Below are 72,089 nucleotides of genomic sequence, written 5' to 3'. Positions count from 1 at the left end.
CTTTTGCATGTGTAAGGGCACTTTCATGGAACTTTGTGACTTGCTTTCCCCTGCCCTGAGGTGCAAGAATACCAAGATGAGAGCAGCCCTCACAGTTGAGAAGCGAGTGGCAATAGCCCTGTGGAAGCTTGCAACGCCAGACAGCTGCTGGTCAGTCGGGAATCAATTTGGAGTGGGCAAATCTACTGTGGGGGCTGCTGTGATGCAAGTAGCCAACATAATCAAAGATCTGCTGATATCAAGGGTAGTGACCCTGGGAAATGTGCAGGTCATAGTGGATGGCTTTGCTGCAATGGGATTCCCTAACTGTGGTGGGGCGATAGACCCATATCCATATCTTGGCATCAGAGCACCAAGCCGGTGAGTACATAAACTGCAAGGGATACTTTTCAATAGTGCTGCAAGCACTGGTGGATCACAAGGGACATTTCACCAACATCAACATGGGATGGCCGGGAAAGGTACATGACGCTCGCATCTTCAGGAACTCTGGTCTGTTTCAAAAGCTACAGGAAGGGACATTATTCCCAGACCAAAAAATAACCATTGGGGATGTTGAAATGCCTATAGTTATCCTTGGGGACCCAGCCTACCCCTTAATGCCATAGCTCATGAAGCCATACACAGGCAGCCTGGACAGTAGTCAGGAGCTGTTCAGCTACAGGCTGAGCAAGTGCAGAATGGTGGTAGAATGTGCATTTGGATGTTTAAAAGCACGCTGGTGCAGTTTACTGACTCGGTTAGACCTCAGCGAAACCAATATTCCCACTGTTATTACTGCTTGCTGTGCGCTCCATAATATCTGTGAGAGTAAGGGGGAGACATTTATGGTGGGGTGGGAGGTTGAGGCAAATCACCTGGCCACTGGTTACATGCAGCCAGACACCGGGGCGGTTAGAAGATCACAGGAGGGTGCGGTGCGCATCAGAGAAGCTTTGAAAACCAGTTTCATGACTGGCCAGGCTATGGTGTGAAAGTTCTGTTTATTTCTCCTTGATGAAACCCCCCGCCCCTTGGTTCACTCTACTTCCCTGTAAGCTAACCACCCCCCCCTCCCTTCAATCACCGCTTGCAGAGGTAATAAAGTCATTGTTGCTTCACATTCATGCATTCTTTATTAATTCATCACACAAATAGGGGGATAACTGCCAAGGTAGCCTGGGAGGGGTGGTGCAGGAGAGAAGCACCAGGAGGCGTGGTGGAGGAGGGAAGGACAAGGCCACACAGCACTTTAAAAGTTTAAAACTTTAAAACTTATTGAATGCCAGCCTTCTGTTTCTTGGGCAATCCTCTGGGGTGGAGTGGCTGGGTGGCTGGAGGCTTCCCCACCGCATTCTTGGGCGTCTGGGTGAGGAGGCTATGGAACTTGGGGAGGAGGGCAGTTGGTTACACAGGGGCTGTAGCGGCGGTCTTTGCTCCAGCTGCCTTTCCTGCAGCTCAACCATATGCTGGAGCATATTAGTTTGATCCTCCAGCATCCTCAGCACTGAATCCTGCCTCCTCTCATCATGCTGCCGCCACCTTTCAACTTCAGCCCTCTCTTCAGCCTGCCACCTGTCCTCCTGGTCATTTGGTGCTTTCCTGCACTCTGACATTGTCTGCCTCCACGCATTCGTCTGTGCTCTGTCAGTGTGGGAGGACAGCATGAGTTCAGAGAACATTTCATCGCGAGTGCGTTTTTTTCACCTTCTCATCTTCACTAGCCTCTGGGAAGGAGAAGATCCTGTGATCCTTGAAACACATGCAGCTGGTGGAGAAAAAAAAAAGGACAGTTGTATTTTAAAAGACACATTTTAGAGAACAATGGGTACACTCTTTCATGGTAAACCTTGCTGTTAATATTACATACATAGCACATGTGCTTTCGTTCCAAGGTGGCATTTTGCCTCCCCCCAGCACATGGCTAGCCCCTCCACCCTCCCCATGGCTAACGGCGGGGAACATTTCTGTTTAGCCACAGGCAAACAGCCCAGCAGGAAGAGGCACCTCCGAATGTCCCCTTAAGAAAAGCACCCTATTTCAACCAGGTGACCATGAATGATATCACTCTCCGGAGGATAACACCGAGAGATAAAGAATGGATGTTGTTTGAACGCTAGAAAACATACACTGCAATGCTTTGTTCTACAATGATTCCCGAGTACATGCTACTGGCCTGGAGTGGTAAAGTGTCCTACCATGGTGGATGGAATAAGGCTGTCCTCTCCAGAAACCTTTTGCAAAGGCTTTGGGAGTACATCCAGGGGAGCCGCGAATGCCAGGGCAAATTAATCATTAAACATGCTTGCTTTTAAACCTTGTATACTATTTTAAAAGGTACACTCACCAGATGTCCCTTCTCTGCCTGGTGGGTCCGGGAGGCAGCCTTGGGGTGGGTTCTGGGGGTACTGGCTCCAGGTCCAGGGTGAGAAACTGTTTCTGGCTGTCAGGAAAACCGGTTTCTCCGCTTGCTTGCTGTGAGCTATCTACAACCTCACCATGATCATCTTCCTCGTCCCCAAAACCTGCTTCTGTGTTGCCTCCATCTCCATTGAAGGAGTCAAATAATGCGGCTGGGGTAGTGGTGGATGAACCCCCTAAAATGACATGCAGCTCATCATAGAAGCGGCACGTTTGGGGCTCTGACCCGGAGTGGCCGTTCCCCTCTCTTGTTTTCTGGTAGGCTTGCCTCAGCTCCTTAAGTTTCATGCGGCACTGCTTCGGGTCCCTGTTATGGCCTCAGTCCTTCATGCCCTGGGAAATTTTGACAAATGTTTTGGCATTTCAAAAACTGGAACATAGTTCTGATAGCACAGATTCCTCTCCCCAAACAGCGATCAGACCCCGTACCCCCGGTTCGGTCCATGCTGCAGCTCTTTTGCGAATCTGGGACTCCATCATGGTCACCTCTGCTGATGAGCTCTGCATGATCACCTCTGCTGATGAGCTCTGCATGGTCACCTGCAGCTTTCCATGCTGGCCAAACAGGAAATTGAAATTCAAAAGTTCGCGGGCCTTTTCCTGTCTACCTGGCCAGTGCATCTGAATTGAGAGTGCTGTCCAGAGCGGTCACAATGGAGCACTCTGGGATAGCTCACTGAGGCCAATACCGTCTAATTGTGTCCACATTACCCCAAATTCGACCCGGCAAGGCCGATTTCAGCGCTAATCCCCTTGTCAGGGATGGAGTAAGGAAATCGATTTTAAGAGCCCTTTAAGTCGAAAAAAAGGGCTTTGTCATGTGGACAGATGTAGGGTTAAATCGATTTAACGCTGCTAAATTCGACCTCAACTCCTAGTGTAGACCAGGACTAAGACAATGGTTTTGGGAGGAGGGATTTAGGTTTATTAGGACCTCGGGACCCTTTTAGGAAAGGAGAAGGCTATGTAGGAAGGATGGGCTCCACCTAAACCAAAATGGAACCAGACTGCTGACATGTAAAATTAAACAGGTCATACAGAAGTTTTTAAACTAAGGGCTCGGGGAAAGCCGTTAGGTGTGGAGGAGCACATGGTTCAGACAGGGAAGGATTTATTAAAGGGATACTCTATATCCCTTGCGGGAGGGATAGCTCAGTAGTTTGAGTGTTGGCCTGCTAAACCCAGCATTGTGAGTTCCTTGAGGGGGCCATTTAGGGATTTTGGGCAAAAATTGGGGATTGATCCTGCTTTGAGCAGGGGGTTGGACTAGATGGCCTCCTGAGGTCCCTTCCAACCCTTATATTCTATAATTCTATATCCAACTACATAGAAGTTGATAAAGTACAGGTAGGAACTGAAGAAGAACAGTCAAATGAAAAAGAGTCCCATTCAGTTACATCACATGAACGCAGACAACTAAATATTGACACATTTTGTAAGTGCTTGGTATACAGATACTAGAAATCTACATACTAAGGTCTGGTCTACACTACAAACTTAGATCAACAGAAGCTGCCTTTACGTTGACCTAATAATGTATGCATCTACACTACCAGGTTTCTTCCTTTTACCTAATTTGCCTATTACATCGCCTTAATTACTCCACCTCCATGACAGGTGTAGTGCTTAATTTGGTGTTGATGGGTCGACAGAGAGGCCATGTACAAAGCATTGTGTAGGTTGACTGGATTGGCCAATAGGCAGTGTCCCACAATGCTCCACTGTAACCACTCTGGTGATCATTTTTAACTCCGCTGCACAGAGAGGGGACAAGGGCTACACCAGGGACACACAGCAGTGCCACGTGAAAACCAAAGAACTTTGGCAGGTGACCCAGAAGACAAGGGAGGCAAACAGTCATTCTCGTTCTGCACCACACACATGCCATGTCTACAAAACTACATGCGATTCTTGGCGGCGAACCCACCACTACCCCTAAACACAGTGGGATACCTCACAGGAGTCTGAGTCCCGGGCCATTTCAGGCAACAACGGGGAGGACATCGTGGAAGATGATGAGGAGAAGAATGGGAGACAGGCGAGTAGGGGATCAATTCTCCCTGAAATCCAGGAACTATTTAGTCAATGACTAAAAAAAAAATTAATTGCGATTAAAAAAATCAATCACAATTAATTGCATGATTCCATTTAGTTATATATTTTTGGATGTTTTCTACAATTTTGAATTTATTGATTTCAATTACAACACAGAATGCAAAGTGTACCATGCTCACTTTATATTTATTTTTGATTACAAGTATTTGCATTGTAAAAAAGAAAAGAAATAATATTTTTAAATTCACCTAATACAAGTACTATAGTGCAATCTCTTCATCATGAAAGTTGAACTTACAAATGTAGAATTATACACAAAAAACAACTGCATTCAAAAATAAAACAATGTAAAACTTTAGAGCCAACAAGTCCACTGAGTCCTACTTCAGCCAGTCGCTCAGACAGACACATTTGTTTACATTTGCAGGAGCTAATGCTGCTGGCTCCTTGTTTACAATGTCACCTGAAAGTGAGAACAGGTGTTCTCGTGGCATACGTATGTACTGTGCCTCTGCTGCCACTACCTGTGTGGCCGTGGCTACACTGCTGTACTGCTGGCTACACCAGCCCCGGAGCACCCATGGAGTCGGCGCCTATATGAGTAAGAGAATCACGCCCCTAGCTTGTAGTGCAGAGCTTTAATCCGAACTGGCTTCATCTGAAACATGGTGCAGGACCAGTGTGGACTAGGCCCAACTTTCTAGTTAGTGGTGTAAGCAGAAGATTGATCTCCTCTGAGCCATGTACCGTATACACAGAATGTCTCATTAGAAAGACATCCAATGACCTCAAACTTTGGATTAAAATGGATCAGGATTCGATCATCTTGGCTTGAGTATCTCTCTGACTATCACTATGCATTAGTCAGGAAGAAGCAAGAGGTAAGTTTAAATTAGCTGTCAGGAATGCATTTAGAGCCATTGAAAAGGTGCAGGAGGAAGAACCTGGAGCCCTGGGCTCACCAGACCCTATCTGTAGAGTTTTGTGACAAGAGGTGTTCATCTTTACACTGCTGCTCACACTCTTCTGTCTTCTCTTTGCCTTCGCACACAGTGAAGGACACATTTTGCACTCACAGAGGAAGGTGTCACCTGCAGGCACTAGTCCTGTGTCCTGTGTGACCAGTTGGAGCTGGTCAATATGCTAAAGCCAGAGAACTGTTAGGAGACAGCTCACATGTAACTGTGTTTGTTAGACACTCACCAGCAAAGTCACAAACACACGCTCTGCTAGCTCTCAACCCCCTACAGCCCATCCCTGAAGCAGTAAAGGCCGAGACACTTACCACTTGGGCGTAACCAGAGACAATGCATCATCTGCTCTAGAAAGGTCCAGCTCCTTTTAATTGTTTCAGTTTCATAATAAATACTGTCTAAAGACTGTATCCCTCAGAGGCCACATTTGCACTGTCCCTCTGTCTCACAGCTACAGAGAATGTTAATGGTGGCCTAAGAAATTGTTTTTACATGGAGAGTGGCACCTTTTACTTTTAATTATGTCATTTCTTTTTCGGCAGACAGTGCAGAAACATATAAAATTGGGATGAAATCCTGGCCCATTTGGAACTCCCATTGACTTCAGTTGGGACTAAGATTTTACCCTTCGTGCTTTGTGGGTCAAGGGGTCTCTTGTGAAGTCTCCAGTCTCTGTTCTCTCAGGCTGTTTGGTTAATAATGTCAGTGATTGAGGGATGGAGTTTCCTGTAAAGCCAGTGAACACTGCTCCTGGGTGGCCAGAGGGACTGATTCTACGAGGAACTTCCTCCCAACCTGGGGTGTTTGTGAGCATATTCTCATTCTCCTTCAAGGAATCACAGTGTTGGCCACTGGCATTATGTTTATGTGGTGTTCTTCAGAGATGTGGGGGGAATAGATGGGGGTAGAGAAGAATGTGCTTTTCAGCAAGGTGGCAACTAAAGAGCAAAGACTTCCAGACCAGGGGTGGTCAAAATCATCTGACCAAAACATTTTTTCTATTGGATAATGTGGTTTTTTGAAAACCAAGTTTTTTCCACAGGCAAATGTTGAAATCAACAACATTTTCCCATTTTCCAACCAGAAAATTCAAAACAAAAATTTATTTCAAATTGAAATTTCAATACAAAATGAACATTTTCATTTTAACTTAAAGGTTGTGCTTTTGGAGTATTTTAGGTCTGGAAAACAAAAAATGTGTTTCATTCCTCTCCCCCGCCCTTTTTTTTTTAATCTCTCTCCCTACACTGGAAAATGTTGGAAAATGGTAAGGACGTGTGTGAAAGTGGTTTTGGTTTCCAAACATTAAACCATTTAAAGTGGAAAGGAAATGAAAAAAATCATTGGTTTTTTAAATGTAATTTTGTTTTAAAAATCCCCGCAGAGAATCCAACATTTTTCAGTTGAAAAACTTCAAAAGGGAATATGGGTTTTCTCGTCAGCTCTGTTCCTGAGTTAGGTTGCAATGACTTGTTTACAAATAGAGGATGGAAAGTAATACTGGGAGATTTAGAAATGTAAAGGATTATTGTAGACTAGACAAACAGAAAAGAGAACAGAAAGATCCATAATTAGAGGCAGGCTGGACTAAAACAATCTGGGGCCCTTGGTTTCCTATGACATGGGCCCTTATGGCTCCACCCCAATGACCCTGATCCTGCACTGTGGGCCCACCCATTTGGAATGGCAGGAGTGTGGGGAGGGGTGGCTCAATGCCTTGTAGAGACAGAGGCAGCAGCATGAGGTCCCCTTCACCTCCCAGGCGCAGCTGCAGAGGCCCTATCCTGGATGACCAGCGGGGATCCCGTCTTCTGCCTAGGGATGCATGGGCAGCAGCAGGAGGCCCGCAGTGCGAGTCTATTGCACAGTTCTTCTCCTGAACAAGTTCTCTGCAGCGATGGTGTTGACAGAGTTTCCTGGAACAGTGAGTCTTGTAATTAACACCCCACATATCTGCATGATGTGGTTCACAACAGGCTGGCTGTAGATTCAAGCAGATGTCCCTGCATAAGCTACACTCAGGTCACATTTTCAACATTTTCTTCACAACAAAGAGGGCTAGAAACTTTTTTTAAAAAAAATGAAAGCTGAGATTTTGATGTTATCACATCACTCCAGGATCCAAGGCCCTGGGTACTGGCCTCTTGTGCCTGTATGCTGATCTGTCCCTGACTAAGCAGTGAGGAAACATCCAGTTGGGATGTGAGTTACAATGAGAGATGAGAAGAATAGTCATTCTGAACACTGTTCAGTGCTGCCATAGTTATATCCCCTTTCTAACTGTGAAAATTTTTTTCAAAGAGAATACAACCTTCTAAGTGACATTACAGAAATAAGGCCAGATACCAAGCCTGTACCTAATTTAGTAAAACATCTCATTAAGTATTAAATTAAACAAGAACTTGTTAGAGATAGGAAAGATCACAACAATATTTTTTGATCACACAACTATTAAGTGTGTCAGTAACAAACTGAGCATGCAGCTAAAACAACTACATACTTATACTCTTAAATATAAGGATCAGATTGAGTTTTGGTGGAGGGATGTTTATTTTTCGCAGTACTCTGTGGGGGCCTTTTAGGTACTCAGATGGATTTAAAAGTAGCTTAGTAACTCCAGCTGTAAAATGGAACTTTAATATTTATATAGGTTCATTTGACAACAAAAGACAGCAACTTCTCTCTCGTTTGTCATCAAAGTTGCACAAGTGAGTTGGGTGAGTCATCCTTAGTGCCTAACTCAGAACACTCTGGATGCATCTACTTCAACACTACCAGACTTTGAAACTATAATTAAACATTGGTGCAGTTCCCACTAGGTAGCAACAGTGGAAGCTGTTGTGTAACTGGGGCTCAGGTGTTTTCACCACCACGTCACCTCGCCTTTGTAAAAATACTGTCTACTACAGCCTCCACGTGCACTACCACTGGCGGATTTGTACTGCTAGCACAGCTATGAAGTTTATTAGTATGGGTATAGCCCTGGTTAAACACCAGGGAGTCTGCAAAATCCTTCAAACAAAGTCCTGATAAAAGGGCATTCTGACAATCTATAATGAGGTGTAATAGCACTGCAGCCTTGAAAACAGTAGGAATTAATTCTGTTATTAAAAGCAACAATGTCTTTCTCCTTTTTAGTTAGCCTGGAAAATACATCTGGAAAAGCATGTATTGGAGACAGTGATTGTCACAGTTGAACACCATTCATCTCAGGAGCACAGAGGTTATTCTACCTCTGTATTTGGTACTGGTGCAACCACTGCTAGAATACTATGTCTAGTTCTGGTGCTCACAGTTCAAGACAGATGTTGGTAAATTGGAGAGGGTTCAGAGAAGAGCCATGAGAATTAATAAAGGACTAGAAAACATGCCTGATATTGATAGACTCAAGGAGCTCAATGAAGTTAGCTTAACAAAGAGAAGGTTAAGGGGTGACTTGATTACAGTCTAAAAGTACCTACACGGGGAACAAATATTTAAAAATGGGCTCTTCAACCTATCAGAGCCAGGTATTACACAATCCAATGGCTGGAAGTTGAAGCTAGACAAATTCGGCCTGGAAATAAGGTGTAAATTTTTAACGGTGAGAGTATTTAACCATTGGAATAATTTACCAAGGGTTGTGGTGGATTCTCTATTGCTGACAATTTTAAAATCTAGAATAGATGTGTTTCTAAAATCTTTGCTCTAGGAATTCTTTTGGGGAAGTTCTATGTCCTGAGTTATACAGGAGGTCAGACTAGATGATCACAATGGTCCCTTCTGGCCTTGGAATCTATTAATCTTTTTCTACAAAAGTCAGAAACACAATAGTTCTGTGAAAAACAGACCTGGCAGAAACCATAACCCTTAATTGGGATTTGGCTTCTGTCATAAATATAAAGGGAAGGGTAACCACCTTTCTGTATACAGGGCTATAAAATCCCTCCTGGCCAAAGGCAAAACCCTTTCACCTGTAAAGGGTTAAGAAGCTAAGGTAACCTAGCTGGCACCTGACCCAAATGACCAATGGGAGGACAAGATACTTTCAAATCTGGAGTGCAGGGAGGGAGCAAAGGGTTTGTCTGTCTGTGTGATGCTTTTGCCGGGAACAGATCAGGAATGCAGCCTCAGAACTTCTGTTAAGTTAGTAAGTAATCTAGCTAGAAATGCGTTAGATTTCCTTTTGTTTAATGGCTGGTAAAATAAGCTGTGCTGGATGGAATGTATATTCCTCTCTTTGTGTCTTTTTGTAACTTAAGGTTTTGCCTAGAGGGATTCTCTCTGTTTTGAATCTGATTACCCTGTAAGGCATTTACCATCCTGATTTTACAGAGGTGATCCTTTTATCTTGTCTTGAATTAAAATTATTCTTTTAAGAACCTGATAGATTTTTCATTGTTCTTAAGATCCAAGGGTTTGGGTCTGTGTTCACCTGTACAAATTGGTGAGGATTCTTATCAAGCCTTCCCCAGGAAAGGGGTTGTAGGGCTTGGGGGAATATTTTGGGGGAAGACGTCTCCAAGTGGTCTCTTTCCCTGGTCTTTGCTTCAAAAGCTTAGTGGTGGCAGCATATGGTTCAAGGAAAAGGCAAAGTTTGTACCTTGGGAAAGTTTTAACCTAAGCTGGTACGAATAAGCTTAGGGGGTCTTTCATGCAGGTCCCCACATCTGTACCCTAGAGTTCAGAGTGGGGAAGGAACCTTGACAGCTTCAACAGTGGCAGCAGCTTTATTGGGGTTTTGGCATGGAAGTGCAGGTAAAGGGGTTTCTACTTTGAGGCGTGGATTTTCAAAGGGTCTGATGAAGTTAGGTGCCTAACTACTATTGTCTGTCAGTGGGGATTGGGAGAACTATAAATGGGCAAAATGCTGAGCCCCAATAGTGAAAAGGTGGGAAGGAGCCTTCAGCCACATGAATCTCAGTGCCTGGTTTCTATGACAGACGTGAGGTTCAGCCCAGTAGATACTAATCTAATAACACCTGGTACACACAGGTTGGAAGCTTGCAGATGGGGCTGAGCCAGGACATGGAATCCAAGTGACTTTCAATGAGCCTTATTCTCCTAAGTGCCCAAAGTCACTTTTAAAAAATGAGATTTAGTCTCCCAAATTGTCATCTCCACTTCCATATACTGCCACTCTGAGGAGCAAATGAAAGCTCCTCACAGAGATTGCCTCAGAATTTGGTATTAAATATAAAGACAGAGACAAAGCTTGGGATGAGTAAACTTTTTTAAAAAAATTTCTGGGTGCTTTGCCACGTGTTGGCTCATTGCAGTCTATTTCACTGAACAGATGGGATGTGCACAAGGAATCTGGGAGCCCAGGCACCAGAAGAAGGAATTCAGAGGTCTCCATACCCAAGATCATTATTAGTAGAAGAGAAAAATCTTGCACAAAGCAGAACTGCTAAGCTGCAATGGTGAGAAGGGAGCCTTTGGCCAGTGAATCCCAGTACATGGTTTGCACATGGAACTGCTCACCAATAACACTGTTGGAAGCATGCAGATGTGCTTCAGCCAGACATGGAGTCCAAGAGTGATCTTCTAACAGCAGGCAGCATCAGGATCATAGAATCATAGAATATCAGGGTTGGAAGGGACCTCAGGAGGTCATCTAGTCCAACCCCTGCTCAAAGCAGGACCAATCCCCCACTAAATCATCCCAGCCAGGGCTTTCTCAAGCCTGACCTTAAAAACCTCTTAGGAAGGAGATTCCACCACCTCCCTAGCTAACCCATTCCAGTGCTTCACCACCCTCCTAGTGAAAAAGGTTTTCCTAATATCCATCCTAAACCTCCCTCACTGCAACTTGAGACCATTTCTCAGTGGTAGCAGATGACAGGACAAGGAGAACTGTTTAGAGCCATCCTCTTTGGAACCCCCTTTCAGGTAGTTGAAAGCAGCTATCAAATCCCCCCTCATTCTTCTCTTCTGCAGACTAAATAATCCCAGTTCCCTCAGCCTCTCCTCATAAGTCATGTGCTCCAGCCCCCTAATCGTCTAAAATAATTATAGCCCTGGCTACAGAAACAAATAATGGCTGGTATGAATGTGGTGCCCTGACTATACCATTCATTGGCCAGATATTAACAGACCCCGCCCCCCCGTCCCACATACCTTGGCTGTGACCATGTTGTTAGTTATTGTCATAACCACATGTGGTTTAATAACTTTATACACTGCCTATTTTGGGGTACATTTTCAAACTATAAATCCATGGTGTACTCACATCTTGAATACTGCATGCAGATGTGGTTGCCCCATCTCAAAAAAGATATATTGGAATTGGAAAAAGTTCAGAAAAGGGCAGTGTAGCCACACGCAGACTCACCAGTGGCACCTCCTGCTGGTCGTCTCAGGGAATTAGCGTTCCAGCCTCCAGAGCACCCTCTTCAGGCCTGTGTCTCACCTTGCTACTGACTCCCGTGTCCCTCCCAGGATCCCGGTGCCCCTTTCACTGGGTGCTGCCCACTGTAGTACCCCACAGTCCTGGGTCTTCCCCTCCCAGGGGAATCCCCCACCCACTATCCCTACCTCACCTCTGTCGTAGGCACCTGCCAGTCACCAGCTAGCCCCCACTCCCTGGGGCAGACTGCAGTATGAGCCACTCATCACCGGCAAGGTTGGGTTTGGACCTGCTGCCTCTGCCTACCCTTGGCTGCCCCTGCAATCCCCTTACCTAATAGGCCTTCCCAGGCCTGCAGCCTGGGGCTTTCCTAGGCCAGAGCTCCCCGGCTCCCTTGGCCTTTCCCCAGCCCTGCTCCAAACTAGGTCCTCTATTCAGGTCTCTGCAGCCAGGTCCCTCCCTCTCAGAGCTAGAGAGAGAGTGCTCTTCTGCTCCTGGGGGGATATGATGGAGGTCTATAAAATCATGACTGGTGTGGAGAAAGTAAATAAGGAAGTGTTATTTACTCCTTCTCATAACACAAGAACTCGAGGTCACCAAATGAAATTAATAGGCAGCAGGTTTAAAACTAACAAAAGGAAGTATTTTTTCACACAACACACAATCAGTCTGTGGAACTCTTTGCCAGAAGACATTGTCTAGGCCAAGACTAATAGGGTTCAAAAAAGAACTAGGTAAGTTAATGGAGGACAGGTCCATCAGTGGCTATTAGCCAGGATGGGCAGGGATGGTGTCCCTAGCCTCTCTTTGCCAGAAGCTGGGAATGAGCGACAAGGGATGGATCACTTGATGATTACCTGTTCTCATCATTCCCTCTGGAACACCTGGCGTTGTCCACTGTCAGAAGACAGGATACTGGGCTAGATGGACCTTTGGTCGGAACCAGTATGGCCACTCTTATGTTCTAAACCATTTAAATATATATTTGCCTAGCTCTAGGCCCTACTGGGAGCAGAGGTCCCTGTCACAGAAACCATGGTACACCCACATATTGAATACTGTGTGCAGATGTGGTCGCCCCATCTCAAAGAAGATATATTGGATTTGGAAAAGGCACAGAGAAGGGCAACAGAAATGGTCAGGGGTATGGAACAGCTTCTGCATGAGGAGAGATTAAAAAGACTGGGACTTTTCAGCTTGGAAAAGAGATGACTAAGGGGAGATATGATAGAGGTCTATAAAATCATGAATGGTGCGGAAAAACTGAAGAAGAAAATGTTATTTACTCCTTCACATAACATAAGAACTAGGGGTCATTCAATGAAATTAATAGGCAGCAGATTTAAAACAAACAAAAGAAAGTATTTCTTCACAGTTAGCCTGTGGAGCTCTTTGCCAGGGGATGTTGGGGAAAGCCAAAACTATAACAGGATTCTAATAAGAATTAGATACGTTCATGGAGGATAGATCCATCATAGCCAGGGTGGGCAGGGTTCCAACACCATGTTCTATGTGTTCCTAGCCTTTGTTTGCCAGAAGCTGGGAGTGGGCGACAGGGGATGACTCACTGGATGATTGCCTGTTCTGTTCATTCCCTCTGAAGCACCTGGCATTGGTCACTGTTGGAAGACAGGATACTGAGCTAGATATACCATTGGTCTTACCCAGTATGGTCATTCTGTTCTTATTTAGAACTCAGATGTATCTGCTTCCCCCCTGCCCACGCTGTAACCCACTAGACCCCCACTCCCCTCCCAGAGCTGAGATAGATCCCAGGCGTCCTGATGGAGTCTCTCTTTCTACAGAGATAGTAACAAAGTGAGAATATACATTAAAATTTGAACTAACTAGTGTCTCTTAAGTGACTTGCCACAAGATGTCAGAATGTCTTGTGGGGGCCCTGGATGATTGAGATACAAAAGGAACACTTAAAGATGATAAAGTCATTGCGGAGAAACTAAATGAATTCTTTGCATTTGTCTTCACGGCTGAGGATGTTAGGGAGATTCCCAAACCTAAGCCGTCCTTTGTAGGTAACAAATCTGAGGAATTGTCACAGATTGAAGTGTCATTAGAGGAGGTTTTAGAATTAATTGATAAACTTAACAGTAACAAGTCACCGGGACCAGATGGCATTCACCCAAGAGTTCTGAAAGAACTCAAATGTGAAATTGCGGAACTATTAACTATGGTTTTTAACCTGTTCTTTAAATCAGCTTCTATACCCAATGACTGGAAGGTAGCTAAAGTAACGTCAATATTTAAAAGAGGCTCTAGATGTGATCCCAGCAATTACAGACTGGTAAGTCTAACGTCAGTACCAGGCAAATTAGTTAAAACAATAGTAAAGAATAAAATTGTCAGACACATAGAAGAATATAAATTGTTGGGCAAAAGTCAACAGGGTTTCTGTAAAGGGAAATCATGTCTTACTAATCTATTAGAGTTCTTTGAAGGAGTCAACAAACATATGGACAAGAGGGATCTAGTGTACTTAGATTTCCAGAAAGCCTTTGACAAGGTCCCTCACCAAAGGCTCTTGTGTAAATTAAGTTGTCATGAGATAAGAGGGAAGATCCTGTCATGGATTGAGAACTGGTTAAAAGACAGGGAACAAAGGGTAGGAATAAATGGTAAATTTTCAGAATGGAGAGGGGTAACTAGTAGTGTTCCCCAAGGGTCAGTCAACCAATCCTATTCAACTTATTCATAAACGATCTGGAGAAAGGGGTAAACAGTGAGGTGGCAAAGTTTGCAGACGATACTAAACTGCTCAAGATAGTTAAGACCAAAGCAGACTGTAAAGAACTTCAAAAAGATCTCACAAAACTAAGTGATTGGGCAACAAAATGGCAAATGAAATTTAATGTGGATAAACGTAAAGTAATGCACATTGGAAAAAATAACCCCAACTATACGTACAATATGATGGGGGCTAATTTAGCTACAACTAATCAGGAAAGAGATCTTGGAGTCATCATGGATAGTTCTCTAAAAAGATCCACTCAATATGCAGCGGCAGTCAAAAAAGTGAACAGAATGTTGGGAATCATGAAGAAAGGGATAGATAATAAGACAGAAAATATCATGTTGCCCTTATATAAATCCATAGTACGCCCACATCTTGAATAATGCCTAGAGATGTGGTCTCCTCATCTCAAAAAAGATATACTGGCATTAGAAAAAGTTCAGAGAAGGGCAACTAAAATGATTAGAGGTTTGGAACGGGTCCCATATGAGGAGAGATTAAAGAGGTGAGGACTTTTCAGCTTGGAAAAGAGGAGACTAAGGGGGGATATGACAGAGGTATATAAAATCATGAGTGGTGTGGAGAAAGTGAATAAGGAAAAGTTATTTACTTGTTCCCATCATATAAGAACTAGGGGCGACCAAATGAAATTAATGGGCAGCAGGTTTAAAGCAAATAAAAGGAAGTTCTTCACACAGCGCACAGTCAACCTGTGGAACTCCTTGCCTGAGGAGGTTGTGAAGGCTAGGACTATAACAGGGTTTACAAGAGAACTAGATAAATTGATGGAGGTTATGTCCATTAATGGCTATTAGCCAGGATGGGTACAGAATGGTATCCCGAGGCTCTGTTTGTCAGAGGGTGGAGATGGATGGCAGGAGAGAGATGACTTGATCATTACCTGTTAGGTTCACTGCCTCTGGGGCACCTGGCATTGGCCACTGTCGGCAGACAGGATACTGGGCTGGATGGACCTTTGGGCTGACCCAGTATGGCCACTCTTATGTTCTTGTGTTCTTATGTTAGTATTAGAGCTGAGTGGGTCTAATATTTATTTAATTTTCTTTCTTTCAGATAGGAATTAGATACAGTGCTCCTGTCAGCTAATTGCTAAGTTATCTGACAAAAAATTAGAGTTTTCAAGTGTCTAAGTAGCACCTGGAATCACAGTTAAAGTTGTTTCCCACCACAAATCTGAAATGGTGCTGTTGTCCCTCCCACGCGTGAACCCACTCCCAGCCCTCCCTGACTCCACTGCCACCAAGGCCCCCCTTTCTGTCCCGTGCCAGGCTGGCCTGAGCCCCCTGCTGCCCACCCGAGACCCCCCCACGTATGGGACTAGCCTGAGCCCCCCCTGCCACCTGCCTGAGCAGGGCTGGCCTGAGGCCCCCCTCTACTCCCTGCACGTGGGCCAGCCCAAGAACTCAGGCTGCCTGCCCATGTGGGGCTGGCCTAGACTGATCCGCTCTCCCGAACCCTCGCTCCCTTGCAGGGCTGGCATTGCCACTTGCCCCTCCCTGCAAGTTCTTCTGTGTCCCACTAGGGGTCGCACCCCACTTTTTTGGCAAAACTGTGCAGCTGTCCAGTTTGCTCTTGCCAATTGATGATCAGTTGGCAAGAGAAAATGGGACAAATGACCAGTTTTGCCAAAAAAAGTCAGAATGGCTGGGACAGGGCTTAAAGACGAGATTGTCCCAGCCAAAATGAGACATGTGGTCACCCGAGCTGAGTGGCCATTCTGTGGCAGGAAAGGGGGCAGGGCAAAAAATCTACATTTTAGCAAAGTCACAGTATGGAGTTCCCTTCCACACAGATGGCCTGTTGCATGCTCCCAGCTGGAAATGCTTCTCAAAGGATGGACAGGACTATAAAAAAAAGTGGCAGACCCCCCCCCGGCGCCCAAGATACCCTCCTCCCCGCCCACCTATCACATTCATGGCACCTGTAGAAACAAAGGAAGCATTCACTGTACTTTCGGAGAAGGGATCCTGAGCTAAGAAGTTTGATCGGTAAGACTGCTGAAAGCATGTGGTAAGAAAACTTTGCTTTGAATTTAACATAGTTTGTTAAGTTAGGCACCAGTTGCATTTTATCTTTATTTTCCTTGTAACCATTTGTTTATACTGCATTACTGGTACCCACTTAAAATCTCTCTCTTTGTAGTTAATAAACCTGTTGTATTGTTTTGTCTAGTCCAGTGTGTTTAAATTGAATTGTCTGGGCAACTCCATTTGGAGTGACAAGTTGTGTACATACTATTTCTATTAAAGAAACATTGGACCTAATGTAATTTGTATAGTCCAGGAGAGGGCTGGGCAGTAGAGGACATACCTTTTTGGGGGGAAATCTAAGACTGAGGGTCACCCTACAGTATAACCAAGACTGGTGAGAGTCAAAGTGTAACTCAGATGTGGCTGGCAGGCGGGTGTTACACACAGACACTCAGGATGTGGCTTGAATGCTGGAAGGCTGTTTTGGAGTATGGGCTGCTGCTGTCATGTGTTGAGTTCAATATGTGGTTGGAGGGAATCCAGTCATTTCAGATTGGGGGAGGCAGCTTTGTGATTCTAGGAGCTACTTAAGCACCTAAATCTCTAGTTTTTTAGTAGATAATAACGTAGAAATAAGCTGACAGGAGCACTGTATCTAATTCCTATATCAAGAAAGAAAAAATATATAGACACCAGTTGAAGCCGTAGTTTAAATTTATATGCAAATGTAGAACAATGAGGAGCTAATACAGCAAAATATCCCCAATCCCAAGCCTTGAGGTTTTGGAGCCATAGCATAGATAACAGAAACACAAGTTTGATACTTTGTATACTGTCTTTAGTAGAGGTAAATAAAAATGAATAAAATCTGCTTACCCTTGCAATTTTTTTTTTAAGAACATAAGAACGGCCATACTGGGTCAGAATGGTCCAACTAGCCCAGTGTCCTGTAGGCCGACAGTGGCCAGTGCCAGGTGCCCCAGAGGGAATGAACAGAACAGGTAACCATCAAGGGATCAACCTCCTGTTGCCCATTCCCAGCTTCTGGCAAGCAGAGGCTAGGGACACTTCAGAGCATGTTTTTACATCCCTGCCCATCCTGGCTAAAATGTTCTATGTTCCAAACTGTGAAGAGGAGAATCCGACAGTAAATTTGTTCCAGAAATGTTTAACAGGAAATAAATTATTGAAAACAAGCAAACAAACAAACAAAAAACCACTCCAGGTATGAGTAAAACAATAGATAATACCGGGGTCTCATCTTGGCAAAATTGTCAATAGCCTTGTTGATGTCCAGGTGTTTTGAAGATAAAATGACCAAGTCACTTAAGTGCCTATCTCTCATTGTGGATCTTAAGTAGTCCTTCATTCTCTTGAGCACAGAGAAGAACCTCTTATTTGATGCTGTAGAAACTGGAAGGCTCAACACAATATCTACAATGGATATCAAAGACTAATAACCCTTGGTAAGTCATTGAGAACATTCCAGAATTCGGAAATTGAAGTCAAGTTTTTGGTGCAATGTGCTTCTTGGCAACTTTGACTTCTGCATCCTGGTCAACGAAATTGGTGCCTGTTGATCTATAGTGATCTGCAATTATTTTCAGTTTCTCATAATCAAGAAAATGTTCACTCTTTGGGTCACAAGCAATTAGTGAGGAAAACAAACTGGAGTTAGAGGTGAATCGTTTATCAAGCTCAGCAAGAACTGTGGCCAGAACAGGATAGTAGAAATCAGATTTTATAGATTCTTGCATGCTGTTGAGAATATCACGTGTCGGTGACTGACCCAGTGTACTAGAAACAAAAAACAAGGCCAGCTTGGAGGACATTTTGTTAGGTCTTCTTGCCATTTTGTTTTGCTGTGCTCAGCGGCTGTGACTGCCTGACCCGGAATAGCAATTTCAAGTTCCTTGGCAATGATTTCATCTGTATCACAAAGCTCCTTCCATTTGCTTTCAGATGTTCTCATTTCTTGAAGAGCAGCAATATTGCTTGCTACTAATTCCATGGCAGTTGATAAATTCAGGTTTTCATTTTGTAGTTCTTCTGAAGCTCTCTTCAAAATCTTGAATATTCTTTCCAAAACCAAGAGCCTCAACAGATGCTCTTTGGCCTTGCCATCTAGCTGATGGTCTGAACTGATCTAGTTGATGGTTCTGAACTGAAACGTCTTCCAGTGTTTCCACTACAGTGCCATATATTGCATGTAGTTTTTGGAGGGAGTCATACCAGCATGACCAGTGAGTTTCACATAATCTACCGCAGTGCTCGACCTCCAGCTTTATCCCAGGCCCCGCCTCCACTCCACCCCTTCCCCCAGGGCCCCAACTGCCCAGCATCTTCCCGCCCTCGCCCTACCCTGCCCCCAGCCCGCCCTACCCCACCTCTTCCAGTCCCCGCTCCATCCCTGCCCCGCCCCTTCTCCGAGGCCCCACCCCTTCTCCAAGGTCCCACCCCCTGCTCGCTCCATTCCCCCTCCCTCCATCGCTCACTTTCCTCCAACCTCACTCACTTTCACTGGGCTGGGGCAGAGGATTAGGGTGCGGGGGTGGGGGTTCTGGCTGGGGGTGTGTGCTCTGGGGTGGGGCTGGGGATGAGAGGTTTGGGGTGCTGGAGGGGGCTCAAGACTGGGGCAGGGGGTCGGGGTGTGTGTGTGGGGGGTTGTGTGTGGGGTCCCGGCAGCACTTATTGCAGCTCCCAGGAAGCGGCTGCCAGGTCCCTGCGGCCCCTAGGCACATAGGCGGCCAGGAAGGCTCTGCGTACTGCCCTCGCGGCCATAGGCACCGCCCCCACAGCTCCCATTGTTTGCAGTTTCTGGCCATTGTTCTCAGCTGGGACTGAGGTGGGGGCAGTGCATGGAGCCTCCCTGGCCACCCGTGCACCTAGGAACCACAGGGACCTGGTGGCCACTTCCGGGAGCCATGCAGAGCCAGGGCAGGAAGGGAGCCTGCCTTAGCCCCAGCCTCCGATGCAACACCAACCAGACTTCTAATGGCCTGGACGGCAGTGGAGACTGGAGCAGCCAAGGTCCCTTTTCAACTGGAAAAAAACAGACACCTGGCAATCCTAGTGTACCATTCCAATCGCTAGAGCCTGATTGGTAGGATCCAGAATGTTGTCAGATGTCTGGTCTTAGTTCTCAGTGATCTCATTTAGGAAAAGGAAGTAAGATATTAGGCTATGGTGCCACTGAGGTTTTGGAACTGTATCCTCTTCATTGCCTGTTTAGTGGGTCTCCCTTCCTTCCTATGGGAAATTGGCAGCATTTTCCTTTGTGGACCCTAAGGCCCAGAGCCATAAAGGGAGTTAAGCATTGTGTAACCCTTCTGCCCGTCAAAGTTGGCAGCAAGAAGGGCCGGGTTCAGTATCTAGGGGTTCTGTTCCAATAACACAATGCAAAACCAGCTCGAGTCCCACCCAGTGACCTGGGACAAATATATACCACCCCCACTGGGCGCCTCCAAGAGGCAATACTTCCCCTCTCGCAAGCAGAGTCTGAGTGTAGCAAAAGCCTTTGAGTAACAGAGAGAAACAAGGTGGCATTATGTTGGGGAAACACCACCAACAGGATTCATAACACAACCCATGAGCAAAAACGCACCCCAAGCAAATTGGGCCGTGTCCTTTCCTTTTGGTTCTTGAGTCCAGCAACCCAAAGTCCCAAAAGTCCAACAACCCAAAAGTCTCTGTCCCTGGTCAGTGCAGCCCCAGAGTTCGAAAGTTTATCTGCAGAGTTTACCTCCCAAACTGGGTGGAAATGTGGGGATTAATGGACACCAAAGCAGACTGTCCCACCTCTCCGTGGGGCTCCGCTCCGCTCCACCAGCCGTCCTGTGACCCGCTCCAGCTGTCCCGCAAACTGCTCCGCCAGCCACTCCACTCCACCAGCCATCCCACCAGCCGCTCCGCAATATACCTTCAGGCTCCCCCCCCACTGCTTAACACAATGCTCAGTGATTTCAGCTCTTAGTGATTTTAGCTCTTTAGTGATTTCAGCTTGCAATAGGGGAGCCTCAGCACTGGTGCACCATTGGCCCAAAGTGAACTCAGCTCAGCAGCCTGTAACTAGACTCCGAGTGGAATCAAAACTAGCTCTAGGATTCCACAGTGAGGAGAAGAGAACTGGCATGTAAGACCCTCACCAGGGACCCATACCACAAGGCATTAATACCTGCCCCCAGCCTCTCTCAAGTCACTGGGTTTTGGAACCCATTATCCTTGCCTAGCAAGTGCTGCTTAGTTGATGGTGAGTGCCTCCATCATAACAAAAGGCCAAGTACAGTTCCACTGTCCTTGATTCACATAATCAGGATAATAACAGTTTATTCTTCCTGCCCCAATAACAAAGAAACTGGGGATCCCACAGCAGCCAAAGTGACCATCTAGGCGGGATGGGTGTGCCTATGCAAATGAGATCAGCCCCTGAAGTTATTTTCCACAACCCACCACAACTCACCACCAGATGTCAGGGTAGAGCTCATCCTGACTCTGCTTACAATTGCAATACTGAGCATTACAACACCCAACTTTTAAGCACCTAGAAAATCAAAGGAACAACACTGGGATCCACAGCCTGAGTTACACACCCAGGCTCCCTGTACGATGAATGGGGAATGATAGGCGCCTTATGGTATGTCTATACTACCCGCTGGATCGGAGGGCAGCGATTGATCCAGTGGGGGTCGATTTATCGCATCTAGCCTAGATGCGATAAATCGACCCCCGAGCGCTCTCCTGTCGACTCCTGTACTCCATCGGAGCGAGAGGTGCAGGCGGAGTTGATGGGGGAGTGTCAGCAGTCGACTTACCGCAGTGAAGACACCGCGGTGAGTAGTTCTAAGTACGTCGACTTCAGCTATGTTATTCATGTAGCTGAAGTTGCGTAATTTAGATCGATCCCCGCCCCTAGTGTAGATCAGGCCTTAGAATGAGATCCACAAAAGCCAGCAGGCTAGATGGGAAGCCGCCTAGGCTAGCTAATGGGAGATGGCAACAAGAGGGGTGTGTCTTAAGTGCTGAACTCTGTGAGAGGGACAGGACTTGAGTCCAGGCTGCAGTGAGGTGCCAATCTCTGCCAGTGATCCACAAACCAGGAGGAAAATGGCACTCTCAAATAACTCGGCAGTGGGCCCAATCTACACCAAATGGGGGTGGGAGAAGGAGAAAGAGGAGCTCACTTATAACTTCTAGCCCAGTGGTTAGGATACTCAACCAGGATTGGAGAGTCCCTCTCCCCATTCTAGTCCCCATTCTGCCAGATGAGGATAAGGGATTTGAAGAGGGATCTGCCACCACTCAGGTACGTGCTGTAACCACTGGACTATAGAGTCATCCTCACTCTTTCTTTGGCCCAATTAATCTTTAATTATTCTATTAAAGTGGAATAACTTAATTAGGAGAGATTAAGGAAGGCCCACATTAGAATATCCCAAACACCAGGGTGAGGGCACCCACCAGAGAGGTGGCAGATCCCTCTTCAAATCCCCTCTCCAACTCAGAAGGAGGGGAGACTTGAAGTAGGGGCTACCCACATCTCAGGTAAGTTCCCTCTCCACTGTGTGAAGGTTATAATGGAGGTCTTCCTCCTCTTTCCCCATCAGCTGCTTTGTGTGAAGTTAGGCAGCCAATGAGCATGGCTACTGGAGCAGTGCCTGCATATTGATTTAGGAGGAGAAGGAGTGTTTATCTTCCCCTGATTTGCAGGTTGCTCTGGGCTTAGGCAGGAGATAGGTGTCTGGGTGCCTAGAGGGAGGCAGCAGTGCATATGCCCAGAAGCAGAAACATTGGTGCTTAGGGACCTTTTACAGCTAAAGCTTAGGCACTGAGTGAGTTTAAGCATCTTCAGGGTTAAGCAGGAGCCAAATGGCAGTTTTGTGGATTGCAGTGGAGCCTAAAAATGGAATTTAGGAACCTCAGTTTGGAGCTGAGGTGCCTATGTAGCTTTATGGATCTGGGCCTAAGGCTCTGTCTACACTGGACCCATAATTTTCCACCAGTGCAGCTCCAGTGGTAATAGTAGTGGTAGGATCTGTAATACACAGAGGGTCCCGCTGTTTCCCTGGATATTATCTAACCCTACCACATGGTGGTAAAATGCCTGCAACATTCTTAAACGGCAGCTTCCACCGTGGCTTTCATTGTTGGAGCTGCTCTGGTGAAGAATTATTAGTTTGAATTGTAGCCTAGGGGAAAACTGCACTAAAGTTGTTGTGAAACTGAACAGAAGCTGTTCTCTTGCTGGAGGCAAAGATCCTACACTCATAAAAAGGACCTAGAGTACTGACGGAGGATGGAGCTTGTGCCACAGCCCTTGGCTTCAAAGGGATCTTTGTAAAAGAGGTGCTCTTGCTCAGATAGAACTTATGGGCTTCATGCCGAAACGAATATGTGAAACCCTATGGCCTGTGTTGTGCAGGGCTCAGGCTAGATGGTCACAATGGGCTCCAGTTGCCTTAAAATTGAGGAATCTATGGAGAGGCAGGAAGAGGCATTTATAGACACAGCAAAATATGCTTTTACTTCAGCAGAACACTGTAATGTAGAACTAAACAAGCAAAATTTTAGTTCCAGTGACCACCAAATATATTGAAAATGCCAGTGGAAATGGCTTAGTGGCTTCCTTCCCCTCTCTCTGCCTCACTTCCCCATCTCCAAACAGGGGAGAAAAGTATTTCCTTTCTCTCACCTTTTGTCTGTTCTATTTGAACTGTACATTCTTCTGGGCAGGATCTGTCTCGTGTTTGGCTCTATGTTTTGACCCCTAGGTGCTACCATTATGAAACTAGCAATGTGGTTGGCCCCGGCCCCCGAAATACCTTGTATTTGCCGGACTGTGTCAAAAGTAGACAAGGTGGGAAAAGTAATATCTTTCACTGGACCAACTTCTGCTGGTGAAAGAAAGTAGCCTTTTGAGTTACACAGACAAACACAGGTACATGTGTTGGAAGTGTCAGACTGTGTGTGAACCTACACGGAGGCATACATTCTCCCACCCCTCTTCCAGGTTGTATAATCTGAGCAGCAGGCCTGTCCTGGTGCTTTGCAGTGAAATTGTACACCAGAAAGCACTGAAGGAGAAACACACTTAGAATGTTCTCTGGTCTGACACCACTGTTTCTTAAAGGGGCAGGAGCATGAAGGCTGCTCTGCACCTTTGGAAGAATGCACCCACTGGTCCTGGTGCTCCTCTCATTAACTCCACGGAGGCAGCGGAGTGACTCTTGATTTACACTGTTAAATGTTCATTTACACTTCAGTGTTTACGGTTTCTGAAAGGAGCATCAACTCCATCAATTCTTGCTCCTGTGGCTCCTATGGCAGTTATAGGAGCAATTAGCTGGGTTCACTTCCTTTTGTGCCCAGTTGGTAGGATGGTTCTGAACAGATCAGGAGCCTCATGCACCACTGTGTTATTCCAGTTTTACATTGGTGTAACTCCATTAAAACCTATGGCCTCACAGTGGTGTAAATCTGGAGTCATGAGGTGGGGAATGAGGCCCCAGGTCTCCAGCACTGGGAGGACATTTGCTTAGAACTGACTCCTTCCTTCCTCTTCACCTGTGCAGAAGAGAAAGCACATTGAGTTCCAGCTGTGAAAGAGAGGATAAGATATTGGGGGGGGGGGGCCCGCTGGTGGAGATCTGAGGATTGTTCCTCAAGGTGTTGAGATACTTCAATGAGAAGAACACAGTGTTGTGCCATGCTGGAGCTGGTCTGAACAGCACAGTTAAAACTGTTGCAGAGATTTCTTTTTAACAGGAATTTTAAATCTTTATTTCATACAAATCTTAAGAATGGCAAATTTTAAGCACCTTTTGAACATTTCATGCTGGCTTGGAGAACAGCAAATTGATACAGGGAGAATAAGGAGAGTTGAAAATCGCTCCTTTTTATTGTTTTTCATTGGGTTGTCTCACCTTTTGTAAAACCCCTTTGCAAGGAATCTGAAATGCTCAGGGATCGATGGTTGGCTCCACTGATTGCTCCTCATGGGCCACTTTCAACAATGTCAGTTAGACATTGATAGTGTTTGCCATGAGTTTGTATCACCTCTGCTAATTGCTGTTTGTGTTCATCTTTCACCATGATTGTTATTGACCAACGCCATGGGAACAATCCAGTCTAAGATGCTGCACACAGACTACATTTTAAAATAAATAGAGAGAAAGGTTATTCAAGCTCATTGCAGGCTCAGTTAGAAATAGAACCCTAAGGTGAAATCCTGACCTCCTTAAAGTTAGTGGGCATTTTGCCATTAACATCACTGGAGCCAGGATTTCACCCCAGGCTCTGATGTGGCAGATCAGGTCAAATCTTTCAGATTGATTGTTCTAGCTGTGGTTATCCTGTCTCTAAGCTTTTAACTACACTCCTCTCCCAGAGGCAGGCTGTAACCTTGTTGCATTAAGGTCAGACACAAAGCAAGTATCTAATGCAACACAGAATCTTACACAGTAATCATTTAATTAAATGAGGCCTTTTTCAGAAATAACGAAGACATCTATAGTATCTTGGGAATTAAATAGAACAATAACTGGGCATCTGGTGAAAACAACCTCCTCTGTCTAAAAACAAGGTGCATGTTGGGTAAGCTTTTACACAATTCAAGGAAGAAAATTACACTAGATTGTCTTTCAGGAGTTTTAAATCCAATTGCCACCTCTGCCATAGATTTCTTGTGTGACCTTGGGAGAGTCATTTAATCACCCAGCTCCACAAATCTACTTAGACTCCTAACTTCCACTGAAATCAAGGGATGTTAAGAGCCTAATGTCCTGTATGGATCCACTTTACTCTGTACTGATTAGGTGTAAGCTGGAGCACTGTGTCCAGTTCTGGGTGCCACACTTCAGGAAAGATATGGACAAAATTGGAGAAAGTCCAGAAAAGAGCAACAAAAATGATTAAAGGTTTGGAGGACGTGACCTATGAGGGAACACACACAAAAATGGGTTTGTTTAATCTGGAGAAGAGAAGACTGAGCAGGGAAATGATAATAGTTTTCAAGTATGTAAAAGGATGTTATAAGGAGGAGAGTGAAAAATTGTTCTCCTTAACCTCTGAGGATAGGACAAGAAGCAATGGGCTTAAATTACAGCAAGGGCGATTTAGGATGAACATGTGGAAAAACTAACTTCCTGTCAGGGTAGCTAAGCACGGGAATAGTTTACCTAAGGAGGTTATGGAATCTCTGTTACTGGAGGTTTTCAAGAACAGGTTAAACAAACACCTGTCAGGAGTGGTCGAGTTCAGGGGTCGGCAACCTTCGGCACATGGCCCATCAGGGTAATTCACTGGCAAGCCACGAGACATTTTGTTTACGTTGACCGTCCGCGGGCACAGCCTCTCACAGCTCCCAGTGGCTGCGGTTCGCTTCTCGGAGCTCCCATTTGCCAACCCCCCGTCTAGTTATTCCTTAGTCCTGCCTTCAGTACAGGGGACAGGAGTAGAGGGACAGTCGTTCACTTCTATGATTCTATGATCTGGGCCAAAGTGCCTTAGTTCCCCAGGTGTTAGAGTATTTTTCCTATCCAGTTAATTAATATTGACATTTACTCACAATGTACACACAAGTCATCTTTGGGCACGGTTGGTCAGAGGAACCAAAATGATTCCTGCTAATGCACGAAAGAACCTTACATTGCATAAGAGTTTCTACTTGAAAATTTTAATAATACAAAAGTTGAAAGTAAGCAAGAAAAGACGTGTTTATGAGTCATTTCTTAATACAGAGCAGATAGTCACAGGCATTTCCATATTTATATAGTTGTCATTTGACACTAAATCTTAAGAGAAAGGGATTGGTCTAAAACAAAAGCATTTGGAATCTGAAGAGGTGAATAAAATGGAATGAGCTTGCTCGAGCTGAAGGGTAAAGGCCCGGCCCTGGATCGAAAGTGCTAAAGGCTTATTTATCGTGCATCAATTATTATAATCTGTTTAGCTAAACATCCTCTAGCCTTGGACTCCAGGAGCTACAGGGGGTTACAATACAAACCTATCCCTAATGCAGCCAGTGGTCAATCGACATAGGATTGCCGAATGCTATGGTTTTTGTGCAATGCTCTTATGATTATTTACATTAAAATATCAAAGTACAAGAAAATGCATCATTCTACAAGGGACAGTGTCTAATGTTCTGGGGTGTTCCAGGGAGCCAGCGTGAATGCATTTTTCTTGCAGATCCATCTGTTTAAACTCGGGCAGCTCTCAGCGTATAACTTCTTCTTTTTGAAAACAGAACAGTTCTTGCCATCTCCAGTTCCATTTTCCACCACCCTAAAGAGAAAACAAAAGCTGCTCACTGAGAGGTTAGCTCAGAACTTGGTACTAAATAAAAAGAAAGGAACAGAGATTGGGAGGAGGGAACCAGGGCTTTTTTCTTGTGTGTGTGTGTTTTTTTCTTATGCGGCGAGACTGGCATATGCAGGCTCATTGCAATCCATTTGATTGGACAGATGGGATTTGCACAGGGATTCGCGGAGAGCAGACACTGGTAGGAGTAATTCAGGGGTACTCATGTCCATGAGCATTATCAGCAAGAGGAGGAAAACCCTTCCACAAAGGAGAAATGGTGAGTCTTAATAGTGAGGAGGCAGGGAGGAGTTTTCAACTACATGAATCCAAATGTCGAGTCTGCATGACAGACCAGACGGTCAACCCAAGTGGTCCCACTCTCCAATAACATCTGATTCATACATGTTGGGAGTTTGCAGGTGGGTTTGAGCCATAACCTGGAGTTCAAGTGCGATCTTCTACTAACAGCAGGCGGCATCAGGGTCACTTTCAAGTACTTACAGGCCTCATTTGATGGACACTAATTGCGGCTAGTGGGACTGTGGTGACCCTGGCCACGTGATACACTGGTCAAATATGAACACAGAAAATCCCTAGGCACTCAGTGCCTTCTTAGGTTAGTGTCACGGGCAGATGTGGTTGAAAATTCTTTCAAGTTACATATTATTTTTGTACATTTTTAAACCATTTGAATAACTGTGCCCCTGCAGTGCCCACTGCACTTCGATATGTGTCAGTGCACCTTATTCCTCCAGCTCGGCTATCCTCACCCTGCCCAAAGCCACCTGATTGCCAAAGAAGAGAATAAAGAGATCATCAACTTCACTTTGATGCCAAATAAGGTCCTGTCTAGGGAGGACGCTGCTTTGTGCAGTTGTAACTCCACCAATTTAGCTGCACTAGTACAAACCTTAGGGGTGAAATCCTGGTTCCACTGAAGTCAATGGGAATTTTGCATTCCTGTTGATGTCACAGGGATGAAGATTTCTCCCCATGTGGAAGCCCTAAGGTAAACTCCACAGATACAAATCACTTTTCTTTTTACTCTGGTGCCACATGGTTACACTAGAGATGTGTCTAGACTGACGTGTTTGGTCCTGTACTTTTGTTCCTATAATTTCTAATCAACAATTAATTAGCTTGATGGTACATGCTGATGTAGACACTCCATAAACACTTGTTCCTCGAGTTCAATGTAGGGTGACCCAAGACCAGAAGGAACAAATGTTTGTATAGTGTCTACACTAGCATGTATAGTTCTGTAACTTGAATTGAGTTAATTGGCAATCAATTAACTTAAGTTACAATGTGGCCATAACCTTAGTACAGACAAGCCCTAGAGGTTTTTCATGGGGTTGCTATACAGCCCTAGCAAAACGTCTACAAAATAGCCCCAAATGATTGTGTAGATAGGGCCTAAGCAGCAATGGTCTGCAGTGATTTGAACTTGAGGATGAGGCCTTCATGCAGCATCACCCGCACCACTGCTTTTTAAAGACTGTGACTATATGTAAGGAAAACTTAGTCTCTGTGGAACAGGTCATGCTGGAGACTTTGCAATCTAAGATGGAGCTAAATATGTTCTGAAGCAATTCTGAAGCACTTAGACGAGAGGCAAGTGATCAGGAACAGTCAGCATGGATTCACCAAGGGAAAGTCATGCCTGACTAATCTAATTGCCTTCTATGATGAGATAACTGGTTCTGTGGATGAAGGGAAAGCAGTGGACGTGTTATTCCTCGACTTTAGCAAAGCTTTTGACATGGTCTCCCACAGTATTCTTGTCAGCAAGTTAAAGAAGTATGGGCTGGATGGATGCACTACAAGGTGGGTAGAAAGTTGGCCAGATTGTCGGGCTCAACGGGTAGTGATCAATGGCTCCATGTCTAGTTGGCAGCCGGTATCTAGCGGAGTGCCCCAAGGGTAGGTCCTGGGGCCGGTTTTGTTCAATATCTTCCTTAATGATCTGGAGGATGGTGTGGATTGCACCCTCAACAAGTTTGCGGATGACACTAAACTGGGAGGAGTGGTAGATACGCTGGAGGGTAGGGATAGGATACAGAGGGACCTAGACAAATTGGAGGATTGGGCCAAAAGAAATCTGATGAGGTTCAACAAGGACAAGTGCAGAGTCCTTCACTTAGGACGGAAGAATCCAGTGCATCGCTACAGACTAGGGACCGAATGGCTAGGCAGCAGTTCTGCAGAGAAGGACCTAGGGGTGACAGTGGACGAGAAGCTGGATATGAGTCAACAGTGTGCCATTGTTGCCAAGAAGGCCAATGGCATTTTGGGGTGTATAAGTAGGGGCATTGCCAGCAGATCGAGGGATGTGATCGTTCCCCTCTATTTGACATTGGTGAGGCCTCATCTGGAGTACTGTGTCCAGTTTTGGGCCCCTCACTACAAGAAGGATGTGGAAAAATTGGAGAGAGTCTAGCGAAGGGCAACAAAAATGATTAGGGGACTGGAACACATGAGTTATGAGGAGAGGCTGAGGGAACTGGGATTGTTTAGTCTACGGAAGAGAAGAATGAGGTGGGATTTGATAGCTGCTTTTAACTACCTGAAAGGTGGATCCAAAGAGGATGGATCTAGACTATTCTCAGTGATAGCAGATGACAGGACAAGGAGTAATGGTCTCAAGTTGCAGTGGGGGAGGTTTAGGTTGGATATTAGGAAAAAAAATTTCACTAGGAGGGTGGTGAAACACTGGAATGCGTTACCTAGGGAGGTGGTGGAATCCCCTTCCTTAGAAGTTTTTAAGGTCGGGCTTGACAAAGCCTTGGCTGGGATGATTTAGTTGGGATTGGTCCTGCTCTGGGCAGGGGGTTGGACTAGATGGCCTCCAGAGGTCCCTTCCAACTCTGTTATTCTGTGATTCTATGTGCCTTTGATCACAGTACTAGCTCTGTGCTTTGGGAATTACTTAGCGGGGAGCTATGGGGTCAGAGCTGTATCTGCCTTTATATTAATGTAACTTAACATTTATAGAAAGAAAAATCCACCCACGAGCTCAGCCTATGCCCTTCTAACTGGGAGTCACCAAGCCACATCCATCTTCCCTCTTCCTCTTGAAAGTTTAATCCAATCCAGAAATATTTCGTTTCTGTTCTGGTTGCTATAAATTCCTGTGGATTAAACAGAAATACATTACACACTGATGGGGCATTTCAGCTCTGCCTCATTCCTCATGCAATCACATGCTCATTTTGAACTGAGAGCGGGATACATGTGAAAGACAAGGACTCGGCCACACCGGTAACTAGTTTGGTTGGAACAGCCTTAGGGCACATGGGAATCCTTATAGCTGCTTTTCCCAAAAGTCTTGCACTTGGGAGAACATAAGAGTCGCTGAAAACAGCCAGACCGTGAGTGAACTGCCAGACATGAAAATCAGGCTTTTTTTACCTTGCAGAGAGAATCTACCCTCTACATTTCCAAAGGGAGACTGGGCAGGCCCTCGACAGTGTGAAAAGAAAAGGAGTACTTGTGGCACGTTAGAGACTAACCAATTTATTTGAGCATAAGCTTTCGTGAGCTACAGCTCACTTCATCGGATGCATACTGTGGAAAGTGTAGAAGATCTTATTATATACACACAAAAAGCATGAAAAAATACCTCCTCCCACCCCACTCTCCTGCTGGTAATAGCTTATCTAAAGTGATCACTCTCCTTACATTGTGTATGATAATCAAGGTGGGCCATTTCCAGCACAAATCCAGGGTTTAACAAGAATGTCTGGGGGGGAGTGGGGGTAGGAAAAAACATTTCCCCTTGTTTTTTCCTACTCCCCCCCCCCCCCACGTTCTTGTTAAACCCTGGATTTGTGCTGGAAATGGCCCACCTTGATTATCATACACAATGTAAGGAGAGTGATCACTTTAGATAAGCTATTACCAGCAGGAGAGTGGGGTGGGAGGAGGTATTTTTTCATGCTTTTTGTGTGTATATAATAAGATCTTCTACACTTTCCACAGTATGCATCCGATGAAGTGAGCTGTAGCTCACGAAAGCTTATGCTCAAATAAATTGGTTAGTCTCTAAGGTGCCACAAGTACTCCTTTTCTTTTTGCGAATACAGACTAACATGGCTGTTACTCTGAAACCTGACAGCGTGAAAGTCGCACTCAACCGCAAAGCAAAGCCTTTCCTGCCTTAGCAGACTGTGGAAAGCCCTTGATCACACCCCCAATCTCCTCCCAGATCAGAACTTATTCTGCTTTCTACATTTGCATCTGAAGCATCTGCCCATCAGCCTCACGGAGACCCAGGGAAGCCCACTAAATTGGTAGAGCAGCTTTTCAGTAATGGATCAGAGGACTGATCGCAGCCAGAGGGAAGAAAGGCCAGGCCCTGCTCCCTCTTGGTGTCTTCCCAAGTGGGGCTCTTGTTTGTGGGGAAATAAAAGCCCATTCACAGACAGTTTCTCAGGGAGAGCCTGCCTGGTCAGAGGTTCTGATAAAACCTAGGGTATATTTGTGCTTTTCAGTCAAGTGTCTGAATGACATGGAGGGTTTGCTGATTGCTGGGTACTATGTGGGATGTTCCCAGACTTACCATCTCAGCCTCATCTTCAACAACAAGCAGCTGGGATTTCCTGCCTGAACAATTTCGCATACTGGCATCCCAGGTCCCCGACTGCTCTGAGAAATAGTAACAGCTCCCCCTGTGCAGCATCCACCCTGGGGGGCAGAGCAGACACTCGGTTCTTCCTGGGGAGGGGGAGGAAAGAAGATCATTACCCAGCATCACAAATGGTTTAATTACTCCCATCACATATTGTGGGGAAGCAAATAGCCTCCCAGCTGCTAACAGTACATTTTGGAAAATTAAATATTCTTGGTGAAATGTCACAGCTGTCAGTTGCCCTGCATTTTACCGACCTGTCTTACATTCTTCTAATTATCGTTGAATGGGTTAGATGCTCATTTAGGGAACCACTGCTTCGAGCAACATGACACCGTGCATGCTCCGGCCTCGAACTGTGAAACTGGTGCTTTTGTTTCCTGTGTGCTGCACATTTGCCTCTCTAGGAGCCTGAAGGCAGCAGCTGCCATTTTGTTCTCAGCTGTTGAGATGCAGCCTGTGACTGTTCTTGTTCGTTCGGTTGTTTTCCTTTAACCTGAAATGGCGGTAAATCAGTGACCTGAATATTTTGTGTGTGTGTGTGTGTGTGTGTGTGTAAGTAAAAGACGAGGATGAGTTGAAACATGGTCCCTGCCCTGAAAATCCTACAATCTAATGTGATGAGGAGAGGATGGGGAACAACAACGAGCTGAGAGCAAGTGACGTAGCAGAGAAGAAGTCTCCTCGTTGAAAAAAAGAAGACTAGAAAAGTAAAATTGCCACTTATGCAAATACGATCAGTTTCCAGTTAAATAAAGGAGAGGGAGAATCTGGATAATCTATTCTGAGAGTAGAACAGGCTTCTTATGCCACTACTACTGAAGAGTGTTACAGGAAAAAAAATTAGTTTTCCTAACTCTGGTGGGGAAATGACATTAAAAACATGTTTTCCACAGGATCTGGGTGAGTTGTAATGAATCTGGTGAAGACCCGGGTGTGGCTGTTGTGTTGTGTCAGGCTGCTGGGGTCAGAGCGCTGAACCAGGGCTGCACAGTGCACACACGCTCAGGGAGCTGCATGTGTGTTTGCTGGCTGTTGGTGTCTGGGCTGTGAGCCACAGCAGCAGAGCATTAAAGACACCCAGGGTTACATGGCAAGAAGTGACAACCTCTCACTGGTCTGAATAATTGCACTCCAAATGTCACACCCTCCCTGGGTTAGAGAGACACAGAAAATGTACTTCCTTCTAACACAGCCCTTGTCTAGGCAAAGACTTTAACTTGACCAGTTCAACACGTGTTAAGAGCACCCGGCCTTATCTAGCCTAGACCTCCAGAGTGCGTTGGTTACAAGTGTTAGCCTGAACATGGTACCAGCGTACTTTAGATCCGAGTCTACAGAGGGCCACAGTGAACAAGTAACCTTATTAGAATAAGGGAAACAGTATTATCCCTAAAACTACACTCATTCTCTTTCTCCCTCACTATAGGAGCTTCTGTTTACAGCCTTCCCTAGGTTTCAGAGTAGCAGCCGTCTTAGTCTGTATTCGCAAAAAGAAAAGGAGTACTTGTGGCACCTTAGAGACTAACAAATTTATGTGAGCATAAGCTTTTGTGAACTACAGCTCACTCCTGCTTGGCTTCCTGCTACAGGTTTTAAGCAAAATATTTGCATTATAAAAAATATTTAAAAACAAGTAATATTTATCACCAAATTAGAGATTCGGGGCAATAAGGCTACATGTGTCATTTGGTAAAGGTCCCAGGCTGCCAAAGACCTTCCCTCTCTTTGCAAAACATCCTTGGCATCGGGCGGTTCTTGAAAACACCTGGAAGCTGTAAGGCAGTGGTTTTCATTTGAGACCCCTTTGGAAATTTCAAATGGAGGTGGGGACCACTTTGGAAACCCCTTTGTAGATATAGCTGAATTCTGTTCAGTCAGTTTTCAGTCTAAGTCTTTCACAGACTCCTTAGACATAGTCTGCAGACCCCCAGGAGTCCACGGACCACAGGTTGAGAATCACTGCTCTAAGGTACCTAATGTCATTTTTAAAAGCAGCCCTGGACATTCCAGTTCTATTCCAAGCACAGGGTATGTATCAATAATTATAATTACTAACTAGGAATTGTAAATATTGATTCAAATACATCTTCAGGGCCAGATTCTGATACTCTTATTCATCCTGAGTAGTACCTTCTTCTGTGAATCGTTCCATTGATTTCAACGGGGACAGTAAAGAAGCCACATTTTGACCCATAACATTTTCAGGTTGTTATAGAAGAGGGGTGTTAACAAACAGCAGAAGGGAACACACTGCACAGTTAGAGAGGGCCTGTAACTCCTCACCCTCTCTATCTTCACACAGGTAGTCTATTAATCCACTGATTGTCATCGAGCATCTCCCTGTGCATGGAGATTCCCCTGAAGATGTAGTGTTTTCAGTGCAGATTGTCCTGAGCATGGACGGACTCTGACCATTTCCCCTCCAGACTTGAATGCAAAGGAAGACAACATGGTTAATAGGAGCATTAATAATATGCAGTCTTGGTATCTGAGGGTCAGAAAACACAGTTGTATTACAGAGAGCACAGTCAGTGAGGAAGGCAGCTTGCAAAGGGATTAAAAATAGGTTTGTGCCTTTTTTGTTGGGTTATGAGATATCAAGAAGGCCTGGTATCTTTTTTCTCTTTGTTGTTTTTTGTTTAAATTTGATTTGTTTTCCCTGCTTGTTTTCTCCATAAGAAATTCAGGTCTTGCCTACTTTGGTGGAGAATAGGTACGGTTATGGCATTACACGTACTACAGTTATATATCTGATTAATTGAAAAGAGATATCAATTTGATTCAGACTGTCTAGAATTCTGTTTTTTCTTTTATTAGTCCCCATTTAACCTAAGCATATGAGAATAAATCTCATTAACAAAAAGATCCAACATCCCAATATTTAATTTAAAGGATGAGACGCTACCTTCCTATGTAGCGGAGTCAGCACAGAAATCCTCCAGCAATAACAAGGAAGTCAAAATTGATAATCCTGATATTTCTAAGGTAACAAACAAGCAGTAAAAAAAACCCACTACAAACCCTTTCAGGGCTTATAGTTATTTAAATAGTTTACAAACATACAAAAAATAATATGTAACTTGAAAAATTATTCAACCATATCTGCCAATGGCACCACCTAAGAATATGATGAGTGCTTAGGGATTTTCTGTATTCATATCCGACCAATGAATTATGTGCACAGGGTCTCCACAGTCCCACCAACCCCAATTAGTGTCCATCCAGTAAGGCCTTGAAATTACTTGAAAGTGACCCTGATGCTGCCTGCTGTTAGAAGAAGATCACACTTGGACTCCAGGTTATGGCTCAAACCCACCTGCAAATTTCCAACATGTTTGATCCAGGTGTAATTGGAGAGTGGGACCACTTAGACCAGAGGGTCAACCCATCGTGCTTATTTAACCTCAAAAAGATGTAAAAAGCAGGACAACTCTTTCCCCCCCTTTTGTCTGTCACCTTTAAAGGCCTAGTTAGTGGGGATGTACAGTTAAGCTAAAAGGAGCTCTTAGGCCAAAGAACATAGTAGTAATGCTATCAGAGAATTCACAATATTGAAGACTAGTGTCAAGAGATAGAAGGGGTTTTGTTTTTAACCTCATTCCACACTATACCCCAAAGCAGAAAGAGACATACCTTTTAAGCTTCACATTCATAGAACTGCTGATTCACCAAAGCACTTAAGCATGTGCTTAACTTCAATCACACACTAATGTTTCATGGAGGTCAATGGGATTTAAGCATGTGTCTAAAGTTAAGCATGTGCTTAAGTGCTTTGTTGAACAAGGATACTTTGCTGGAGCTATTCAGGTGCAGAGAATGGCTACGAGGATGATCTGAGGAATGGAAAACCTACCTTATGAGAGGAGACTCAAAGAGCTTGGCTTGTTTAGCCTAACCACATGAAGGCTGAGGGGAGATATGATTGCTCTCTATAAATATATTGGAGGGATAAATACCAGGGAGGGAGAGGAGAGTTCAGCGCCAATGTGGAAACAAGAACAAATGGATATAAACTGGCCATCAACAAGTTTAGGCATGAAATTAGATGAAGGTTTCTAACCATCAGAGGAGTGAAGTTCTGGAACAGCCTTCCAAGGGGAGCAGTGGGGGCAAAGAACCTAACTGTCTTCAAGACTGGACTTGGTAAGTTTATGGAGGGGATGGTATGATGGGACTGCATACAATGGCATGTAGCCGACCTGTGACTGCTAGCAGCAAACATCTCCAATGGTGGGTGATGGGACACTAGATGGGGAGGGCTCTGAGTTACTACAACGAATTCTTTCCAGGTGTCTGGCTGGTGAGTGTTGCTCACACGCTCGGGGTCTAACTGGCCACCATATTTGGGGTCTGGAAGGTATTTCCCCCCGGGTCAGATTGGCAGTGACGCCGGGGTTTTTTTGCCTTCTTCTGCAGCATGGGGTCACTTGCAGGTTTAAACTAGTGTAAATGGTGGATTCTCTGTAACCTGAAATCTTTAAGTCATAATTTGACGACTACAGTAACTCAGACAGAGGTTAGGGGTCTATTACAGGAGTGGGTGGGTGAGGTTCTGTGGCTTGCAATGTGCAGGACGTCAGATTAGATGATCATGATGGTCCCTTCTGGGCTTAAAGTCTATGAGTCTACACCAGCTAATGATCTGCCCAAAGAAATTAAACAAAGAAAACTACCTTATGGTCCAGTGTCACAAAGTCAAGGCTGGCAATTTAATCTTATGAATAGAGAAATTCAAAGGTTAACTGTCTCATAGGTCACTGAAGTCCCCCACAGAGCGCATATACAGTATCTCTGAGTACTTGATGCTTTGTTAACTATTCACCTTCATAAATATCCTGCGTGTGAAATAATAGTCAATGTCCCTGTGGAAACATTAATATTTTAATTTTCTGATTTATGTGTTTAACTTGTCACCCAGAATGTTGCATTAATGTCAGTTATTTTTTACATGTAATATCCTCTTGGAGAGGTTTAAACATGCACAGAGCTGCATGAATAAAGCAAAAGTTGTCATCTGGAAAGTGGCACTCACAAATAGTGATTACAACAGCCATGAAAACCAGTGCGATAAGCCCCAGGACTAGAACAACATGGAGCCAGCTTGAACACTGGGAGCCAGGACCTGCAAAAAAGAAAAACAAAAGAGTTGCTTTGGAGGAAATTGCAATTTAAGCCCTCACATTGCTAGCATGCGCAAGCGTTGCCACATTGGCTTCAGATATCGGACAGTTTCTAATCAAGTGCTGAGATAGAAGTATTTTTAGACTGTCAATTTCTAAGTGAAAGGAAACATCTTTATTTGTTAGCATTTTACACCCACTTTGCACAGATGTAAATGGAGACACAAAGGGCAGGATAGGAGAGAATCACACTCTGGGAGAAGGACCTTGGCGTGAATGTTTCCCAGGATGACTGGGACCCCGAGGAACTCAATTGCTTCCTATAACAGGATCATAGTATTGGCAGAGGAAGGGAATGCTGTAAATGTCACAGATTATAAAATACTACATGAAAATTCGTTCAGCCTATATGATGAGGGCCATCCACACATAGCTTTCTTCCATGTAGCGGGAAGGGGAAGGGATCAGTTGTTTCTGTGGCACTGGGGTTCCACTGTGATCTTTGGCAAGTTGGATGCAGGGCTGGGGGATACATTGTTCACACACCAGTGCCACACAGATTACCTGAAAAAAGGTAACACAGCCCCAGGTTGAACCACACTTCCTGTTGCCCCCTCTGGAGTGAATCGCTGCTCTTTGAGGCAAGTCCTAGTAATGACGCTCCGATAGAACCACTCATCCAGAGAACTGGGGAATGGTGTACAGGAGGGGACAAGGACCAGAACACCCTGAACCTATGCCTCAGAGAGAGATCCTGAGATATGCATCGAGTAGTGGGCTCTGGGGGAATGAATTCTCTTCTTTTTCCCCCAAGGGGGGTAAACATGCCATCCCACCAATGGGACACCTCAGGAAAATCTCCATGAAGAGTTACTGTGGAGGTTTCCTCCCCTAATGTCTGACCCTCGTTTCTTCAGAAGGATGTGCTGTGGGGTCACTGTCATTTGGACTGAAAACTGGTTCATATGACTGTATAGAAAGGATAATGGTTCCACACCAAAGTCTTTGTTAAAGTGAAGTTGAGGTTGAAGATTCATATCAGAGCATTGAGAGTCCTGCACGTAGGATGGAAGAATCCCATGCACTGCTACAGACAAGGGACCGAGTGGCTAGGCAGCAGTTCTGCAGAAAAGGACGAGAAGCTGGATATGAGTCAACAGTGTGCCCTTGTTGCCAAGAAGGCTAACGGCATTTTGGGCTGTATAAATAGGAGCATTGCCAGCAGATTGAGGGATGTGATCATTCCCCTCTATTCAGCATTGGTGAGGCCTCATCTGGAGTACTGTGTCCAGTTTTGGGCCCCACGCTACAAGAAGGATGTGGAAAAATTGGAAAGAGTCCATCAGAGGACAACAAAAATGATTAGGGGGCTGGAGCACATGATTTATGAGGAGAGGCTGAGGGAACTGGGATTATTTAGTCTGCAGAAGAGAAGAATGAGGGGGGATTTGATAGCTGCTTTCAACTACCTGAAAGGGGGTTCCAAAGACGATGGATCTAGACTGTTCTCAGTGGTAGCAGATGACAGAACAAGGAGTAATGGTCCCAAGTTGCAGTGGGGGAGGTTTAGGTTGGATATTAGGAAAAACTTTTTCACTAGGAAGGTGGTGAAGCACTTTTTCACTAGGAAGGTGGTGAAGGTGGTTACCTAGGGAGGTGGTGGAATCTCCTTCCTTAGAGGTTTTTAAGGTCTGGCTTGACAAAGCCCTGACTGGGATGATTTAGTGGGGGACTGGTCCTGCTTTGAACAGGGGGTTGGACTAGATGACCTCCTGAGGTCCCTTCCAACCCTGATATTCTATGATTCCATGATTCTAAAGGGGCACTCACCTCTTGAGCACCTCTGAGCAGCTTGGTGTGGTACCACAGGCCTTTTCTCACCCCTGGTGCTCCCTGCAGGCTGCAGGACAACTTTGATGGGTTTTCAGTGGTTTGGCCCTCTGGCCAAGTCACAAAATTGAAATGAACCCCTTGTGGGGTATTAAAGATTCCAGTAAACAAATAGGCTATTTGCCCTCACTAGGATCTTCAACCTGGTTCTGAGCCCTTTAAATTGTTCAGGTTTGCAACTAAACCCTGCCCCCTTCTTGGGTCTTACACTACTTTACCTGTGGCTGGTGGAGGAACCCAGGCCACCCACTGCTCTGGTTTCCAGCCCAGGGATCCTACAACCAGCAGCCATATATCACTTCCCTCAGTCCTTCACTGCTGTTTCCCTGGGCCTCTTTCCACCTGGCCCCTTTATCTCCAGCCCTGTCTCAGGTCCAGCATCCGCAAGTCCTTCTCCCTCTGTGATCCCAGCTATGGAAATTCAGCCCAGCATGAATGCTGTCTGATTGCTGGCTACTCCAGCCAGGTACAAACCCACTTCTTCCCTCCTCCACTCCCAGCCAGGAGATAAACTGCTAAAGCCAGGCAGCCTTTTTTATTTGGGCCAGCATGGCCCCTGATTGGCTATTGCTAGCCCCTTTTGCCCTTGGAGGACCAGGTCTCTGTGGTTTCCAAAATGGCTACTCCAGAGAGTCCTCTCTAGGAAAGCTTGTAGGAGTCACCTTCACTGCTGTTCTTCTCCCAGCTTGCTACTTCTTGGGGGCAGGGGTAGTAGGACTCTGGCGGACTCAGCAGGGAGCCACAATGACCGAAAACACCCTGTCACAGTTTGTCCACCTTACAAGGGTGTTCTAGCTATAACACAAACCCAAAGATTAGAAACCCAGGAAATTCAGGGTTGAGGTTGTATTCCCACAATAAGCCACAGAGTCACACTCAGATAACCACCAGGTCTCTAACCCTGCCCCCATACAGTGTCACAATGTAATATTCTCATAATGTTCACTCTGAGTTCAGTTTAAAGTATTCTGTGGGCCATCTGACCTGCACTCAGTGCTGTTCAGGACAAGGAGGTGGGGTAAAGATGGCTTACAATACAAATAGTAGGTGAAACTCTGCATATAAGATGGTCTCACCAGGGTAAGTGTGGCCAATCACACACTGGGAGTGTTGCTGCAATGGAGCAAATGAGTTGTGACTTAGATAAGGTTTCGTAATAAACAAGGTGCTTAGATGCCTCGAGTCTGAACGGCAGTAAACCAAACCCCAGTCCAATACATTATGTTGATTAATTTGTGAATGTTCTCATTAAAAATCAGTTTTATTTTAAGGCACTTCCCTCCTCCCAAATTTCAGAAACAGAGCACAAAAGAATTTCAGAAAATCAGAAAATGCCAGTTTAAACTACTTTTGAAACTGCGTTCACCACAGAGCTGTTGTAGGGCTCAATAAGCCAGTGAATAGAAAAGTCACCATTTAAAATGTTGAAATAATTTCTATACATGATTTATAATTTAGAGATTCTCAGCAGTATTGTTTTCACAGTTTTCTAACATAATAAAGAATACATCTCTAATAACTAAACATGCCACCCCAACAAATACCCACAATACCAGAAGGGGAAGTCTCTGATCTGCTGGTCCTTTCAGATTTACGATGCACACGCAGTTCAGCATATGTGATCTCTGTAAGGAGCAAGGAAATGCTGACAATGATGAATGTGAGAACCATTACACAGAGACACCATTACAAGAATCAGTCTATCTGCAAAGTGCATATGTTCCGCACGGTGCTGGCTCAGCTTCATTACTGCTAGAAACAATGGGCTAGATTATACCTGAGACTACATGTCTATGCAGAGGAGCAATGGGGGGAGTAAGAATCTGCCTTACACTGCTGCATGAACTACCTGAATCTTGGAACAGGTGGATAAGTAGTGTGTGTGGTGGGGGGGGGAGGGGGAGAGGGGGAGAATGGGTGGATCCTTGACTCTGCCCACAACAAACTGGCTGACATAGCTGAGTCAACTCAGGGGGAGTCACAAATTGTGCTGATATATGCCAGCGTAAAATTACCACCCCCTTGGAACAAGTGAGAAGCAGAGAGGGAATTGTGCCTCAGAGAAGTGTCTGTGAGACATCATAGCTCCCCGGGCTACTCCTGGTAGTTTATGCACCAACCTGTGTGCAGGGCTATGTCACTAGTGGATATTAGACACTGAATATTACACTGATCCAATGTCAGGGACCAGATAGATTAGGTAGAGGTGGTCAAACATTGATCTATCAAAACATTTTTCAGTGAGAAATGGGTTTCTGAAATTTCAGTTTTTGTCAAAAAAAAAAAAATGAACCACACAAAACTAAATATTTTTCTTTTTTTGCCAACAACATGCCCTTCCCCCCCCCCCCAAATTGCAAAACATTTTGACAAAAAAGGGTTTTTTTTCTTTGAAATCTTTTGTGGAAACAAAATACATGTTTTCAACTAGCTCTAATATTAGGTCCTGTCCAGGAAAATTCAATACCAACAAACATGTGATTAGCCCATGATATCATAAATAATGAGTTTAAATTTGTTACTTCTTTAATCCAGTTTTCAGATAGTATATGTAAAGCATTTGCTTCCAATCCATGTAGACCAAGAGATATCAAATCTTATCATGGGGTGATCTTGGTACCTTTTTGCTTTGCTCCTTGTCCCAGCTCCCTGCCCTCTCCCTACATTCCAATTCAGACCTGGATTTGGTGGCAACTATCTTGAAAGAACCAATAAATATGTACACTTACAACTTGAAACTGTAACTATAAAATGTTATGTGGCATCAAACCCTAACTGTAGAGTCGCCTGAGATATTAGCTGCTGAAACTTAAGCAGGAGATTAAAATGGAGCCAAAATAACTCAACTTTAAAGCATGCATGTACCTAAGTTATTAATCATTATTTCACCATTTTTGCTGGGACACAAGATGTCACCTTGGTAAAACATCTCCCTAGTTTTACAGAGGATAATATTTGCATCTTTGCCCCACTCAGGAAAGGGTGAGATATAAGATGAGGCTTGTGTTGCTGCTGTCATGGGTAGTTCATGTTTTTTATAAGAATACTGTGAATTTAAAGTGTGATTCCACTTCTGAATAAAAAATGCTGGTTGATGACAAGATAAATTCCTCTTGTTTTTTTGCAGAGCCAACACAACTCAGAGGGAGGTTCCTGCTGTTTATTCCTTTCTGTGTAACATCAAGAGAATAGTTAACTAATTCCAATTAATTACACATGTGAAAACCGTTGACTATAATGTGAGTGCACAAGTGTTGCTGAGGACAGCATTTGGTCAGCAGAACTGGTAATGCTGCATGAGAAGGAAAGGTAATGATGCATGACCGTCAGATAAGCAGTCTAGCTGTTAGAAAAAAACATCCGAGCACACTTAATCTGTAGAGTGTTCAGTCTGAACTATTCAAACTTTTTACAAAGGTAAATATCACAAGAAAAATATTGGGGAAATGGTTAATAAATGAGGCACATCTATGCTTTTAGGTCCCCTGTGTTGTGACTCAGTGGGTGTACAGACATTTTGCTGTTTGTTTTATTCTTTCTTAATTGATTAGTCCAATAAAATGTAGAAAATATGCACATTTATATTTATTATATATAACTGTAATTAAATATTTTTTCTTAAAAAAAGTTTTTCAAATGCTATTGGTCCCAGAAGAATTATACAGATATAATTATTGTACAGAGAGATAACTCTGATAGTGTTTGCAGGAAGACATTGTTCAAATATATTTTTTATTTAAAATCTGAATATTGTTTTATGGTAAAGAAATAATGGAGGCTTGTAAATTTTAAAATTCAGTTGCTGTATAAATAGGAAAACTCATTTAACCATATTGACTTAGAAAACCTGTCAATATAAAAAAAATTCCCTCCATCCCCAAATAAATACACATTACTTTTTTTAAATATTAAACACAACTTATCTGGCTGTATGAAAAAAGTGACTCTGTATCATGGAAACAGAATTTTTCCCAAATAAGTTCATTGCCTGTATTTCAAGGTATCTACATAAACGAACATTGAAGTTAGAATGCAAAGTACTCAGAAATCAGCAGATGGCAAAGTCCAGGTTACCCCTGCAACCTGAATTCTACCTGCTGCAAACATACCCTTATGCAACATATAGAAGAGCCCTATCTCACTAGATACAGATCTTCACAGATCATATGCCACATATTAAAAGTGAAATTCTAGTCAACTTTGTTATACATGTATCTGCAATGGAGTACAGAGATATTTTTTTCTATTAAATGGAAATTTCCACTCAGTGTATATACACAAACATGTGGAGTGTCAATGCAACTTTGGTAGATCCTTAGTTTTGTAGATTCATAGATTTTTAGACCAGAAGGTAGCATTATGATCATCTAGGCTCATCTCCTATATAACACTGGCCATATAATTTCACATATTAATTCCTGTATCAATGCCCATATCTTGTGGTTGAGCTAGCATACTTTTAGAAAGATATCCAGAGATCTAGAGACTTCAAGTGATGGAAAATCCACCACAGCTCTTGGTAAATTTTTTCACCCTCACTGTTTAAAATTTTTTTAACACCCTCACTGTTTAAAATCTGCACATTATTTCTGGTTTCAATTTAACCAGCTTAAACTTTAAGCCATTGGATCTTGTTATGCCTTTGTCCGCTACAATAAAGCACCGTCTATTGTCAGAAATCTTCTCCCCATGTACTTGTATACCATGATCAAGTCATGTCTTAGCCTTTTCTTGCATAAACTAAGTAGATTGAACTTTCTAAGTGTTTCACCGTAAAGCAGGTTTTCCAGACCTCAGATTATTCTTGTAGTTCTTTTCTTAACACTTTCCAATTTTTCAACATTCTTCTTAAAATGTGGACACCAGAACTGGACACTGTGTTCCAGTAAAGGTCTTACCAATGCTGTAAAAAGAGATAATATTACTTCCCAACTTCTACTCAACATTCCCCTGAATAGTATTGGTCCTCTTAGCCTCAGCATCTCACTGGGTGCTCATGTTCAGCTGGTTATCTACCAATACCCATATAAGTGTTTCTCAGAGTCACTGCTTTCCAGGATATAGTTCCTCATCCTGAAGGGGAACTACATTATTTGTTCCTAAATCTATGACTTTGTATTTGACTGTACTAAAGATAAGCTGTTACCAGCAGGACAGTGGGGTGGGAGGAAGTTTTGTTTCATGGTCTCTGTGTGTATATAATGTCTTCTGCAGTTTCCACAATATGCTATGCATCCGATGAAGTGAGCTGTAGCTCACGAAAGCTCATGCTCAAATAAACTGGTTAGTCTCTAAGGTGCCACAAGTACTCCTTTTCTTTTTTCTTTGTACTAAAAAAATGAGCCCAGATAAAGGTATTTAAGTGCCTAATTCCCACAGATTTCAATGGGAATTAGAAACTCCTAAATATCTTTTAGGCTATTGGCCACATTGTTCAAATGCATCCATCTTATCAAGTGATCCAGATCAGTTTTTAATGATGAGGACAGTTATTATTCACCACTCCACAAATATGTGTCATTTGCAACCTTTACCAGGAATGATTTTATGTTTTCTCCCAGACACTTTAATTTAAAGGACTCTTTAATTTAGAAAAGAAAGGCATAACAAGAACCAATGGCTGGAAGCTGAAGCCAGAAAAAGTTAAATTAGAAATAAGGCCTAATTTTTTGTAACAGTGAGGGCAATTAATCACTAGAACAAACTACTAATGGAAGTGGTAGATTCTCCATCTCTTTCTTCATATCAAAACTGGACGCCTTTTGGTAGACAAGGAGTTATTCAGGCCCGTAGAGGAGTAATTGGTTGGAATTCGATGGCTTACGATATACAGGAAGTCAGACTAATAATAATAACCTAGCCCTGTACCATATATTATCACTATTCTAATTGTAAATGCAATTAAGATAAATAAATGAAATGAAATTTAAATGATGAGAAATAGTTTTTGTAAATATATATCAAAATATTGTTTCTACCATTCAGTTACATTAAATCACAGCTCAACAATCAAGAATCAAACTAGATAGTAAATATATTATTTATTCTAATAATACAGACTGTAAAATGATTACATTGTTGGTTGCAAATATAATTAATTAATAGCTATTGTACCCTGAAAACATTATGAACTAGCCAACTTGCTCTGAACACTATGTATTTCATATTTACTTTTAAAATCATTGTAACATAGGTTAGTGGCAGTCCATCATTTTTGCAAAATGTACTGAAAAATGAATTCATCAATTGTTTTCAAGTCCTGGGAATATTATTCACAAAGAAATATTGTCAAAGTCAGCTCTTTTCCCCTAATATCCACTTAAACTTTTGTCTTTTATGATAAGCGTATGATGTGTTTACAGATTTGATAGTTTGGTTACAGGAAAGTCATTATTTAAAAACCAAATATAGAAGAACTGTGGACAAATGGGTCCATCTGGTGCCTTCCTTGCAGCAGCAGTGGCTGAACTTTCAACTGTCTTTTGTGATTTCGGGGGGATTATATGCCACCATTTTGCCAGAATTAGCACATTGGTCAAATGCAACAATTGGCCTCTCAGGCTAGCTAATTGTTCAGATCATGGCTTACTTAAGCCATAGTAACCCTCTGATCAGACAAAGACATTTAAAAAAATAAACTATAGTTCTGCTAATTTATAATTTAGCTAAAAGTATATTTTATTCTGTTATTAGCAACGCTGGGCCAGATCCTCAGAGGAGGTAAATGAGCATGACAACACTGATTTCAATAAAGCTTTGCGGATTGAGATCTTCTAAGGATCAGGCACAATGTGTGTGCAATTTTGTCCTCAAATACATTGCCTTCACTGACAAAATGTTATGACAATTATTTAAAGCTTTTTGAAATGACATTTTTTAAAGAAAAGACAACATGCAAATATGAATCTGATAACTATTAAGAATATTTTACCTGGATTCGAAGTCGGAGGAGCAATACATGCTCTTTCCCTGGGTAAAATCTTTACATCTGTGTGTGTGACCTGGTTTGCCATTGGTGATAAAATTCTGTCTGAGTGTTGGAAACAGTTGCTTAACAGAGTAGGTTGTATCCTGCATTAATCTCACCTGCCTCCACAGACACACAGACACAGACACACACAGCATGATGGGTCTAGGGGAGGTTAAAAAAAAAGTTATTTCTGTTAAATGTGGCTTCACAGCTTCCTCTCATTGGGCATTTTTCAGCCATCAGTCTGCCTCTTGCAACGTAAGATCTTGCCTTTAGGATAAAATATAAATGACTAAAAGTAGAAAAGGTTATGTGGGGAGGGGGGGTTGGTCTTGGGGAAACACTTTTTTTTTTGGTCACAATGTAATAAATTGTCTAAGGGCTTGTCTACACACAAAAGTAGTACCACTTTAATTATATTGATAGAGTTAAAACTGTACAACGCCCCAAGGATGGATGCAGTTATATAGGTATAAAGGTGTTCTATATTAGTATAGATATTCCCATTCAGGAAAGTGAATAAACTATATTAGTATAAGGCACTTCTAAACTTGTATAACTGCATCTACCCCAGGGCTTCTACCAGAATAACTATTTCGGTAAAAATTCACACCCCCCACGGACATAGTTATACTGGTAGAAAAATTGTGTGTAAAACAGGTTTTAGTTTCACTGGTTTAACTGAAGGTGTAATTTAAATGTATATAGTGAAACAGTACAAAAAGATTAAGTTAACACTCTCATTTCATTTTAAGAGAGTGGATTTTTAGATTTAGCTTGTATCCAGTGGCGGATTATCCACTGGGCCAATGGGGCCCATGCCCAGGGGCCCTGGCCAATTGGGAGACCCTGGAAAAATGGGCGTCCCCACACCCTGACCTGCTCTGCCCACCGTGGAGCGGGCTTGGGGTGCAGGGCCTTGCCCTGCTCCACCCACCTGGCGCTCCTGCTGGGAAGTGGGGATGGGGTTTGGGGGCTTGACCTACTTCACCTGCCCGGCACTCCTGCCAGGGAGTGGGGATGGGGTGTGGAGGCTTGCCCCACTTCACCCACCCGGCACTCCTGCTGGCGAGTGGGGGAAGCCCCCATGCCCCAAATCTGCTCCCCGGCAGGAGCGTGGGGCAGGCAGAGGGAAGCCTTGCACCCCGCACTGCTCCCTGGCAGGAGGGCCAGGCAGGAGGGTGGGGCAAGCCCCCGCGCCCTGACCCCATTTCCTCAGCAGGAGCACGGGGTGGGAGGTCGGGAGGGGACTGCAAGCAGAAGGTATGGGGAGGAGCCCCGACTTGCTCTGGCCCAGGCCCCCACAAAACCTTAATCCACCTCTGCTTGTATCTGTTCCAACTCAATTTAAATGATCCCAAATAAACAATTAACTGAACTAAGAGTGTCCACACAGTATTTTGCACTAGTTTAATTAAATTAGTTTAAAGTCAAATCTTTATTTAAACCAGCACAGTTCTGCACATCAACAAGCCCTAAGATTCTGTAGAATTTCAACCTTTTGTGTTACAGAAACCACAGTATTGTATGGTGAAATACTGGGAAATAATCTGGAACTATATTATGAAATGAGGAGTAATGTGGATGGAGTTTAAGAATAAAATTCTCCTCCCAGATCTGCCCACCAAATGTTATGTCCAACAATATGCTGTCTCTGATGGGGTGTGCACCCCAAATCCAGCCCTTGAAGGGGTTAAAGTGGCTAGATGGGCCAACTGACCACCTAGGCTGCACCTGGAGGAGTCAGGGAGCAAATGAGGGCTAATTAAAGGATGAAGTTCATCTGGACAGGGACAGGCAGGGCTTGTATACAGGTAGCTGAGAGCAAAAGGAGGCTTCAGGGAGGAGGTCTGCAGTCACTCTGAGGCTAGGGAGAAAAAGGAGCTTGGCTCGGAGTGAAGGGCATACTCTGAGGAGGGTGGAGAAAGAGTCTGATTGAGGAAAGGTAGGAAGCAGTCCAGGGAAACAGCAGCAAGGTGTGGGACAGTGCAGAGCTTAGCATTGTAGGGTTCCTGGGTTTGGAAGCCAGAGAACAGGACGGGTCTGGGTTCCTCTACCAGCAACTGGGGAAGTGGCACCATTGAGGGGCAGTGAATTGGAAGACTGTCTGGGACAGTTGTTACAGAGACTTTGGTACACCCCCCACCATCCCCCACCCCTGAATGAGAAAACTACAGTGATCTGGCCAGAGCGCCAAGCCATGAAGAGGGAACAGTCAAGTCCTGAGAGAGAGAGAGAGAGAGAGAGCAACTGAAGGAAGAGGCATCAGACTGGCAGGGCTAATCCCCAGCCATGGCCACAAGGAGGTGCTCCAGTGGTGAGCAAAGTACCCTGTGACACTGTCCCTACATGCATAAAGTGGATACCTTTTGCATACCAAATCCGCTGTAGCTCTCTGTACTTTAAAGTAGCACCCTGGAACCCCCATATAATTATGATATGTTTTGTACGAAGTATGCCATGTGAGGTATCATTTTAAAAGTCTTGATCTGTTGAACATTAATATCATGTTGGATTGTATGTGCTATCATTGTTTGTGGAGTTATGAAATGTTGCTATGTGTGTATTCCTGAAATATGTTCTGAGTTTGGGAACATCCACAACCAGCCTTTCAGGTACAACAATGGAGTAGCCAGATGAGCTGATGCCCCATTACAGGGAATCTACTTTCCCAGTAGTCATCCCAGAAGACTTCTCAGAGAGAGCATGGAGACAATGGAGACTGCTTGACTAATGGAGGTGGACATGCACGTCGCAAGCAAAAGATCTTTCCAGCAAGCTGGAAGAAACTATAAAAGAGGGGAAGTGACATCATCACTTGGCCTCTCACCCTCCCTCCCCCACAGCAATACCTGGAGGAACATCTGAAGGACAAAGACTTTGAACTGGAGGGGAGTGGTCTCGGGCTGGAAGGCTGTTCCAGCCTGTGTATTGAAGATCTGTGACCTGTTTGTACCATCTATCAGGGTGAGACACTGTTTGATTCAAATCCTGTTTAGTTTATAGAACTCAGATTGCAAATTTACTTTTCTTAGGTAACCCACTTTGATCTCTACACTTACTACTTATAATCACTTACAATCTATCTTTCTGTAGTTAATAAATCTGTTTTATATTTTACCTAAAACAGTGTGTTTTGGTTGAAATGCTTGAGAAATCTCAGCTCAATTTAAAAAGGCTAGTGTGTGTCCTCTCTACATCAAGGGGTGGAGGACTGGGTAATGAACTTATACTGGTCAGATTTCTGACCAGTGTAAGATGGTACAGTTCTGCGGTGCAAGGCTGGGGCAGAATTGGCCTCTCTATTGTTGGTACATGAGTGTCTGGGGAAATCATTCATGTAACTCAGTTGGATGTGTCCCTGTCTGTGAATGTCTATGTAAGTGCAGCACCTGCCAGAGGACTGTAGCTTGCCAACAGCATCAGAGAGGAATACACCAGGTTGTGGGACTGAGAGCTCCGTGGTCCCACAGTCCAGGTTGCATGCTGGGAAACCCATCACACCCACCCACAGAAATTAGTCAAAGAACAACCAGAAGAATTGGATATACAGTCTGTCACCTCCATCCCCTACAGCACAGACCCATAATAAAGAATAAACAAAGAACCTGGCTAACTGAGACTTCTTTTTACTCACTCCCCCTTGTTGCCGGGGACTTTGGGTACAATGTTTTTGTCTATATGTTTTGTCCAAAGCACCCACCATATTTTAACCTGATGCCCCAGAAAACAAGGGCCCTTGTAGATACAATTTTGACATTTCTAAGAAGGTGTTCTTTTACAGGTTCTATACTTTAATTTAGTTTATTTCCATATAGAAAACTCTTATAGAATTTAATAGGGATGAAATCAATACAAATCTATTGAAATTAAATAAGATTCTATAGAAATTACTCTAAAAACCCAACAAACGTAGAATGATCTCCTTTTTCTATTTTTAAATCAGTCCTATGCAATTCTGTAATAAGGACAGAATTCTCCACTAATTGCTAAAGAGTGGCTAAAAACCCTAACGGAAGAGTCTCATTTTCTTTTACAGTCCATAGCAGGTTTCCATAAGGGTTCGTGTCAAATGAAAATTTGGCTCCTTGCAGTCATGTTTGTGTTGTTCCCTCCTCCTCCTTCTCTCAGTGTTCATTAAACACTTTACTCAGAACTAGTGTGCCTGTCAGTTAAGATTTATATGTAATATTTCTAAATCATTTGCTGCTGCAGCAACTATGGGATAAGCAATCTTGTATGCAGAAATAGAGTTCATTCCATGGCATCAGCCATGTAGCTGGCATAATAAGGACATACAGCATCCCTTATCTGATTGACTTACCTGCAACTGCCTGCCATTGAAGCTCTTAACACCCTTCAGAGCAGGAATTTCAGGCCGCTGGAACTGAACAATCCCCTTGTGGGTTTTTGTTTCCAGTCTGCACCAAAATGGGCCAAAAGGGATTGCTGGGAGCAGGGACTGTGATATGTTCATTTAGTTACACACAGAAGTAGGGTCTGAATATCCCCTTTCTAAATGATTCAGAACGATCAAGTTATACCCGGAGCCTTGCCGATACTGTTGCTCTCATATTCCATCCACTGTTCCCTTCTAATTTTCATCACACTCACTTGCTGCAGCTTGTCTTTAATTTGATTGTAAGCTTTATTCATTATTATTATTTATTCGTATGTCCCCTCAAGCACACCATGGAGTTATTGAAAATTCTTGCACTCTGGACTCTGCTTGGCCAGTCTGTAGTAACATAAAATACAGTATCAGTGATCCACTATGGCCATCAAGACCAAAGGGTAACAAGATTTGCACTTGTAGCACTCAGTGGCATTATATGACAGGCAGATGTAGGCAAGTGGGCTAATTCAACAGTGTACAGAGTTGGGAAAGCCTATTTCTGTTTAGACCCTACCATTATCTCAAAGTAGTTTGTAATAGTGACCACACTCTCCATTGGGGTTCTCTGCATTGTGAGGATCGTTTCAGACACACTAGTGCCCACCACCGCAGGGTGACCTTTCATACCTCAACAGGCCGTTGTGTGTGTTTGCAGCAAGGTTTTTTAAGACTCTGGCTCGGATGCCACTTGCTGGTGCTAGGACAGGTTAGTCAGCTTTTGCATATATCACCCATCCTATCAATTTATCAAATCACTATTGGAATAGGACACTGATCCACCTCCATTCAAAGGTTTATGGTGACTTTATCACCTTCACAAATTATTAAACTTCCACTAGTTTTTGGAAGACACACAATCACCACAGCCCATTCGCTGAACTCTGTGCAGAATTTTAATATGCCTGCTCTTGCACTTCTGCTGATTACCTTTGCACAGATTCTCATAAAACAGTGGCTTTCAACCTTTCCAGACAACTGTAGCCCTTTCGGGAGCCTGATTTGTCTTGGGCACCCCCAAGTTACACCTCACTTAAAACCTACTTGCTTACAAATTCAGATATGCAATACAAAAGTGTCATAGCATGCTATAACTGAAAAATTGCTTACTTTCTCATTTTACCATATAATTATAAAATCAGTTGGAATATAAATATTGTACTTATATTTCAGGGTACGGTATATAACAAGTTATTATGTGTATGAAATTTTAGTTTGTACTGAGTTCGCTAGTGCTTTTTACGAGGCCTGTTGTAAAACTAGGCAAATATCTAAATGAGTTGCTGTATCCCTTGGAAGACCTCTGTGGACCCCTGGTTGAGAACCACTGCCATAAAACATTAGTAACTTGACACAACTTTAGAAATGCAGGACTGGGATTTCAACCACATGCAGCTTTGTGTTTACACCTTATATTAACCATATGTCTGTGTAAAATCAGATTTATATTTTTCTCTTCTTCCTCTGAGCTTTTTGAATTTTTACAATCCCATCCTTATATGAAGAAATGTGTCATGTTTTCCCATAGACAGAGAGCAAACATGCACTTTCAGTCTGGATTGATTTTTTTCAAGTTTAAAAACAAGAACAAACACAACGTCTCTGAAAAGGTGCATAGTGTGAGTGTGACTTCTGGTGAATGTTCCCCCTGTTTCATTACCAATGAGTGAAGCTGAATGCAGGTTAATTTGAACAAGTGAACCTTCATTAAGCCCTATGCACTGCTCTGTAAATGTGACTGAGTTGCTTCCAGCCCAACTCAACCTGTTTCCTGTTCCCCAGCTGTCCCCTCAATCACAGCTCCTCCAGGGAACAAGGCCTCTTTAATGATCAGTGGAACTGGAATCATACAACCCCCATCTCTATGGGGCAGGGATGTTTGATGATTGGACCAGCAGGGCAAAGAAAACCTCTGGGATCCTTCCCCACTATTCACAAAGCATGTGGAGATCGTGCCTGAATTGGGGAGTTTAGTTCAGGGAAGGAGGAAAGATTTCTCTGCCACTCTCTGCTGCCATGGCTAGGCTCTGGCAGGCAGGGAGAAAGGAAGGGTGAGTTGATTGTCTGTTGTGGCTCAATTGTGTTGTGAGGGATGAATTCCATAATAAATTCCTCAGTGATGAAATTGCACAAAACATAGGGCCCTGATTATAAGATCTGGTATCTCCCTGCCTATCTGAGTTAGAAACAAAAGCTTTAAACATGCCATTTAAGAGCTGGGTGGGTGAGATATCAGGCCTCAGATCTATTGCTCATTGTCTCATGGACTAGCCCTGTGTTTCTGAAAATGGACTTTCCTGGTCTGGGGTTTCATAGGAAGTCTCAGATGCTGGAGCAATGTAGAATTCAATCCCCGATTTCTTCAGGTGGCATTGTTTCTGTCTATCAAAGAACAGCTCCAGTGCACAAAGAATCTGTGTTCTTTTCAGAGAAAGCATTTCTTGTACTAGTTTGTTAATTTTTCTATTTAATAATCCATATGTCTGCAATTGTCATCATTTCCTTTCTCCGTATAGCAGAGAGGCCATATATGTCAATGTCCAAGCACGTCAGAAATCTAACAAGAGCAACAGATCAAAGACTTTCTCCTCTGGTATTGTGGCGCTTCATTGTGATTTCGTTTTTAATTTATTTTCTCGTTTTAGCAAATAGTAAATATAATCTTTTTGTGTCTGTACACTATGCATCTTTTCACTGAAGACAAGTGATTTGAGCATTCTAAATGGTGACATTTCTATTAATTGCTGAGCTTTATGACAACCTGGGCTTGTCTAGACGAACACTTACTACGCAGCAAGCTGGAGTGTAAATCTATCTCACATCAGCGTGCCATGCACTAACTATCCCTGTGGACCCCCCTGCCACACACTAAGAGTTCCCTAATGTAAGAGAAAGAGAGAGAGAGCGCGAGACAGAGAGAGCCTGGAGCACTGGGCCTGGTGCAAGACCTGAGGCCTGAATCAGAGGCTGTGAAGCAAAGTTAGGCCATGTATTAAAACAGATGTTTACAAATTCACTGTCCAATACATGACCTTGACAAAAGTATTGCTAGCATTGCTAAAACATAGGCATTCCTAAGAAGCAACAGACAGTGGGTATGTGTGAGAACTCACGCCAAAAGCTTAGCCCAGGGACATCCTGACTTAACACCTGTCATAAATATAAAGGGAAGAGTAAACACCTTTAAAATCCCTCCTGGCCAGAGGAAAAATCCTTTCACCTGTAAGGGGTTAAGAAGCTGGGATAGCCTCGCTGGCCCCTGACCAAAATGACCAATGAGGAGAGAAGATACTTTCAAAGCTGGAGGGGGGGTGAGAAACAAAGACTCTCTCTGTCTGTGTGATGCTTTTGCCGGGGACAGAATAGGAATGGAGTCTTAGAACTTTTAGTAAGTAATCTAGCTAGATATGTGTTAGATTATGATTTCTTTAAATGGCTGAGAAAATAAGTTGTGCTGAATAGAATGAATATTCCTGTCTGTGTCTCTTTTTGGTAACTTAAGGTTTTGCCTAGAGGGATTCTCTATGTTTTTAATCTAATTACCCTGTAAGGTTTTTACCATCCTGATTTTACAGAAGTGATTCTTTTTTACTTCTATTAAAAGTCTTCTTTTAAGAAAGCTGAATGCTTTTTCATTGTTCTTAAGATCCAAGGGTTTGGGTCTGTGGTCACCTATGCAAATTGGTGAGGTTTTTTACCAAACCTTCCCCAGGAAGTGGGGTGCAAGGTTTTGGTGAGGATTTTGGGGGGGAAAGACGTTTCCAAACAATGCTTTCCCAGTAACCCAGATAAACGTTTGGTGGTGGCAGTGGAAGTCCAAGGGCAAAGGGTAAAATAGTTTGTACCTTGGGGAAGTTTTAACCTAAGCTGGTAAAAGTAAGCTTGGGGGGTTTTCATGCAGGTCCCCACATCTGTACCCTAGAGTTCAGAGTGGGGAAGGAACGTTGTTACTTACTAAGTTCTAAGACTCCATTCCTGTTCCCTCCACGGCAAAAGCATCACACAGACAGACTCTTTGTCAAGGGACCAGTTCAGCACCCAGTGTAGTTTAGATCAGCTTAAGAGGTGCTCTAAACTACATCCCTGCTATAATGGCCTCCAAATGGCTGTCTAGCAGCTGGGGATTGTCAGAATGTACTGCCCTCCAGCCAGGCCCCGTCCCACATCCTGCTTGCCCATGATATGCTACGTGGGGATTCCCTCAACAATGGGGGAAACCTCCAGCTGGCTGTTTTATCCAATTATATGGCCCATTTTCTCAGAAGTTAACCCAGGGACTCAAGCACTGAACTAACTATTGAGGGATTGTGATGGGTTATACAAACCCCACACTGAGCCCAAAGGGAATAAAAGACCATACTGGGTCCAGGTAGCCCGTATGGGCTTGCTTTGCCTGTGGGCAACAATGCCATTTCCAGGGAGACAGCCTGTTCATGGATTATAAACTATGGGCAGGCCCGGATGCAGACAGCCAGGCTCAGAAGTGCAGCCCAAGGAAAATGTTAGGCTCTGTACATGTGGATGACTAACTATCCAAGGACTCAGATTCTGGCTACAGCCAGACCCTGGTCAGTGAAGAACTGGTGGGCTTGGGAGGCATACAGCCCTGCCCAACAAGTGAGATTGACCATGCAAAACCACAACAAGATGGGGGTGCATGCCAGATGGCCAAAGACCTGGCCTATCCAGTCATCCTGGGGCTTGACTGGAGGTTTTTTGAAGAGGCTGTCCAGAAGTGGGGTGGCACACCCCCAGCAGATATAGGGTCAAGACCTAAAGACCCCAGAAAATGGGAGATGACCATGGTGGCCAAGGAAGGGCACCATGAGGGGAGTCCCACAGAGGAAGTCGAGGACCCAGAGGCAGGACAATCATTGCAGGTAAATGATCATGCACCGGAGCCAAACTGGAGTAGTAAGGGCCCACCACCACCACCACTCAGCTTGATGTCTGGTGAGATTGCTTTGTTCTCTTAAGTCTATGACCCAACCTTGGGTCAGGTTTGTGAACAAATCATGCGGATGACACAGTTCTAGACCCTGGGCTCTTGAAACAGTGGTCCCATTCTGAGCTGTTTGAAGAAAGGGAAAATCAGGCCATGAAGTCTCCAAGATGGGGGAAGTGAGGATGCAGCTGCTAGTCCCCATGAAGTTCTGAAGGGGGTTGCTCCAACTGCCCCACGCAATATTGTGCAGGGGCCACTTGGGGAGGGAAGACACTTGACAGAGTGACTATGTGGTTCTACTGGCTGTGCGTCCACTCACAGGTGTGGGACTTTTGTGCATCATGCCCTGAGTGCCAGTGGACAGGTCAGAAAAAGTTCCCAAAAGCTGTCCTGGTACCACTGTCCATCATAGGGGTGCTCTTTGAAAGGATAGTTGTGGACCCAGTGGTTAAAAAAGTCTGTAGTTGGGTACAAATACATCCTGGTGATCCTGGATTGTGCCACCCAATACCCCAAAGCCATCCCTCTCCACTTAGCTACAGTGGTTGTTGTCACCGGTGAGCTCCTGAAGGTGTTTTCGCAGGTGGGGATCCCTAAGGAGATGCTGCTGGATCAGGAAAACCAATTTCACCTCCAAATTAATGAAGGAGCTATGGGACCTGCTAAGGGTCAAGTCATTTAAAACACTGGTATGTCACCCTCAAACCGACAGATTGGTGGAACGATTCAACAAGACGTTGAAGAACATTACGCTTGTCACCACTGATCCCTGATACTAGGACCCCCTGCTCCCACCTCTCCTGTTCGCCATCCATGAGGTGCCTCAAGCATCCACAGGCTTCTCCCCATTAGAATTATTGTATGGGAGGCAGCCATAGGGATTTCTGGGCCTCCTCCATGATACATGGGAAAAGCAGGACTTCAGGACAATCAGACTGTGATGCGATATGTTATTGAGTTCTGCCAGAAGTTGAAGACTCTGGGTGAGTTTGCAAGGAAAAAGCTACAAAGGGTGCAGTACCACTAAGAGTAGACCTATAACAAGAGGACCCATGTATGTGAGTTCCAGCTGGGAGACCTAGTGTTGCTCCTGGTGCCAATGTTGGAATCAAAGGTATTGCCCCAATGACACGCCCCTTCTAGGTGGTGAAATGAGTGGGAAAGATTGACTATGAGATCCAACAACCTGGGAGGAAGAAGCAGAACCAGCTGTATCTTGTCAACCTCTTGAAGGTATGGAAGGGACAGAAGGGTTTTCTCATCACCCCATTCCCTGACCCCAAACTGAACCTGCAGGTTCTGCCCTCAAATCCAATCCCTGTGCCATTTGGAAGACATCTACAGCCTGACCAAGAGCAACAAGTTTGTCAGCTCGTTGCCTCATTCCCAGAGGTATTCTCAACATTGCCCAGGCAAACACATCTGGTGTCCCACCATATCGACATTGAACCCAGATGAAAGGTGCATGAGTGTTTGCACCTTCCAAAGCTGTGGGAGACAGTATGCCAGGAGCTCTGGGCCATGTTAGACCTAGGGGTCATGGAAGAGTCTCACAGAGAGTGGAGAAGCCCCATTATGCTCAAGCCCAAAAAGAATGTGTCAATACAGTTCTGCATCAATTTCCCCAAGATTGAATGCAATTTCAAAATTTAATGCAAACCCCATGCCAAGGGCCAACGAACTACTAGAAAGATTGAGTGGCAGCCAGGTATATGTCTACTTTTGACTTAATGAAAGGCTATTGGCAGATGCCCTTCACATCAGAGTCTAAAGAGAAGACCATCTTCTCTGCCCCATCCAGGTTATATCCATTTAAGACCCTGCCCTTCAGGCTCCACGGGGCCACTGCCACTTTTCAGTGATTGATGGATAAGGTGCTGCAACTACATTGATGATATTGTTCTATACTGTGAAGGGTGGGCTGACCATATAAACCACATTACTGCAATACTACAAGCTCTTAAGGAGGCAGGTTTGATGGTCAAGCCAACCAAGTGCTGCCTGGGCACCCAGGAAGTCACTTACCTGTGGTACACAGTAGGAGGGGGATATTTATGATCCCTGGTGGACAAAGTCCAAGCCCTAGCAGATTGCCCCATCCCCTCCACCAAGAAGCAAGTTCGCTGATTCTTGGGATTGGTGTCGGTCGCACGATTAGCAATTCATCCCCATCTTCACCACCATTGCCATTCCTTTGATGGACCTGGTAAAGGATTTGGTGCCCCAAAAATTTGTTGGACAAAAAGCTGTGATGAGGCATTAAAAGCATTAAAAAACTGTTTGAGCCAGGAGCCGGTACTGTTCCACCTGGACTTCATGAAATCATTTATTGTACAAACCAACACATCAGATGTTGGGCTCGGGACAGTGCTGTCTCAAGAATTCAGAGAAGAGTGTCCCGTCCTCTTTCTCAGGAGAAGGTTGTTCCCCCCAGCAGGTAGCATACTCAGTCATCAAAAAAGAGGCCTTGTCAGTAAAATGGGATTTTAATGCCCTGCAATATTACTTGTGAGGGTAACCTTTCCACCTCGTAACAGAGCATGAACTACTCTGATGGCTGAACTCTATGAAAGACCACAACCCACACATACCTCTCATTGGACTCATACACCTTTCAGGTATCCCACCATGCAGGCCAGGAAAATAAAAAAGCTGATTTCTTTTCATGATAGGGGAGATCAGGATTAGTCCAGTGACACCACAACTCAGGGGCTGAGGGGGAGGGTGATTGATGGGGTATACAAACCCCACACTGGGCCCAAAGGAGTTAAAAGACTATATTGAGCCCAGGTAGCCTCACCCTCCAGACCTGCCGAGCATGCTGTGGCTGGAGGAACGGGTTAAAAGTTGCTCAGAAGCCAGGCAAAGGGTGGTGGACAGGCTGCAGGAGACAGGGATTCTTCTCCAGGAACCTAGATGAAAGGTTGAACCTGAGAGGGGACACAGAATGGTTCAGACCCACAGGCAATGCCTTCTCCAACCTGCACCCGCTTTGAGAACCAGCAGGTCCTGCAGGGCCCTGATCCTTTGGACTTTTTTGTTGTTGTTGGTAGAAGTGCCTGGCTGTCCCTCCCTGTCAATCTCAGAGGGAGGCCATGCCCCCTCGCTCTCAAATCCTTAATAAGGCAAGGATTATTTAGAGATTAGCAGTCTCTATGGTCCCGATGCTCTAGGCAAAGCAAGGCACCAGCTAGTCCAGGGCCCAGGCTGCAGGTAGGGCAGAGAAATAAAGAGTCTATGGACACAGATCCTCAGGCAGGGCAGAGCCCCAGCAGCCTAGAAGCTCAGACTCTCAGGCAGGGCAGAGCAGCAAATAGACAGTTTGACATCTTAGCTCTGGCAGATGGCAGACAAATGCAGGCCTCTTGGCCTAAGGTGGGGAGGCTGCCACCTCAGGGGTGGGGTTGGCAGCAGGGGATAGGGGGGGAACCAGGCCCACCCTACTCCACTGGGTCCCAGCCCAAGGCCCTAACAGTGGCAGAGTGTTTCACCACTGAATCAGCGGGGATCCACCCAAAACACACTAACTGGGGTTCAGGCAACAACACAACCAAACTACTGTCTGGTGTCCCTGGGCTACATCCTACAGTTCCCTCACAGTGTATCTGTGGCTTGGGGTCATCCTCTGTCTCCCTAGCGTACACTGCTCGCGGCAGTCCCAGCAGCTCCTCGGTGCCCTGGTCGGCCAGCAGCCCAGGTAGCTCTGGTAAGTCCTCAGTGAAGCAGGAATCCTCTTCAGGCTCAAGCCCCAGCAGTGGACAGGAGACATTTGTCTCCTTTGGCAGCTCCAGCCCAACTAAGCTGCAGGGCCCACCTTTTATACTTCCTGTCCTGCCCCTCTGCTTCTGGCAGGGTGGGAGCTGGTGTCCTGGCTCCACCCACCAGGGGGTGGGCAGGGGGTCCTCTTTGTCAATCTCAGAGGGAGGCCACACCCCCTCGCTACATTGTTGTTGAGAGATTGACTATTTGGACTATAGGGCCCACGCCTGAAGCTTAAGGGACCTCTTGGTAGGAAGTACTCAGGGAAGGGATTGTGGACTTACAGCAGTGAGGACCCTGCTGGTGTTGTTTCCCACAGGGCCCTGGGCTGGCACCTGGTGAAGAGTGAGAGCCCAGGTCCCCTTATCACAACCCCTTAAGGGCTGAGGCCCAGATGCAGGTGGAAAGCCAAACCTCTGAGCTTAAGATCAGGAACAGTTATTGCTACCACCCTGACAGAGGGACAAGAGGCTGGAAGTTGGGTGCATTAATCTCTAGATCGCCCAGCTCTCTGAGTCCCCTATGACATGGACCTTAACATAAACGTTCACAATCTTTCTCCTGTATTACTAAAATCAAAATAAACTTACCATGTATCATACAAAACAAGAAGGTGAAATGGGAGCAGAGCAAAGTGTACAGGTGAACCTGTATATCCATCTTTGCATTTCCCCCCAAAGCAATTCTTTTTTCTCATTTGCAGGCCCTGGCTTTCAGCATTCATGCTGGTTCTAAGTTGCTCTGGTGGTGACTGCACTGATTCTGCTGGGTACTGTAATCACCTTACCTCAGCAACATGAATGCCACTATCTAGAGGGCAGCATTAAGCTTCATTCATTCAATTATGTAGCTGTTTGAACCTTGTAAACAGGCAACTAAATGCAAAAAATGGCATCAATGCAACATTAAGGTTGAGAATTTAAATTCATAAATGAGGAAATTCAAATAGTAATGTTCTCCTGGGAGCATTAACTCATTCCCATATCCTATAAGCACATATGAAGATAACCTAATTGGTAATCAGAACTGTAGCATATGTGTGTGTGCTCTGAGTGATTTATTATTAGATAATTTAATTCTGAATTTCCTGACTGAGTTTAAATTCTCAGCCTCAATTTTACATTAAGATAGGATATTTTGCATTTAACTTTCTTGGGTTTGGGCTTGTCTTTTTAAAGGTGGAAGAGAAGAGGGAAAGAGAAAGTGGGCTGAGATCCACTGGGGCTGCCACAAATCCTCTCATAATCCTATGAAGGGTTTTGGAGAGGGCTCACCTCCTTAACCACAAACAAAAACACACATATGTTCCAGATTTGATATGAACCTCTGAGCAAGCAGGTTCACTCTGAGAAACAGGATGTAAATGGGCCCTTAGCTCCTGGCAAACAGGAGCCCCACTTGGGAGGATGCCAACTCAGCCTGGCCTTTCGTCCCTCTGGCTGTGATCTGGTGCAAATGGAATCTCTGGAAAGCACACTCAGCTCTGATAGGTGCAGAAGATTGGTGGAGGAGTCAGGAGCCTTTTATCCACCTCAGTCATTCTGGATGAAGAGACTTGCTTCTGCTGCTGGAAGGGAGTTTGTTGCAACAGAGCATCAATCATTTGTCCCCTTGAGACTATAGAAGGCAGATTCCTTTCAGAAGGTGTAAGTGGTCTGATATAGCAGTCTAAAAGCTGCCTCAGAATTCTGTGAAGACCTGAGAACACAAAGCCCTGGAGAACAGGTTTTTTATCTAAACCTTGAACTTTTGGAAATGCCCTTTTGTATGAGTCAGGTTTCCCTGGGGACAGTATGAAAGATGTTATAAGGATTGCCATGTGTTTCTAATGTTGTTTTAACCAAATTAGTTATTGCTATGACTGAGACAATGTTCTTGACTTCATGCATATTAATGGTCTGAGTTAAAACTGAGCAAATGATATGATAAAGAATGAAGCAGAGCTGAAATGCTCCATCAGTGAGTAATGTATTTCTGGTTAGTCCACAGGAATGTACAGACACCAGATAAGAAAAGGCTAAATATTTCTGGATTGGGTTAAACGGAGAAGGAGAAAAGACGGATTTGGCTTGATGACTCCCAATGAAAAGGATACAGGTGGAGATTTCTGGAGGATATTTTTTAAGTGTGAAGTTACTTTTTATTTTAAATACAGATACACCTCTGGATCCATAGCCCTGTGCTGGCTATATCCCAAATCACAGATCTAGTATTGCAATAATAGTATTGCATTTAGATCCAGCTTAGATTCCAAAATCCACAGCTTGGCCAATCTCCCAAAGACTGGTTGTACTAAGTAAAGCTAGGATCTTTGAAAAGCAACAATGACAACTAAAACCTGTTCCCCAGTCTCTGATCATTGCATTCCATGGCTCTTTAACTCCACTTTAATACCAATTAATGATCTTTTATAAGTCCTTAGAAATCAGATGGCTTTGGGCAAGGTGGGCATTCCATGTAGGCCATGATGGGGGGACTTTATCCTGGGATGCAGTGACTCTGAAAGAGATTTGGGGGTAATGATGAATAATCAGATGAACATGATCTCCCAGTGTGATGGTGTAGCCCAAAGGGCTAATGGAATGCATAAACAGGGGCAACTTGGATGTATAAATAAGGGAATCTCAAGTCGGAGTAGAGAGGTTATTTTACCTCTGTATTTGGCACTGCTGGAATACTGTTTCCAATTCTAGAAGGATGTTGATAAATTGGAGAGGGTTCAGAGAAGAGCCATGAGAATGGTTCAAGACTTAGAAAACATGCTATATACTGATAGATTGAGTTTCTTGAGTCTATTTAGCTTAACAAGGAGAATATTAAGGGGTGACTTGACCACAGTCTGTAAATACATGCATGGGGAGCAAATATTTAATAATGGGCTTTTTAATCTAGCAGAGAAAGATATAATATAATCTAATGGCTGGAAGTTGAAATTAAACAAATTCGGACTGGAAATAAGGTATAAATTTTTAACAGCTAGAGTAATTAACAACTGGAACAACTTACGAAGGGGTGTGGTGAATTCTTCATCACTGACAGTTATAAAATCAAGATTGGATTTTTTTCTAACAGATCGCTCTAGGAATTATTTAGGGGAAGTTCTATGGCCTGTGTTATACAGGAGGTCAGACTAGATGACTACTGTGGTCCCTTCTGGCCTTAGACCTATGAATTTTTTAAAAGAATAAGCAACAGAGAGAGAAATGCAGAAGTGTATTGGAGGATAGAGATGGCTGAATAATAATATTAATTTTGTTAAATTCTTCAGCCCACTCCATTGGTGGATCTGTACAATGCTCGTGGTTGAGGCTTAGTCCCTGTTAACATATGGCCAACGGATTATGGTTGTTCAGAGCCACCACATGCATACCAGCCCTACTTGGTGGCTATCCGGCCAAAGTTGATATTACTTTAGAATGGTACTTATGCCACCTGCTATTAGTAGAGGAGAGCACTTGAATTTGTAGTCATGGACCAACCTCATCTGCTCATCTCCAATATCACCATTGTGTACTTGGCATTTTTTGAAAGAAGGAAGCATCTGGGCTGAACCTCATGCCTATTGTGCAAACCAGGCATTGGAATTGATGTGGCTGAACAGCCCCTCCCCACCTTTTCACTACGGAGGCTCAACATTTCTGCTTCATAGAAGTTATTTCTCCTCTTTCTAATGATGATCCATATGGGCATAGAAATTGCTGCATTCCTCCTCCAAGTACCCTGGGCTCCCAGATCCCTTGTGCGCATACCAACCATCCACTTAAATGGAACAGAAAGTGCCTGCACCTGCCAAGCCACCTGAATAAAAAACAAAAAACAACTGGTTCACTCACCCCCAACTCTGTACCCTATGTTTTTATTTAATACCAAGTTCTAAACTAATTTTTCTCCTCAGGTTGGCATTAAAAGGAAATGCAGATGGCAAGAACTGTGCTGCTTTCCAAAGGAAGGAGAAGATCCTCCATGATAGCTGCCATTTTAAACGGATGTATCTTCAAGAAAAAATGCAACCCTGCTGGCTGGCTGAGACCCTACAGGATACTAGACAATGTGTTTTATAGAATGATACATCTTCTTGCACTTTGAGATATTTGGCTATAAATAATAATGGGTTTTATCCAAAGTCCAGTGAAGTAGATGAAAAGACCACCCTCCCTAAAATAGACTTTGGATTAAGCCTTGTAAGAAGATTCCACAGAAGCTAAAATACTCAGCAGTGATGTGTATCACTGACTGTATTAGGGGCAGCTGGGCATTGTCATACCTGAACTCCCTTGCTGTTAGATGTTTAAACCACAGTATATTTGATCAAACAAAGCATTATTTGATGCAGCATTAAAAGGGAGCAGAGAGGGTGGCTGGGACTTAGTGTGACTATATCTCAACACATATGGCTATGGGGGTGGGAGGGCGTGTCACTGGGCAGCTCAGCCTCACCGCCTGGCCAGTTCAGATGGTTTCACAGTCACAAACACATCAGGCTGTTTATCTTTCACCAAGGCATGTATTTATTCGCCTCTTACATAGTAATACCATGTAATACAGTCTTACAGCAAGGATAGGCTTCCCTGCAGTCCCCACTCCCCAGCTCCGGCAACCCCCTTCCAAGCCTCCTTCTGAGTTGCCCCATGCCTCCTGTTTCCTCCCCTTATATTCTCCCCAATTACCTTGTTAGCTCAGTGATTGTCACCCAAGTGCTCACTCCTCAACTGAAAAGGTGTATAAGTGCCCTCAGCTCGGCCTGCAGCCTTCCTCAGACTACAGCAATATCAGTGATCAGGATGCTGCTGATAGCTCCCTGTCACACACCTCCCCCCTTATTTCAATTGAGGCCCTTTCTTGCCTCCAAATGAGGCCGTCTTTGCTGCCCATATCTTACCTTCATGCCTCATTATGAGGTTGGGATTCCACCGGGGGTTCCTGTGCTCTTTGGGGATGGCTCTCATTGGACCACGGGTGAGGGTCTCCTGCCTTCCACCCATAGAAGTACACTTTGAGGGTGGAGGTTGCCCCCACAGCTTGGCCTTGGCCCATAGGTCATCACACCCATCACATCCCACTGGTCTTCCTCCCAGTTTACTTGGCTCGGGGCTTATATCTACCCAGGTGCACTGTCCCTCTAGGGCCACAATTTCAAGACCTCTCTCTTCCCCTGACTTATCTTGCCCTTGGTCTGGGACTGTTGGGTTAGGTTCGCCCAGCAAAGCTTCCACGTCAGGACCCCATCTCTCTCTTCAGCTTGTTTATTACCCTGTGTCTGGTCCAGGGCTTATTCCTTCTGGACGTCTGCGGAGCCTGCACCCTCCTTGTCTTCTAGGTATCCCTGTTCTGTCATTCCCTGCTTCATTGCCCCCATCTTGGATTTTTCTCCTCCCCACAAGTCCTCCAGTGTGTCACCTCTTTCTGAGCTTGTTTCCTTATGCATAGGGTCATCACACACTGAACTTGGAGGACTCCCTGGAGGATCTACACTTGTGGGCTTCTCATGTGGACCCACCAGTTGGGGTCCATTCCCCCACTGACTACCCTTTTTACCTAAGGGAAATGGGGTCCTGTCAGTCCCTAGCATTACTGAGTAAGGTAATGACTTTACCACCCCTACTCACTGCCATCAAAACTTCCCTTCTACTTCTAAGGGGATGACAGCCACAGGGTAAGTGCTCTTTTCCCCATGTACCCAATAGACTGTAAGTATTGCCCCCTCCTGTTGCCACCTGGGCATTCCATACGAGGGAAAAAGCTGCTTCTGAAGCCACAACGGCCCTCGTTGTTCTTTGGCCTACATTGACTGGAATCATTCTTATCCCTAGGCCCCCTTTTACGCCTGTCCACAGAACTCCAGGAACCTGGAGTCCATGTAAGGGCAGTCTCTCTTTATGTGTCCTTTGCCCAGAACTGGTAGCAGACTACTGGTTCCTCTTTTGCCCCTGCATCTCCTTTCTGGGCTTCGCTGCACGGGGTCCTTCAACCTTCTTTCTCCTGCTCTCGGTCATCGGGGTACGGAGCTCTTTTAATGGAAAGTCCATCTCCACATACTCCTCTGTTAATTTCACTGCTGCCTCTAGTGATTGTGGCTGGTGCTTCTGAACCCAGACCCTTGTAGTCTCAGGAAGGCTCTGTATAATCTGCTCCAGAGTAATGGAGTTCATTAGGACGTCAGTGTCCCATCTATCCGCCTGCAACCATCGTGTGGCCCAGTCTGACAATTTCTGCTCAGAGCTCCTGGGGCATAGCCTGCCATCTCACATGGCTGCCCTGAACTTTTGGTGGTATTTCTCAGCTGAGAGGCCAACTCTGTCCAAAGTAGCAGCCTTCAGTGTATCATAGCCTTTCAACAGGTGTTCGCTCAGGGCCATATAGCCTGCGTGAGCCTTGCTGGCCAGATAAGGGACCAGCTGAAGTGCCCATGCAACCTTGTCCCATCCGGCACTGCTCAAACATTAATAAAAAGGCATCAGAGTCATCGCTTGGGGCCATTTTATATAGTCCCAGGTCCACTATTTGATTCCCAGTCCCCTCACTAGCACTCACCAGCCTTTGCAGGAGCTGTTGCTGTAACTGGGCCTGCTCTTTGATGAATTCTTGCAACATTTGTTGCCACTTGATGACAGCCAAACTTTCCATTATTTGGACCACCCAGTTCCTGAATCCAGTACTTTTAAGGCCCAGATCCAATGAATTCAGTGGGAGCGAGGTGCCTAAATACCTTTGAGGATCTGAGTCTAAAAGCCTCAGGGGCCTCAGAACATTTAGGTACCTACCACCCAGTGGAAGCCACATCCCTTAGTTAGGTGTCCAGACTTCCTTTACAAAGCATGGGGAGAGTTGGTGCCTAAGAATGGGATCCTCCAAAACCAGCACACTGAGCAGGGAGCTGCCTGAACTCGTCAGTGGGAAATGCTGTGGGGAGAGGCCAGGCCTAAGACCGCCCCCACCCCACAGAGGAAACTACTTCTGCTTGGGATTCACAGCCATGAACTTTCTTCTGGAGTTAGTCACCTCAGCCAAGTCAGTCCTTTCTCACACACACAAAAGGAAGAGGAGGCAGCAGTGGTGCTGCCACTGCCCCCTTATCTCCAGAGCACTCACCCAGCATGTAGGAAACCTGAGTTCAAAGCATCCATTCTGCCTGACACGGAGCAGGGACTTGAACTCAGGTTTCTTATTTTACAGGTGAGTGCTCTAACTATGGGGCAATTGGCACAACCAACATCAACTCCTTTTCCTCTGTCTTTTGTGTGGTTTAGATGTGCTCTGAAAACAGCTACTGGATGAAGCCCTGCAGGTGAGATAGGTGGAGGAATGCCTAGTTTGTGAATCCTTCCAGGGCTTTGGTGTGAGCTAGGGTGCTGAGCAGCTCAGCGAAATCAGGACTCAGGTGATTGTGCACATGTCCACCTGCAGAAATTTACGCATCTAGAAGCAATTTAGAAGCCTCCAGGTTTAGGTGGCAGCTGAGTTTGAGGATCTCAGTGGCAAATAAATGCTGGACTTAGGCACCTAAAGTGGCAGTGAGGTGCCTAAGTCCCTTTGCGGATCTAGCCCTCAGTCCTTAGCTCCTTTCATTTAAGAAGAGCCTAGTGTCCTCAAGCAGACTGAACACATAAAAACAAAGACGCTCCAGAATGGAGAGGAACCCAGGTCTGTAAATCCTTTTCTTGTTTGAGGAGGGCAAAACAAACAAAATAGCGTCTTTCTATTCCCTTCTTCCCCAGAAGGGAACAATACAACGGTAAATCTCCCATTTCCTCCAGCAGCAAGAAACCCAGTCAAAAACTCACAGCTGGGCTCCTTGTTGCTCTCTGTCAGCATGATTTCCTCAGGAGCTATTGAAAGTACAGCACTTTTGAAAAGCAGGCCACTTACTTCGGTGCCTGAACATGGATTTAGGAGCTCAGCTTTATGCACCCTGTTATGTTTGTAGCGTACGTACAAGAAAGTTAGATTAAAAACAAATACTCTTCCTGGAAGGTTGGAATGTAACACTACTTTATTTCTTAGAATTCTGAATGATAATACACAAGAACCCCAAACAGAGAAAGACAAAGCAGGCTGCTCCCTAAATCAGTGAGGCACAACTCACTCCACCTGACTGTTGGCTGGCTCTCTGCAGACTAACTACTCAAGGCCCAGATTGCATGCTTCCCTACAGAACCCCCAAGCCTGCAAGCATGACCAGAAAGCACTTTACAGATGTTAAGTGATAGCTTATAATTTTAATACAGATTTCAATACACCTCACATCCATTTTTTAAAAATAAACCATTATTGGACAAAACAATGTCATTATTAAAAGCAAAAGATGTGACTTTCCATTTAAAAACAGTTTCTTAGTCTGGAGTTAAAATCCTCTGCAGCTGTGGGACAAAGGGACAGTGCTCATGTGGCTTCAGAAGAGTGTAAAGCTATAGAAAAACATGCTATGACTATGAAACGATTAAATACAGGTGGACATTTCCAGAGCAGATAGCGCATTTTCTCAGGCCTATGCCCAAGTGGCAAAACACTTCAATCTTTACTGCTTCAGGGATGGGCTATAGGGGTTAGTATCTAGCAGATTTTTTGTCTGTGACTTTGTTGATAAGCATCAATGGTTATACAAGTTGTCAGCTAACAGTTCTCTGGCTTTAGCACATTGAACAGCTCCAACTGGTGTGCAAAAGACTCACAGGAAGTGAGGCTAGTGCCTGCAAGTGACACCATCCCCTGTGGGTGTGAAAGCAAGTCCTTCACTGTGTGAGAAGAGCAGAGTGTGAGCAGAGATGTGAAGTTGAACACGTGCTGTCATGGAAACTGTGGTTAATGTCTGGTGAGCCCATCACTCCAGGTTTCTTCTGCTTTTCTGACAACATAACTGAATTTTCTGCTTCCTGGTTAATGAGCTGAGAGAGAGAGAGCGAGAAAGACCCAGGCTTTAAAGGCTGGATGGAAATGCTACTTCTCCCTTCCTGGGGCTGCACTTCAGGCCCATCTGTAGTAGAACAGCCTTGTGCGTGGTGCAGGGGGAAGAGCAACACAGGTCAGAGAAAAATCAATGGAGTCTAGGCCCTGTTTATGGATATTTTTTCCCATTGAAACAAAATTTCTCTGTCACCTAACCAGAGAAAGAAGCAGCAGCACGAGGCAAAGAAACGTATAATGAACTACTGGTTTGCTGAAAATGCTTATACTTTATATACTGAGTATATTGACAAGTGTAGTAGTGTTCAGCTTGTGTGAATTGAAGTGCATGTGTGAAGGTGCTTGAGATGGGATGTAAGAGCTGGTAAGACTGTTCCCCTTCCATGTATTTTTTTTAAGTATCTGATGCTTGGAGCTATCAGGTACATTCCCTAAAAGCCACACATTTGCTCTTCATAGGACTGGCGAACAGCAAACATAGTACCTATCTTCAAAATAAGGAAAAAGGAGGACCCAAGGAATTATACACCAGTTGGCCTAACTTTGATACTGAGATACTGGTACAAATTGTTAAACAATCAGTTTATTAAAACATAGAGGATAATCAGATGATAAGTAACAGCCAGCATAGATTTATCGAGAACAATTCATGGTAAACTACTCTAATTTCCCTTTTTCACAGGGTAACCAACCTAATGGATAGGGGGGAAAGTAGTAGATGTGATATCTGGACTTTAATAAGGCTTTTGACACACATGGCATTCTCATAAGCATACTAGGGAAATATGGTCTAGAGATGAAATTTCTATATAGTGGGTGCATAACTGGATGAAAGGCTGTACTTAAAGTAGTTATCAGTAGTTCACTGTCACACTGCGAAGAAATATCTAGTAGGGGTCTTGCAGAGACTAGCCAGCATCCAATTCAAGTATTTGTCTCTATTTTCATTAATGACTTGGATAATGGAGTGGAGAATATGTTTCTAAATCTGATGATGACACCAAGCTGGGAGGGGTTTGCTTTGGAGAACACCATTAGAATTCAAAATGATCCTGATAAACTGGGAATTGGTCTGAAATCAACAAGATGAAATTCAATCAAGAAACGTGAAAAGTACTACTTACTCTTAGGAAGTAAAAATTAAGTGCAGAAATACAAAGTGGAGAATAACTGGCTAGGCAGTAGTGCTGCTGAAAAGAATCTGGGCATTACAGTGGATCACAAATTGAATGAGTAAACGAAGTGATGCTGTTGCCAAAAAGGCAAATATCATTCCAGGCTGTGCCAACAGGAGCATCATATGTAAGACACAGGAAGTACTTTTGCTACTCTACTACTACTGGTGAGGCCTCAGCTGGAGTATTGTGTTCAGTTTTGGGCCCCTTGCTTTAAGAAAGACATACACAAATTGGGGAGAATCCAAAGAGGAGCAACTAAAATAATAAAAAATTTAGAAAGCATGACTTATGAGAAAAGTTTGAAACAATAAGGCATGTTTAGTCTAGAGAAGAGATGGCTGAAGAGGGATCTCAAAAGTCTTTACATACGTTAACAGCTGTTATGAAGAGGACAGAGATCAATTGTATTCCATATACACTGAGGGAAAGACAAGAGGTAATCAGTTTAGTTTGCAGCAAAGGAGATTTAGGTTGGATATTAGAAAAAGCTTTCTAACTATAAGGGTAGTTAGGCACTGGAACAGGTTAGCAAGGAAAGTTGTGGAAACACAGTCAGTAAAGATTTTTAAGAACAGATGTTCTAGGTACACTTAGTCCTGGCTCGGCAGCGAGGAATGGACTAGATGAGCTCTGGAAGTCCCTTCCAGGCCTAGATTTCTATGGTTATGATGACCCCCAAGTTCTCTGAGATGATTGTTTTAACAGTACACAGTGATGGGGTGAGTCAGAGAGAGAGAGAGGAACCCAGCCCACACTTTTTTTCAAACTGATGACATAGCTTTAACCAGCATCTGATGACAGCTCCCTCCAGCACAGTTATTCCCCACTCCACCCTCCACTCCCCGCTTGGGGGTGTGTGCGTGTGTGTTTTCAAAACTTGTGGTTGTAAGTTAAGTTCTGAACATTTGAAAATAAATGATCATACCTGGTTAGTAGTGAATTTGTGCCCGTTGTAACTTGAGGCATGTTTGGTGGAGGCATGCTGAATTCTATCTTTCATAGCTTTAAAATTTCTAAACTGATTTTCTTCCAATTTTGTTTGATAAGTAGGTCTCATCCTACACAATAACAATACATGGCTTTGATTTCAAAGTGCTTTACAAAGAAGGTCAGTGTTGTTATCCCCATTTTACAGATGGGAAAATTGAGGCACAGAAATGCGAAGTGACTCATCCAAGGTCACCCAGCAGGCCAGTGACAGAGCTGGGAATAATAGTGGATAATAATGCTATCCACCAGGCCAGGCTGCGTGCAAGACAAACTGTTTGAGGGTAGTATTGGAGTATAACTTTCTGATTTAACGAATGCTACATCATTTGGATATTATAGAAGTTTTAGATGCACCTTCTATAATCAAGATAGCAATATGGTTTCCATTATAACTTTTACCACCTCCCTATCCTCAATTGCTCATAATTTTTCAGAACTTTAACCTTTTGGGTTGAAATATTCCATGCTGGGTCTCCACCTGAGCTGAATTTTTAGAATTATTCTCACCATCATTTTTTCTTCTGTTCCCACTTTTCCATCATAATAATACAATTTTCACATATCCAGATGAAGACAGCATAAGACAAAACACAAACCCTGGGTACAACTGTTATTACCATACCACCACCTGCTTATCTCTTATCTCTATAATCAGCATGGACCATATTCAGTTGCACATTGACTGGTGAATGTGATGGGGAATGTGGGTGTGTTGATGGTGGGGCATGAGTATAAGTGAATATGATAAATGAGTTGTACACAGGGGAGTTTATGTATGTGTGGGAGAGAATTTACCTGGCGATTATTTATGAACATAATAATGGCCCATACTGTGTCAGACCAATGGTCCATCTAGCCTAGTATCCCATCCTCTGACAGTGGCCAGCTCTAGAGGCTTCAGAGGGAATTAACAGAACAGGGCAATTTATTGAGTGATCCATTCCCTGTTGTCCGGTCCCAGCTTCTGGCAGTCAGAAGATTAGAGACACCCAGAGCATGGGGTTGTGTCCCTGACCATCTTGACTAACAACCATTGATGGACCTCCATGAACTTATCTAATTTTTTCTTGAACCCAGTTATACTTTTGTGCTTCACAACTTCCCTTTGCACAGAGTTCCATAGGTTGACTGTGCATTGTGTGAAGTACTTCCTTATGTATTTGTTTTAAACCTGCTACCTATTAATTTCATTGGGTGACCCATGATTCTTGTGTTATGTGAAGAGGTAAATAATTCTTCCCTATTCACTTTCTCCACACCAGTCATGGTTTTATAGACCTTTATTGTATTCCACTTAGTCATCTCTTTTCTAATCTGAGCAGTCCCAGTCCTTTAAACTTCTCCTCATACAGAATCTGTTCCATATCCCTAACCATTTTTGTTGTCCTTCTCTGTTGTTTTTACAATTCTAATGTATCTTTTTTGAAGTGGGGTGACCAGAATTGCACACAGTATTCAAGTTGTCCCCTTACTACCTTCAGAGTGAAATCCTGGTTCTGTTGAATTAAATCCCAAACTCCTACTTTGCAATTTCACCATTAGCCTTTACAGTGTGGACTGGAGATGTGAGGGGAGCATGCTAAAGACTGAGAATATAGGGAACAATATGTGGAGGAAGGAGAATAGCGGCTGTGTGGAGAGGTCTGGAGAAGGAAAATCAGGTGTAGCAGAGCTCCCTTTGGTGAACCACAGCTGAGCCATTGGAGCAGATGCCCTCTCTGTTCCTGTTTCTCCCTTTCTGACTCCAGGGGAGCAGCCAGCTGGCTAGAAGCAGAGATGAAAGTAAGCCGGTCTGGTCCGGTATGGCATACCAGCAAGAGCCAGGACACCGTGCCGGGCCAGACCAGGCTGGCGCTTTAGAATCATAGAATTCTATGATGTAAAGCGCGCCCTGAGCCCTGCTGCTGTAGCCCCGGGGTAGCAGTGGCAGGGCTCCAGCGGTGATTTAAAGGGCCTGGAGCTCTGCTGCAGTAGCGGCGGCCGGAGCCCGGGGCCCTTTAAATAGCCTCTGAGCCCCGGGGCTCCCAGCTGTCTCTGCAGCTGGTAGCTCTGGGGGTGATTTAAAGGCTCGGGGGCTCCCCGCCACAGCCCTGGGGCCTTTAAATCTTGATTTAAAGGACCCGGTATTTAAAGGCCCCGCCTCTTCCGGTTGAGGCCACGCCCCCCTCACCCACTCAGGACTCCGGAGTACCGGTAAGTCCTTTAAGTTACTTTCACCCCTGGCTAGAAGACAGTTCCTGAATTTTTGAGCCTTGACATTATCCAAACCCATTGGAAACAGAGGCAGTCATTGGCTCTGTTTAAGAAGAGTGACATGGGTTGTTCCCTGCTAATGTTTTTAAAAGGAAGAGAGAAACCCAGGGTCAGAGGAAAGTCAGTGAAAAGAAAATCTCAGCCTTTACCATTTCCCAATGCAGGCGGGTATAAACATGGGGGAGGGAGGAGTTTTGGGGAAGTAGGGCCAGAAAGCAGCAATGAGGGAAGCTGCATCCTCTTGTATGGAAGCAGACAGGG

General features: G+C 44.4%; 1 protein-coding gene and 1 pseudogene across 2 annotated transcripts; both read right to left on the bottom strand.

Annotated features, from left to right (window-relative positions):
- Window positions 1–1,357: 1,357 nt before the first annotated feature.
- Window positions 1,358–2,880, bottom strand: LOC141984773 (uncharacterized; annotated as a pseudogene).
- Window positions 2,881–25,989: 23,109 nt separating this feature from the next.
- On the bottom strand, window positions 25,990–45,554 carry LOC141984761 (killer cell lectin-like receptor subfamily B member 1B allele C). 2 transcript variants are annotated; one of them, XM_074948124.1, is made up of 7 exons: window positions 45,371–45,554; window positions 39,993–40,064; window positions 36,462–36,551; window positions 33,713–33,856; window positions 31,358–31,512; window positions 29,809–29,927; window positions 25,990–26,778 (listed from the first exon to the last, which is right to left on the bottom strand). In XM_074948124.1, the coding sequence occupies exons 1-7, from the start codon at window positions 45,450–45,452 to the stop codon at window positions 26,631–26,633; spliced, it is 810 nt and encodes a 269-aa protein (XP_074804225.1). In that variant the 5' UTR covers window positions 45,453–45,554; the 3' UTR covers window positions 25,990–26,630. The 2 variants fall into 2 exon arrangements, with proteins under 2 accessions (XP_074804225.1, XP_074804230.1); XM_074948129.1 differs by lacking the exon at window positions 39,993–40,064.
- Between the last annotated feature and the right edge of the window lie 26,535 nt (window positions 45,555–72,089).

This window comes from Natator depressus, chromosome 1 (genome assembly GCF_965152275.1).
Source record: "Natator depressus isolate rNatDep1 chromosome 1, rNatDep2.hap1, whole genome shotgun sequence".
Classification (NCBI taxonomy): domain Eukaryota; kingdom Metazoa; phylum Chordata; order Testudines; family Cheloniidae; genus Natator; species Natator depressus.
The sequence above is the reverse complement of the archived record's forward strand: the minus strand, read 5'-3'. Positions and strand labels throughout refer to the sequence as shown.

Excerpts from the sequence above, each read along its gene's own strand:
- LOC141984761 (XM_074948124.1), bottom strand. The coding sequence starts at position 45,452 with ATGGCAAACCAGGTCACACACACAGATGTAAAGATTTTACCCAGGGAA. Across the intron at positions 40,065-45,370 it reads TCCTCCGACTTCGAATCCAG|AGATCACATATGCTGAACTG; the intron begins GTAAAATATTCT and ends TGCTCCTTACAG. Across the intron at positions 26,779-29,808 it reads GAAGGGCATAGGCTGAGCTC|GGTGGTGGAAAATGGAACTG; the intron begins GTGGGTGGATTT and ends TTTTCTCTTTAG.